Raw genomic sequence first — 71,435 nt, 5'->3', positions numbered from 1 at the left:
TCCTCATTTTAAAATGGGCTTAAAAGCAATATTTATTTTATTGGGTTATTGTGGGGATTAAATAAGATAATGTACTCAGCATACTGTCTGGAAGATAATGAACACTGAATAAATGTTCGTTATTATAATTAAATCTATTAAGTCAGTCCTCATTTGATAGAGACTATTCTTCTGGAATGGGTAAGGATTTCAGGCAGTATAAGGTAATTATTTTGGCCTTCTGGGTTAAGAACTCCATAACTTACTTTGTTTTTTCCCCCCTGTGTTCCTAGACAGACAAAGAGAACATCAAAACTAATGTTTACAATAGGTGAACATTAGAGGTCATTTAACCTTCCATGTAATGGGCAAATCCTCAAAGGATCTCAACAAAACCTAACCTCTATTTGAGGTATTATTATCTAATAATAATGCTTAACATTTGTAGACTATTTTGAAGTTTATAATGGCTTTTCATATCCATTATTTAATTCTCACCATTCCGTGAGGTATTATCCTCATTTTACACTTAAGGAAACTGAGACTCAAGGGTATCAAATTACATTCATATCCAATATTACATAGCTATTAAGTGGCAGAATTGGTATTTGAATCCGGTGTTATAATATCTATAATTTAAAGTATTTTAGTACAGAGAGTGAAATATTATGGATATGCCAAATTATACTCTAGGTGCAGCTAGCCTTCTAATTGGGAATTTACACTGCGAAGGGATCACCAGAAGCATTTCGGCTGTCTTAACTCTGATCAACATTACATATTTTGCTTATTAAACTAATGAATGTCAAAAATTAATTTATAACGGAGATATTAATGGATTGTTAATTGTTGATGGTTGTTAGAAATGGGCTCTCGTTGAAAATAATGGTATTGTGGATTGGCTACAATAATTAAAATGTTCCCAGTGCTTACATGAATTGGTAATGGTACATAAAATGATAAAACATGAAAGAAAGCATTTCAGTTAAAATTTAGCAAGGTCTATAGCCTATGTCCTTAGGGATGGAACCTAACACTCAGCATCTAAAAGGTTCAATGTCTTGCCATTGCAGGGGAGGATTTGTGGTTGACTGATGCCAACTCTAAGGACAATGACATCCTGACTTTGTAGTGTTATTGCATCTTTCTTGATTGAAGCTTCATGCCAAATGTGGTGGGATGATGGAACATAGTGCTTGGAGTTTTAAAATTGTTTTATTTGGCTTGCTTGGAAATATTTAATATTAAATGTCATTTAAAAAAAATTTATTGGGGTATATTGAGGAACAGTGTGTTTCTCCAGGGCCCATCAGCTCCAAGTCGTTGTCCTTCAGTCTAGCTATGGAGGGCGCAGCTCAGCTCCAAGTCCAGTGGCAGTTTTCAATCTTTAGTTGCTGGGAGCGCAGCCCACCATCTCATGAGGGAATTGAACCGCAGCCTTGTTGAGAGGCGGCGCTCTAACCAACTGAGCCATCCGGCTGCCCTAAATGTCATCTTCACAAATTTTCTTTTCCAGTCACACTTGACATTCGATATTATTTTATATTAGTTTTATATAGAGAGCATTTATATAATTTATGCAGTGAACCCCTGATTAGTCTAGTACCCACCTGGCACTATACTAGGTGTTGCAACATTGGCTATATTCTCTATGCTGCACTTTACATCCCCAGTGACTATACCAATTTGTACTTCTTCTTTTTTTTTTTTAAAGATTTTTATTGGGGAAGGGGTACAGGACTTTATTGGGGAACAGTGTGTATTTCCATGACTGTTTCCAAGTCAAGTTGTTGTCCCTTCAATCCTAGTTGTGGAGGGCGCAGCCCAGCTCCAGGTCCAGTTGCTGTTGTTAGTTGCAGGGGGCACAGCCCACCATCTCTTGTGGGAATCGACTGGCAACCTTGTAGTTGACAGCCCACTGGCCCACGTGGGAATCGAACCGGCTGCCTTCGGAGTTAAGAGCATGGTGCTCCAACCACCTGAGCCACCGGCAGGCCCCCAATTTGTACTTCTTAATGCCTTCACCTTTTTCACCCAGGACCCCCAATCCCTCCTCTCCCTAAATGTCACCTCTGACTTATAAACTTATGCTCTTTTTATTACATCACTAGCTGTTTCAGCTTCTTTAATATAAACTATAGTTTTCTTTTTCTTTGTATAAAAAACTACCTACAAATCTCACTTATACAGATACAAAACACCTTACTGGCAAGGCAGTTCGGAGGTGAAGGGGGAGTCTGTTCAGCACTGTGGGGTTGGGGGCTCCCCAGCGTTCCAGCAGGCTCGGGGGAACCTGCGGGCCAATGCAACTCAGGTCGCACCCTCAGGTCAGCCCGAGACTTCTCTCGGGTCTTCCCAGCTGCCACCGAGGACGGTGTCTATGAGCTCCCAAACCTGACTCTGGAGGAGCAGATGAGCTGGAGAATGTCCTGCCCCGCAGCAGGAGGTGCTAGTGGAGATCCATTACCTGCAGGAGGAGCTCAGTGAAGCCATGAGCGAGGTGGAAGGTCTAGAGACTGATGAGAGCAGTAGGACCTTGCAACGAACTGGAAATGGCAATGGTTAGGAAGAACTTCAAACATGGACCCCAAGAAGGAGTCTAGTTCTTGGTGGAGAACGAACTTCTCCGGTACACAACCGAGGAGCTCGCCCGTTTCCTGTATAAGGGCAAAGGCCTGAAAGAGACAGCCATGGGGAAGAGGGAAGAGCTGAGCCTGGCAGCGCTCCAGGCCGTTGCAGATCTGCAAAAGTTCACCGACCTCAATCTGGTGCAGGCCCTCAGGCAATTTCTATGGAGCTTCCTGCCTCCCCACGAAGGCTCAGAAGATTGACCAGATGATGAAAGCCTTCTCCCCGAGATGCTACTGCCTGTGCAGTCCTGTGGTTTTCCAGTCCACGGACACATGCTACGTACTGTCAAGCCGATCATGCTGAACACCAGCCTTTACAATCCCAACGTTTGGGACAAGCCAGACCTGGAGCGCTTTGTGGCCTTGAACCCAAGTATCAAGGAGGGCGAGACCTGCTGAGAATCTGCTCAGGCACATGAGCCCTTCAGGATTCCTGAGGATGATGGGAATGACCTGGCCCACACCCTATTCAACCCGGACCGGTAGGGCTGGCTCCTCACAGATAACTGCCTCTGTTTTGAATACACAACACACAAGGAGCCGAGAGGAATCATCATCTCCCAGAAGAATCTGAGCACCCAAGAAGTGGACAACTCCTGGAAACCAAACTGCTTTGAGCTTTACATACCCAATGACAAGGGGCAGTATGGCTGGTTGGTTGAGGGGAACCCATAGTGTACTGGATCTCTGCCCCCACACAGGAGGAGACGGACAAGTAGATCAAGTTCATCCAGGCAGCTGTGAGCATGGGCCCCTTCTATGGGATGCTGCGGCAAGGAAGAAGCAGGTTTCTGTCAAGAAGAAGCAGGAGCAACCCTGCTCCCTTGCTCCCAATTATTTATTAAGGAGCTGCCCCACCCTGGTGGCTGGACCCCTGGGCTCAGCGGCTGCAGATACTGGTTTCCCCTTTGCAAAATTCACAACCTCTAGTACCTCTCTCATTATTTGTAATTAATGACAGACTGTTGATAATTATTAATTATTTAACCACTAAAAAAAAGTAGGGAATTTTCTACTTTGTGGGGCAGTTATTCTAAACAAAATATTAGCAAAGAATAATACTTTACAACTAAGTAAAGATTATTTTTGGAGTGCAGGGATGGTTTAATATTAAGAAAATGATTATAATTTATTATAATCATATTAAGATTATGATATTAATAAATGCTGGAAATTTTTTGATAAAAGTCATCATTTATGAATAAAAATGTAAATAGTAAATAATAAAATAGGTCTAAGTAAATAAGAATTCAAAGAAACAACTTAAATATAATAAAGGCTATATAGCCAAACAAATAGTAAATATGATCCTAAATGGTAAAACACTATAGCATTTCAGTTAAAATCAGAAACTTATAGGGATGCCCCGTTACCATTTATTATTTTGTATTTAAGCTTTTCATTTTAATCAAAATTATACATGCACATGGTTTAAAGAGTCATTTAATTCTATAATACATGTTTTGAAAAAATATCCCCAGGTCCTTAGTCTCTATCTCCCCTTTCTCAGAGACAACCTCTTAAGTAGCAAAACATATAGAAATCAATACGATTTTTTTACTGTAGCAATAGGCACCTAAAAACCAAATAAAAATATTCCATTCTCAGTAGTGCCAAATGTATAAAATACTTAGAAGCTAACCAGAAAGGTTACAGAAACCAAATAAGTATGTTTATTGCTCATGATGGCAAAAACCTTGAAACAATGTGAATGTCATCAATAGTAATTGTTGAATAGCTATGCCATGTTCCCACATCATTATGTACCTAACAAAAACCGTTATACCAGTTGCTTTGAATAGATTTCTATGATGTAGGGTTGAATAAGAAAACATGCAGAAAAATGTTTAAGACTCTATTTTTATAAAGCAGTTATTCTAGAAATCTTTGTGCACTGAAAAAACAGTAACAAGAGACTTTTGTAGAATATTTTTGCATGTATGTAAAGTTATATATATGTAAAATCCTTCTAGCAAAGCAATTAGTTCCCTCTATTAAATCTCTTTCCTGGCTTATTCCTGGCTTCCACAAAACTCAACAAATTTTTGTTCACTCCAATATTATAATGAGAAGTTATCATTCACAGATGAGACATTATATAGATATTACTGTCATCAGTAACTGGCCAATTTTAACATTACCAAGATAAAAAAAAAAGGCTTGGCTAAGTTTATTGCTTTCTGTGACTAACTGCCCAGTGGAAAATTTACCATCATGAGGGAACAGTTTTTTTTAAAAAAGAAAGGTAACAGGTTCCGTTTTAATTCATTCTAGTTCTAATATGGAACAATGCTAAGTATATATGTCCGTTCTTCTATATAATAATTTTGAGAAATTCACCAAGGTGGCAGCTTCGTATCCCTAGAATGAGACAATGAATCATGAAGAGAAGCTGTAGCAAAATTAAGTGGCCCTGGAAGTATTATTTGAAAATGTATTTTTCTTCCTTAGAAGTTACTGCCAGAACTTCATTATTCCTAACTTGATTTTAATCTGTCCTCTCTATAAAGTGCAAAGAATGAAATAATACAACAAATGAAATACAAAATGAAATAACAATACAAAATGAAACAATGCAAGTCCAAAGCAGCATAAGGCACACAGATTTTCAGCAAGTTAAAATTTTACTCTAAGTAAATCATCAATTGACAATAATTGTCAGTCAGGAAGTAAGGAAATACAGTAACTAGGTTCATGATCTAATATGCACAGCTTTAGGCATCGCTCCTATTTACTCTGTTAACCTTCCCAATGCTTGGAATTATGAAAGTTATCAGAATTAACTTCTAGTTGTATTTGATTGGACCTAGCCCTATCTGCTCCAAATTTGTGGATTGCCTTACTTGATTTCACTGTCATCTTCAAAACTGGTTTTTTTTTGAGACTTGAAAACAAAGTATAAGAGCTTTTTCTCAACTATGCCCACACTCTATGAGTGGGAACCCTAATCCTAAGGTATCAGGGACAAATGTCTATAAAAGGAAATAATTAAAGACTATAACCTATGTGGCTGGGGCCTCTTTCCAGTCCTACTTGAATAGAAGTAGGACACTGCTCTCTACCCAAGACGGAGTAACAGGGATTTGAGATAATCTAACTGAAAAAAAAACCAAACAAACAAAAAAAACTGGACAAAATATATGAAACAACAGTTTTCAAGATATTGGAGTTCAGGTAACAAAGGATAGTGATTCCTTAAAGATGAGAAAAAAATGAAGTGAACCCTATGCTTGTCCCAGCTTACTGCCTGGAGAGAATTTCTAGGTCATGGCACAAGGAAGAACGTTGGAGGAAACTGGTGGTCACCCTGACTTGAGATGGAGGCTAAGGTGGGTAGAGAGCACAGGGCTAAATACCAGAGAGGAGAGAGTTATACACAGGGACTTTTAGAGAGCTTTAGAGGTTTCCCCTTTGAGTCTTCTGCTGAGTACTGTTTAGTACATGTACGTGATGAAACCACTTACTGGGGAAAGAATCATTTGAAATGATTGAGAGCAGTATCTGAATCTCACATAAGACCAGGAATAGTGTCTGTTCCCACTAGCCAGAGTGAAAAAAACAAAACCTCATAAGTCACTAGGCAGAGTATTTAGAAGAGATTGCTTGAATAGTGGGAAAAAATTAGCCCTAGTTTAGTTGAACTCTGCTCTGGCCCCAACTAACAAAGTTTAAAAGCAAGACCCAAAAGTATCAAACTATGTCAAAGTAATTTAACTACACCACAGAACAAATCTCAAGAATATTTATAGGAATACAAAAACATCCAAAACCCAACAAAGTAAAATTCACATGTTGGGGTACTCAATCTAAAATTAGCATACATACAAAGAAGTAGGAAAATAGAATCCATTATGAGAAGAAAATCCAATCAACCGAAACTAATTCAGAAAGTATACAGATGTTAAAATTAGTAGACAAGGATATTAAAACAGTTATTTTAACTTTATTTCATGTGTTTGAGAAGCTAGAGAAAATTCTGAAAAGATGGTGGAGTAGGAAATACCACAGATGTCTACCCACCTAGAAAAAAAAGGATTGGCACAATCTGTTTGATGTAACTATTTTGGAACTCTGGAGTCTATTGAAGACTTGCAACTTCCAAGGGAAGGCTTGGAGAGTAAACTGTAATTAATTTTGGTCAATTTTAGCTCTTAACACAGTAGTAGCAGCTACCCATCCTCCACTCCCAGCCCCATGGCAGGCAGCTGTGTACAAGTTCTGGGAGTGGCTTGCAAGCAGCTTGTGGGATCCAGAGTGGGCCAACAGGACCCTCTCCTCCACATGTTGGTGATCTGTGTTCTGATCTCTGATTTCTGCTTCTGATCACAGAGGTGCAGACAAAGACATGGTGAGTCATTGTTGTTGCCCCTGCTCTATTGTTGCAAGTCCCTTCCACTCTGGCTGAAGTGACTTCCAGAGGATTTAAATGACTGGTAGCTCCTTTTTTTCCCCTCCTCTTTATTTTTCTCTTCCCGCCTTTGGAAACCAGACAAGAAAGACAACAAGCACATTCTAAAGCAACTGCATAGATGAGGAAAACTAGAACGTGACTGCATATGCCCAGAAAAAGGTACAGGCTTAGAAAAGACAAGAGACAACATTAAGTTTACACCTACGCTGATCCTTGGCATAGAGACAGATTGCAACAATGAAAATACTAGAACAATAGCAAATCTGGGGAAAGGGAGAATCTAATTTCTAGAGTTACCACATTATTAGATTCAAATGTCCAGTTTTCAACAACAACAAAAAAATCACAAGATATACAAAGAAACAGAAAAGTTTGGCCCATTCTAGGAAAAAAATCAACAGAAACTATTACTGAAAAAGATCTGATGGCAGATATACTAGAAAAATACTTAAAAATAACAGTTTTAAAGATGTCAAAGAACTTAAGGAAGATGTGGAGAAAGTCAAGAAAACTATGGTTGAACAAAATGAAAATATCAATAAAAAGATAGAAAAACCTAAAAAGAAACCAAAAAGAAATTCTGGAGCTGAAAATTACAAAACTTGAAATGAAAAAAAATTTGCTAGAGGGATTCACAGACAATTTAGGCAGAAGAAAGAAATAATGAACTTGAAGATCAGATAATGGAAATTATTGAGTCTGAGGAACAGAAAGTAAAAAATATAGAAGAAAAGTGAACAGAGCCTAAAGGATTTGTGGGATAGCATCAAGCAAACTAACATATGCATTGTGAAAATTTCAGAAGAGATGGAGAAAGGGGCTGAGCTATTTGAAGAAATAATGGATGAAAACTTCCCAAATTTGATGAAAGGCATAAACACAAACATCTAAGAAAGGATGAATTCAAAGAGACCCACACAGAGACACATTACCTTCAAACTGTCAAAAAGCCATAAACAGTGAGTTTTAAAAACAGAAACAGAGAAGCAAGCTGTCACATACAAGGGATCCTCAATAAGATTATCAGCAAATATCTCATCAGAAATTTCGTAGGCCAGAAGGCAGTGGGTTGATATATTCAAAATGCTAAAAGAAAATAAACTGTCAGCTAACTTCCTGCGGCAGCCCGTGAGTTTATAACCACTGCCGCCTTCCCCCCTCAGCTCCAGAGGCAGAGCAGCAGTGGCAGCAGAGTCTGGACACCTTGCCTCAGGTGTCTGTGGCCTGGACCCCACCCCTTTCCTCCCCTTCCCAGGTGCCAGCTGGGCGGGAGGGTAAGTCAGATTTTATCAAGTGGGCAACCTGCTGCAACTGGTTCTGCCTGGACAGCCTGAGGAGGCCCCACTCCTGGGATCCAGGACTCAGGCCTATTCCTACCGTGGGTACAGCTCCTTCCTTTCCTCAGCAGGCTCGGATCCAAGCTTCAAGGTCTGTGGGGCCAACTTTGTAAACATGGCAAGAGAGCAGACCTTATTGGACTGTAAGAAAATTCTGCATGACCTGTTTGGGCCCTGCCTCTGCCTTTTCTGCCAAAGATTCCAAGCAACAGCCTTTCAGTGGGAGGAGCTCATAAAGATGAAGGTGAAGGACCTGAGGGACTATTTCAACCTCTATGACATCTCTACCAAAACATGCCTGGAGAAAGAGGTCCTGGGGATCTTGGTGCTTGGTCAGCAGCCTGTAATCTCCCAGGAGGGCAGGACTCAGATGCTCACCTTGTCCCAAGACTTCCTTGAGCAACAGACCTTGCTGACCCAGACTCATGCCAGCACAGTACCTCCTACCTCACCCAGACTCCTTTCTTCACCCTCACAAGCCACCTTTGCTCCCCCAGCCCAGGCTCAGAAAATTCAGCCGGCTAGTGGCCATGCGTCTCAGGACCAAGAACCCGTCTACTTGGAGAGCACAGCCAGAGCACCTGCTGAGGATGAGCCCCAGTCCATCACTTCAGAGAATAGATGGAGGGCCTCTGTCTGACTTGACCAACCTGGAGGACATTAAAGGTCTGACTATGTGGCAGTTGAAAGATCCTGGCTCACAACGACAACTACAAGGGCTGCTGTGAAAAGTGGGGGCTGATGGAGAGGGCGAGTGGCTGTACAAGGACCAAAAAGGACTCCAGCACCTGGTGTGTGGTGCTGAAGACCAGAACGGGGGAGCGTGGAGGAGAATCCGTGTAAGATCTGCATGGGCTCATCCACTGACTGTGTCCTGCTGGCATGTGGCCACACGGTAACCTGTACCAAGTGTGGCAAATGCATGAGTGTCCCATCTGCCGGCATCACGTGGTCTGAGCCATGCTTGTCTTCCGATTCTGAGGGCTTCATACCAGCTTCTTCAGTGCCTTATAGGGACATAGCATGAGGTGTTGGGCACAGGCTTCACCAGCTTGCAGAGGGGCAGCCTAATACAAAAATTTGCAGTGTTCCCAAGATCAGGGCCAGCAAAGATGCTCTGTCACCTCTGGGCATGCCTGTCTTGCCACAGAGAAGCACTTCTTGGCTGGCAGAGCCCAAGATAGTGAGAACTGCTACAGACTGCATGGGCAAGTCCCTGTTTTAATGACCTTGGGTGATGATGGTAACTGAGAGGACTTTACAGAACTTGGTCCATATCTTTCTTCCTCCTGTATCCTACCCACTCTCCTCAGCTGCTTCCCTGTGTTTTACCAATCAGAAGTCTTGGTAGAAATGGTTCTCTTTCTCAGCGCATTTGGATGTATTTTTGGTCTCTCTGGCTTTTTGTGCTTTAACCTACCTTTGCTAATGTTTCTTGCTACATTGCCTGAAATCCACTTGTTTCTTCAGACTGAAAAGATGTTAGCTTACCAGACCAATAGTGATCTTGCTATTGAAAAACTTCAAAGTCATTAAGAGTTGCTTCCTTAAGTGCTGGGATTGGAAGCTATCAGTCCCCCGACCTGACGTTGTTGGGACCCAACAAAGCATCTGGTTCCCAACTGCTGGGAAATTCCAGTCTGTGTGCGAGATGGCACATGGATCATTTCTGCTGCTGCTCTGAGGCCTGACTTTGCGCCATCCTTAATTTTAGTTTCTGAGGAAACGGAAAGTATTGGGTGGATGCAATGGCTTTCTGCTTAACTTTGACTTCTCCAACAGATAGGAGTTTTAAACCATTTTTTCCTGAGAATGAAGTCTCTTTCCCACGAAAATTTTAAACACAGTCTCACTGAACGCATAGACTTGGGCAAAGAGACTTGTTCTTCCCTAGCCAGACTTCTCATGAAGTTCCTGGAGACCAAATGTGTAAGACAGAGCACCTAACAGGTATCAAAAAGTACTGTATGAAGCTCGTTTCAGCCCTTGAGCAGACAGCTGGGTCTTAATTCCCCAGGTTGGTGGGGACTCTCTACTCCCCTTCCTTTCTCAGTCTACTGATTTGGGGGTGGGTGAGGAAGAAGCATTCTCTAGGCCCTTTAGGCAGGACCATGCAATGAGTAGGTCAGACTCTTGAGCCCTCTTCAGGTCCTTACATCACTGAAGAGCCAAAGGGCTAACGAAACTGGAGCGGCTTAGCCAAGGACAAACATACATGCTATCAGAAGAGCTGTGTGTGCTGTCATTACCAATGGATGAACTGTATAAACCCTAAATACTTGAGGACTTTAGCAGATCCTCCTCCCTCCCCCCACGCAGCCAAGATCTCAGATTAGAAGAACCACTCATGATTCTGGAAAGCTGTGGGAAACCTCTAAGGAAACCTATTTATCAGTACAGACATACTTATGCGTTCCCTCCATCAACTACTAATCCCTTTTGGGGAAATGAAATAATTTCATCAAGTAGTTGTCAGCTAAACACTGGACCATTTACATTGACATTATATCAAGTCCTGGATGATTTGATTCTGGGCGACAGCATTTGTAGGAACTGGGGGAATTGAGATTTCCCTGTGAAGACATCTTTCTGCTGGGCGGTAAGTACTATAGTTTACAATCCTACAAGTTTAGCAAAGGATTCAGCTACTCCTCGATTGCAACTCAGTTAAACTCTAGCAATAACTTCAGGGCCGAGGATGACTCTTACCCAATTTAAAACTTGCTTTCTCTGCTGAGGCTTTACCTACCTCTTCCTACCTTCCAATTTCCGTCCTAGGCATGAGTTAAAAATATCCTAATGGTTGGTTAGTAACCTAAGAATTAGAACTGATGCCATTTATTCATTTTGGAGAAAGAACTGGCCTTTAAGTCTTCTAACTTCTTTTGGTGAAGGTTTTAAGGTGTCAAACAATGCTGATTTATTTATTTTTTGTATTTTCTTTGTTATTACTCCAAATAAAAGTTGGGAATTCCAAGATCCCATTTCAGTTACTATCTAGCCTAAGCAGAAAACTTGATTTTTTTATCCTTGAATACTCCTTCCTGCCCCTCACAGACCCTTGGTCTTAATTATCATGGAATCATCTAATCCTTAAACTTATTCTGTGGCTTTTGTTTTTTATTATTCAGAAGTTTCAGTTGAGACATTTTAAAAGACTTGGAGAGCTAACTGGTTCATAATACATTGGAATACTTGGATTCAAACTAGTAAAAATAGTGCTCAATATGTTGTATAAGTTTGTTGAAATCTTTTGGATGTGAAATGTTACGTCAAGAGGCTTATATTAAGATTCTCTGAGACTTATTCGGGTGTTAAAACAAACCGAAATGTGTTATTTTTTGTCACAAAGCTCTGCTTTGTAATTTTGTAATAAAGTTTCAATATAGGTGCCAAAAAAAATAAAAATAAACTGTCAACCAAGAATCCTATATCCAACAAACTGTCTTTCAAAAGTGAGACTATACCCATTAGAAGGCAACTATCACAAACCCCCAGAAAATAGCAAGTGTTAGTGAGAATGTGGAGAAATTGAAAACTTTGTGCACTGCTGGTGAGCATGTAAAATGATATAGCTGCTGTGGAAAACTGTATGGTGATAACTCAAAAAAATTAAAAATAGAGTAATTTTATGATCCAGCAATTCCACTTTTGGTATATGCCCAAAGGAATTGAAAGCAGAATCTCAGATTTTGTATACCATATTCATCATAGCAATATTATTCACAATAGCTAAAACGTGGGAACCACCCGAGTGTCCATTGACAGCTGAATGGATAAGCAAAATGTGGTATATAATGGAGTATTATTCAGCCTTACAATATGGATGAATCTTGAGGACATATCCTAAGTGAAATAAGCCAGTCAAAAAAGACAAGTACTATATGACACCACTTATATGAGGTACTTAGTAGAGTCAAAATCAGAGACAGAAATGTAGAATGGTAGTTGCCAGGGGCTGAGGGAGGGGGTGAATGTTTCTTTCTTTAATGGGTAGAGTTTCAGTTTTGCAAGATGGAAAGAGTTCTAGAGATGGATGATGGTAATAGTTACACCTTATGAATATTATTATTTAATATCCTTGAACTGTACACTTAAAAATGGTTAGGGTGGTAAATCTGATGCTACATATTACCATAATAAAAAATTGGGGGCGGCTGGTTGGCTCAGTGGTTAGAGCACAGTACTCATAATACCAGGGTAGCATGTTCGACTCCCACATGGGCCAGTGAGAAACAATGGCTTGAGCTTGGAGCTAAGCTGCAGATGGGAAGCCGGTTGGATCAGTGGTTAGAGCGCAGTGCTTATAACACCAAGGTCACCGGTTCGATTCCCACATGGGTCAGTGAGCTGCGCCCTCCACAACTAGATTGAAAACAACGATTTGACATGGAGTTGATAGGTCCTGGAAAGACACATTGTTCCCCAGTATTCCCCAATAAAAATTAAAAAAAAAAATTGGAAGAAAAGATAATTGGCTGTTTAAGCAAAGCAATAACCATAAACTGCAGGATGAAATCATACATAGAAGTTAAATGCATGACAAAGACCAAGAAGGAAGTAATGGAAAACATATTGTTGCAAAGTTCTTAATGCTGTAATGATTTCTTAGCTTTAATACCAAATGTACAAGCAACCAAAGGAAAAAAGCAGATAAATTAGATCAGTAAAATTTTAAAATCTTGTGCTTCAAAGGATACTATCCAGAAAGTGAAAAGACAACTCACAGAATGGGAGAAAATACTTGCAAACCATACATCTGAAAGGAGTCTAGGATCCACAATATATAAAAAACTATTACAAGTCAACATTAAAAACACCAATAACCTAATTCAAAAATGGGCTTTGAAGATATATTTATCCAAAGATATAAAAATAGCCAATAAGCACATGAAAAGATGCTCAACATCAGGCATGAGGGAAATGCAAATCAAAACTGCAATCAGATACCAATTCACACCCATTAGGATGGCTAAAATAAAAATAACAAATTTGGTGAGGATGTGGAGAAATTAGTACTCTTACACCTTGCTGGTGGGCTGTAAAATAGTAGAGTCACTTTGGAAAATACTTCCTTGAAATGTTGAACATAAGAGTTACCATATGACCCAGCAATTCCACTCCTAGGTATATGCAGTACTGAAGAGAAATGAAAACTTATGTCCACACAAAAATCTGTACATGAATGCCATAGCACCATTATTAATGACAGCCAAAAAAGTGGAACCCCAACTGATAAATGGCTGAAGAAAACGTGAATTTATGGTTACATGAATTTATACATGTAATAAAATTGCATACAATACCACAGATACACATTAAATGAGTACATGTAAAAACTGGTGAACTCTGAATAATGTCTACTGACTATACTAATGGGAACTTCCTTTTTATATACTAAAGAAAGATGCAATCATTAGGAGAACTACATATATTGTACTTGTGACATCTGTACTATTTTTGCAACTTTGAGTCTATCTATAATTAGTCAAAAAAACTAAATGGATGGGGAAACGGTATACAATACTAAAAGTTTAAGTGGTTATATTAGTAATTAGCATAAGTAGATTTCACAGCAAAAATTATTGCCAGGAATAGTCACTTAATAGTGATAAAGGGATCAATTCAGCAAGACATAATAATCCTAAATGTTTATACTCCTCATAGAGCTTCAAAAGACATGAATCAAAAAATTTGAGTTGTAATGAAATAGAAAATTCCACAATTAAAATAGATTTTTAACATTCCTCTCAATAACTGATAGAATAAGTAGACAAAAAATTAGTACAAGTAAAGACTTGAACATTACCAATTTAACCTAATTCACATTTATAGAACACTCCACATAACTACACACACTCTTCAAGTGCACATTACTTCTACCAAGATAGACCATATCCTGGGCCATAATACAAGTCAATAAATTTACAAAGATTCCAGTTATACAAACTATGCTCTAGGGCCACAATGGAATTAAATTAGAAACCAATAGCAGAAAGGTATCTAGAAATCTCCAATTTTCAACTAAACAAAACAGTTCTAAATAACCCATGAGTCAATGAAGAAATCAGAAGGGAAATTTAAAAACGTTTGAACTGAATGAAAATATCAAAATTTGTAGGATTCAGTAAGGTAGTACTTTCTGGGAAATTAGTACTAAACTTATTTACTCAGCATTTAAAAGGAATAAACTATTGACTCACACAACAACATGAATGAATCTCAATTATTCTGAGTGAAAGAAGCTAGACAAAAGTGTGTTATGTGATTCCAATTAGATTTTTAAAAGTTCTAGAAAATGCACTTTATCTCTAGTGGCAAAATTAGTGATTGCCGGTACCAAGGTGTGGGGTGGGGAGAGGGATTACAAAGGTGCATCAAGAAACTCTTTAAGGTGATTTTTTATTCGGTAATGGTTAATGGGTACATATGTCAAAATTTATCAAATTGTACACTTTAAATATAGTTCATTGTAAATTATACCACAATAAACTGTTTAAAAATTAGAAGTCCAGAAGTTGCAGAGATCTTGAATCTTTGATTAAATACTAAACTGTACACGTGGGGATTAAGTTTCCACTTAGTTTTAGCTTTCTGACTAAGCGCCCAGTGTTGACACAATGCAAAGAGTTTATCCATTCTTTAAAATATTTGAGATCTATTACGGGACATGTAGCGGGAAAGCAAAGACCAATGAACTCCATTTCCACAAGGAGCTCATTCAGAAACACCAAACCCAATCTTCAGGAGCCAGGCATGCAAGTGTAGAGACCAAGCCAGAAAATACAGACACCAAAGCACACTAGAAAGGACAAGTGTGACAGCAATAAAACCCAAATACTATGCACATTTCCATACTATTTAAACAATTCTGAGGGCTGAATCTGGCTCATCATTTTATCACTCCTATTGTAGATTCAGGCATAAAGTGTGGCAGGTACAAGTTATGCTGGTATATTGGTGAAGAATATAGGCAAAGGATTGCAAAATAAAAGTTGCTTTCAACAAGTAGTTGTATTTGGGAAGGCTGGAGAATGTTAAGTGAGAAATCAATACTTGTCCGTTTAAATATTTGCCTAGTGCTGTCACTAGACTGTGTAGTGCGGTGGAGTCTATTCCAATGCCTTGGAAAACAGGCTAAATAAATGCTTAAATGAATATGTAGAGTCATACATGGAGGCCAACCTATGGAATTTAGATCGCTGTAATTGCCTTTCCCATTATACTGTAATTTCCACTAGGGCAGATACCGTGTCTTATTCTCTATTGGAACCTCACTGCTTAGCAAATAGGAACTGAGGAATTTATTAAAAGAATGAATACTAATTCCCACTTGTTTTCATCCTCTATTCTGAGAATATGTTAAGGCTGAGTGGGCTTACTAGTTTCTTCAACCTGAGTTTAATATTAGAATTTTAATTTACTCTTATTTTAAACATAGGATTCATTTGAGAACCAGGAAGAAATTACTCTTCAGGTTTGTTCAAACGATACACTCCCTAATTTGAGAACCAAAAGTTTAATCATTCTGTGACAGAGGAAATCAGTCATACATTTCAAGTGTGATGGAAAAGAATGGTTGAGAGAAAGGAATTAATGAATAGAAAAGAAGGGGTAGCAAGAGCAAGGTCCTTGAGGTGGGAAGAAACATGACAGCACTGGTGGCATTAATAGCCTTGAACGAGGTACTTCTCTAAACAAGGGAAGGGTGAGGAAATTATGAGTTAATATCCCTAAATTTATTCCTGAAATGAGTATTGGCTGACTAGGATTTGGCAGCCAAGGAGCCCATTGTCTCATTAGTTCATCAAATGATCTAATATGCTCGACCCGAGTGAAATGCAAGGTCTCCCTCAGTCAAATGTTAATTTGTGCTCCTTCAGGATAGCCTACCACTTCCTACCAACACAGCCTACTAGAGATGGCCCTGCTCTTTAGTGACTGTCTTTGGGGAAGTCATTTAACCTCTGGTCCTCAGCTTTCACTCAACATCTACTAAAATGCCTACTCTCATAGGGATCGAAAAGACTCAAGTCAGTAATAAAAATGTCTATCAACTATAGTTCCAAAAGTCTTCTACAATGTTAATCTATTTTCATTCTAACATTCTTTCTAGGTATAATGTCACATTCATTTTAGAATTCTTGCCTCTAGTCATTGTAGCTTTTCTATTTCCAAATTTTAGTCCGCTGCTTCCCCTAGACCATTTTCTAACAACCCAAACTCAGAAACTTTACCCTTAGGACTTCTGCAGACCTATCTATATTTATCATAATCTGGCTAATCATATGCACCAGTTTGCCTGGTACAACTCTGGTTTTCACTCATTGTCCTAGCATAATTATGGCCACCCTAATTATAATTTACTTCGTGGATTAAAATGTCTGTATAGTGAATGTCTAAGAGCAGAGTTGTCTGCATTGTATACAAGTCAAAATCCTCTCCTTCATGAAGTACCTTTTAATTTGATATAAAATGAAGTCTTTTCATCCATATTCATTATGCACCCTCTCCAACCCTGTACCAAGCTCTTACATGTCAAGATGTAACCAATGTGAACTGCCTCTCAGAGGGAAGATGAGGCCCAATATGTGTTCAGAACGATGGTAGGTCAGAGACGGTGCTGGTTATTAAATAATCAGCATTTGCTTACAGTTAACATTTGGGCAAGAAACTGAAAACGAGAAACTTCACAATTAAGTTATAGTCTCTGAAGACAACCAGCGTCTTAACAGATAGCCTAGTACAATACCTTCTTACAAGCGAAAAGGCTGAGGTTTTCAGGGGTATCTGTGGCACTAAAGATTCTGAAGCTGAGGTCTTAAGAGTAATAAATGTGTTCTCATTTCTAGAGTATTAATGTATTTTTTTGGAAAGAGACCAAGCATCCACTTGAGTTCATCCCACAAGAAGCCATAACTTTATTAATGATAGAAACAGTACAAATTTCAAACCAAGCTGCGGTTACTCTTTTGAAACACCAAAAAAAGGTCCTTGTCTTTTATAGATGGTTACATCGTTAATTCCTGTAAGAGAAAAAAGATCATCAGAGGCACAGGCAAACAGAGAATTCAAGTCACTAACACCCGAGGCAACTCAGGATAGCCTTTGGAATGAGGCTTCCTAATCGGCTGATATTAAGCATAGAAAACACAGTCGCCCATAATTGATCAGGGCAGAGGAAGTCAGGAATAAAGGCTTGGACACTTACCATAATAGCATTTACAATATCATTACTGTTGTTCTTTAGGGCTCGGACTGCCTTTGCTCTCGACACATTTGCTTGTGACATGACCAATTCGATGTCCTTAACTTCCACACCTGTTTCATCAACCTGAGAGGGAAAAAACATGCAATAAACTAAAGGCAACAACAACTTCAGTATAGTTCTTTGGAGTCAGGAGGCTCTTGAATCTAGTTTTAATTTAACTCAAAAACTATTATACTTCATTCAATGGGATTCAAGAGCCTAAAACAATATAGAATTCACCCATCAATACAAACATACTACTATCTGGAGAGGATTAAAAGTATAAAATATTTCCTTGTATACCTCTTCCTCTTCGCTCTCCTCTTGTACAGTTGGAGTCTGCGTGTTTTCTTGAATGTTTGAGACAGCTTCACCTTGAACTTTGAATTTCTCAGCAGCTGCTAGCTGTGCTTGCTGAGATAAATCCTCGATCTATAGAGCAGAAAATAGAGATTCATGTGATATCAGTGTGCAGTAAATGAGAGAAATCATTTACATCTTTTCCAAAGTCACTCTAAACCCACTTCAGGTTAATTTACTAAACAGCTTTAAATTGCTTGCCCTCATTCAGATTATCTATCACTGTATAAATAGCTTAGGCTTTAAAGCAGTAATTCTCAACTAGAGGGTGATTTTTGCTTCCCGGGTGGATATCTGTTAAATACCTGGAAATTTTTTTGGGTTATCACAACTGGATATGATGCTGCTAAACAAACATCTCTAATGCATAGGGTAGCTCTTCCACAATAAAGAATTATCTACCCCAAATGTCAATGGTGCTGAGGTTGAGAAACTCTGGTCTAGAGCAGCTCCCAAGAAAACTTTCCTTACCTTTGCTTCCCCGAAAACTATGTAGGTATCTGAAGCTGGGCTCTTGTAGACATCTGGTTTTGTGATGACAAAGAGGATATTCTTAGATTTCCGGATAGTGACCCTAGTAACCCCTGTAACCTGTCGAAGACCCAGTTTGGACATAGCCTAAGGAATAGAAAAGAACATCAGATTTTCAACTTCTTTAGAAGCAGCTTTAGGAAGGACCATAATACCACATCCAAAGAAAGCCTTTTCCTGGGCTAAGAAAAGTTTATGTAAGAATACAGAATTGGTTTATAGGATTCTTTTACTTTCTGCCATAGTAACTTCTGTTAAATAAACATACTACCACTACTAAGAATTCTACTTCAGTTCCCTCTGTTCTAAAGTTGCTTCATCAGAAACTTTAATTCTTGCTTCTAAGTTAAAATCTTACCTTCCGTGCTTTCTTTTCACTCCGGCTCTGTTTTGCTTTACTGACAGGTTCTTCATCGATTTCAGCTGCTGCTGCCAACTAAGAAGATAAAACAGCTGTGAGTAAGCTGGAATGTAAGACTTGGCTAACACAACCCCCCTGCGGTTTTCCCCTTTATGAAGATTTATAGCTCCAGATACATAGCTACATGAAGTCATCTTCTCTGATCAACTCTGGTTCTCCAATGCTTCCTTAACTCAAGTACTTATACCAGTAAGAAATACCTACCTGGGCTTGTTGTGTGGTAGCCTGTGTGGAATCTTGTTCCTCAAGCTCTGGTACTGATTCATCACTGTCAGATTCTGTTCCAGACCCTAGATGACAAGTAACTTTTACTATTTTATAGTAGAGATTATTAAGGAGGAGGCACTTCACTATGGCCTGCCTGAACTAGAGGTCACTGGCTTATGTTAGATCTTGCAAAGTTAAATGTAAATCAGCTGACTTGTATGAAGTCAGCTCAACAACTCCCCACTTAGTCACAAACTAGTGTGTACACATCCATTCAAGACCCAGCCCCAGAAATGAGAGGTAATTACCAGATACAGCTAAACAGTTCATACACTATAATGGCTTCCTATCCCTCAAGGTCTTTACTTCTTGGTATAGGCAAACACCAATGACCTATGTAACCCAAATCCTACCCAATAGCCCAACCACCCCAGAAAGGTTCTGGCAGACAAGGGGTCTGCAGATACAGTGAAGTGAAAAAACAGTATGATCACATAGCGGAGGCAGACCAGGGAGGGCACTTTCCCCTCATCCTTTAAACTGGGTTGGGGGAGGCCAGAAGCAGTTGTGTACACACATTTAAGCCTTATTTTCAAACCACTCACCCTAGCAATTTGATCTTATCAATATAGCTTAAAGATTCTCAATGATGCCGACCCATAGTTCCAACAGTCACCTCTACTAGTTATTGTCCCGTGACCTCTCCCATATCTTTCAAACATAATCCACATATTTTAAGTTTTCCTCAATTGAAAGGCCAAGCATCAATAAAGACTACTGAGGGAAAAAAGCATACACCGGCACCATTCTCAGGCTAGGAAAAATAGATCTTTTAAGAAAAAGAAACCCCTGGGCACTGGTCATTACTAAGTCTAAGAAGTGAAAAGAAATTCACATGGTTCCAATATTCAATAGTTTCCCAATATTTTAGCAAATCCCAGGCCCAGGGACAAGGTTAGTGATGTGGTAGAAATTAGAGCAAACTAAAGATCTAGTAGGTCTTGGTTTTCAATGTCAGATCAGTTAGGTAAAAAGATGGCAAACTCAGGTTAGTCAGGACCCCATTACACAAGATGATACATAATGGACTATCTGAAGTGATGAAAACCAAGACTCTCTTTCACATTCCTAGTGCTTTTGCATTTAAAATTATGATTCTATGTTCTATGTCCAAACAAACAGATATTCTGAAGAAAGCGGCGCATCCTAGAGTTAGTACTGGTGGGTAGCCCCCAGGAGGGGTGTGGGCGACACACCATGCACACGGCAAACCAAGGCAAATACCCTTGTTGTTCTTCAGAACAGGCTGCTTGGCAGAGGGGGTTGGGACAGGGATCCCAGCAGGTTTGGGGCTGGGCATGTTGACGAGGACCGACTGGAAAGGCACTCCCCCCGAGATTGGTTCCGGGGGAATCAGAGGCGGCAGCTCATCCTCATCAGCAGGGGCTGAGGGCTTACAGGGTGATTCCAGCACCAGCCCAGGTGAGGACGGCAGAGGTTGCTGTTTAGGAAGCAGAAGGGGCACTGGGGAGGGAGCAGGAGGCAGAGAGACTGATGGGGTGGGTGCTGCAGAAAGAGATGCTGATCCAGCTTTAGGAAGGACCTTCTCAGAAGCAGCTTTTGTTAGAGGGGTAAATGTCTCAGACTCAGGAGGAGGAGCCACAGGACCCTTTGGAGAATGAAAAGAATCTTTGCCTTTTAGGGGAGAAATAGGGTGGGATTTTGGAATCTTTGGAGAAGTGCCTTTCTGAGCAGAGACTGTCAGTGGAGGGGCTGGAGCCACTGAAGAAAGGGGTCCTTTAGTACCATTCTTAGCCGAGGGATCTGGGCACACAGGAGGTGAACTCTTCTGGGCTGGTGGACCTTTCTGAGTGGGAGCTGTGATGACTGGTGCACTTTCTGAAGCTGGGGCAACAAGCACTGCTTTGAGAGCTGTGGGGTCTTTCTTCACTGAGAGCCCTTTAGATGCCTGAGGGGCATTGGACCCCAAGGAACACGCGACTGCAACGGGAGAAGTAGGGGAGTCTTTGGGGGATGGGCTTGCTGGTTCCTCTTTGGGCAGAGGAGGAATTACAGGTGAGGGATTGGGGGCCCCTTTGGGGGCTGAGGCTCTTTTGGGGGCTGGAGACTCTTTGGGGACTGGAGAAACCACAGCTGAAGGAGTAGGGGCCCCTTTGGAGGATGCAGTTCCTGGGGCTCTTTTGGGGGCTGGAGTTGTTGGGGCCCCTTTGGGAGATGTGGTAACTGGGGCTCCTTTCCGGGAGGAAGGAGTCGCAGTCAAGGGAGCAGGGGCTTCTTTGGGAGATGCGGTAGCTGGGGCTCTTTTGGGGGCTGGGGTTGCTGGAGACTCTTTGGGGGCTGGGGTAACTGGGGCTCCTTTCGGGGAGGAAGGAGTCCCAGTTAAGGGAGCAGAGGCCTCTTTGGGAGATGCGGTAGCTGGGGCTTTTTTGGGGGCTGGGGTTGCTGGAGACTCTTTGGGGGCTCCTTTAGGGGAGGAAGGAGTCCCAGTTAAGGGAGCAGAGGCCTCTTTGGGAGATGCGGTAACTGGGGCTTTTTTAGGGGCTGGGGTTGAGGGAGACTCTTTGGGGGCTGGGGTAACTGGGGCTTTTGAGGTGGAAGGAGTCGCAGCTGAGGGAGTGGGGGCGTCTTTGGAAGATGTGGTAACTGGGGCTTTTTTAGGGGCTGGGGTTGCTGGAGACTCTTTGGGGGCTGGGGTAACTGGGGCTCCTTTCGGGGAGGAAGGAGTCGCAGCTGAGGGAGTGGGGGCCTCTTTGGGTGATGTGGTAGCTGGGGCTCTTTTGGGGGCTGGGGTTGCTGGGGATTCTTTGGGGGAGGGAGGAGCTATAGTTGAGGGAGTGTGGGCCCCTTTGGGGGCTGGGGTTGCTGGAGACTCTTTAGGGGGTGGGGTAGCTAGGGCTCCCTTGGGGGCTGAAGTTGCAGCTGAGGCAGTGGGGGCCTTTTTGGGAGAGGTGGTAGCTGGGGCTCTTTTGGGGGCTGGAGTTGTTGGGGATTCTTTGGGAGAGGGAGGAGCTATAGCTGAGGAAGTATAGGGCGCTTTGGGGGCTGGGGTAGCTGGGGCTCCTTTGGGGGAGGAAGGAGTCGCAGCTGAGGGAGTGGGGGCCTCTTTGGGAGATGTGGTAGCTGGGGCTTTTTTGGGGGCTGGGGTTGCTGGAGACTCTTTGGGGGCTGGGGTAACTGGGGCTCCTTTCGGGGAGGAAGGAGTCCCAGTTAAGGGAGCAGAGGCCTCTTTGGGAGATGCGGTAGTTGGGGCTCCTTTGGGGGAAGAAGGAGCTGCAGCTGAGGGAGTGGGGGCCGCTTTTGGAGACGGAGTTGCTGAAGCCCCTGTGGTGGGTGGGGTAGCTGGGGACTCTTTGGGGGATGAAGTTGCTGAGGCTCCTTTGTGGGAAGGAAGAGCTACAGTTGGGGGAGTGGGGGCGTCTTTGAGGGACAGAGTTGCTGGGGTCCCTTTTGGGGTGGGAGTCACAGCTGGGGGCTTGGGAGTCTCTTTAGGGGGTGGGGTTGTTGGTCCCCCTTTTGAGGAGGAAGGAGCCACAGCCGAGGGAGTAGAGGTCCCTTTGGGAGGTGGGGTAGATGGGGACTTTTTGGGGGATGGGGTTGCTGGGGCTCCTTTTGTGGGGGAAGGAGTCATAGCTAAAGAAGTGGGGGTCTCTTTAGGGGATGCAGTTGCTGGTCCCCCTTTGGGGGAGGGAGGGGCCACAACTGGGGGAGTAGGACCTTCTCTGGGGGCTGGAGTGGGGGAATGCTTCTTGACCAGTGAGACTTTAGGAGCTTGAAAAGAAAGATTGGCCTCTGGAAGAACGGAAGCTTCAATTAGAGAAACAGGGGACGAGAGATTTCCAGCAGGAGTATCAGGGATAGCAGGTACACTTTTAGAAACAGAAGGAGCAAGAGTTAAAGTAGAAGTAGCTGAACTCTTCTTGGTTGGAGGTCTTTTAGTCTGAGGAGACACACTAATCCCTAAAGGAGACGGGGAGTCAGCCAGGTAAGTTCCTTTGGAAGATGCAGTAAGAGAAGCACCAGAGTCCTCAGGTTGGCACCCTTCAGGAGAGGAAGCCATAAGTGCCAATTGTGAGGTTCGAGAAAGAGCATCAATGTTCTTTACACCCCGGGGAGTACCACCAGCTGGGGGAAGAGAGGGAAAAGGCTCAGACTTGGAAATATCAGAAGCCAATGCCAAGGGAGCTGGAGAAACAGAAACATTCTGTGGTGATGAAATCACAGCTGGAGCCCCAGGGCAACTTTCAGGGGTAGGAGGAACCAAAGGTAAAGTAGGAAGAGTGGAAGTACCCTTCTTGGCTGGGTGGCTTTTAGGAGGTAAAGAGACAGCTCCTTCTAGAAAAGGGCAGGCTGTAGTTGTAAGAGTGGAGGTGCCTTTGGCAATTGTAGGAGCCATCCCCGAAGTGGCAGCACTTTCCAAAGGAAATGTAGCCATAGTTGTGGTGAGAGAACTTTTGAGAAGCCGACACGTGGAGTCTGGGCTCACATAAGGGTCTGTCCTGGTTATAGAGGCTGGGGAAGTAACACCCAGGGGAGAGGCAGTACTGGCTGGCTTACCTACGGGAAGAGGCTCCACAAGGCTTTTCTTCGCTAAGATGACTTCAGGAGAAAGAGCTATCTCCAGAGGAGATGATGTACTTTGGGGACAGGGGAGATTTTTAGGGCCTGCCAGGGACAATGGTAGTAGAGTGGGGTCTTCCTTGGTAGGGAGTCCTGCCTGGGCTGGTGAAATAGGGGCTCCTACAAGAGAGGCAGGTACAGTCTGGAGATCTTTTTGTGTTGGCAACTTTACCAATACTGAAGCAGGGACACTTTTGGGGTCCTTGGGGGCTGGCAGAGGAGAGACCGGTATCCCCAGAGTGGTTGTTATTTGAGGAGCAGGAAGCTCTTTGGGAGCCAGAGGTGCCACAGCCAAGGCAGTATGGGAAACTGATTCCTTACTACTTATGGGACCTGATGAAATTGGAGGAGACACACAAGTAGTGACCTCAAAGGTAGACGGTGCTACAGAAAATGTAGAGGGATTAGTCATCACAAGTGAGGTGACTCCAATAGAAGAAACAGGAGCTTCTTTTAATCCTGGACTCCCTGGAGAAGCAGGAGGAATCTGGGTCACCAAAGGCTGTTTTTGAGTGGCATCAGGAGAGCCTTTGAGAATGAGAGAGGCTGCAGGAGGTAAGGGAGAAGAGATCGCTGCATCTGAGGAGGCAGCAGGGCTGTAGGAGGCGATACTAGTGATGGTAGAAGGGCCTTTGTCAGCAGACAGAGCCAGGGGGGAAGGTGGAGCCCCCACTGGAAAAGCAGCCACAGCAGCAGGAACTACCTCATTTCTGGAAGGAAGGGGAGGAATTACAGATCGCCGAGAAGAGGCCCCTATGGAAGAATGCTCTACAGAAACGGTTTCCACTACAGGATCTGACAGGACAGTAGAGCCCGTCTGACCCATAGGTTGGACAGTAGAACCAAGACAGCTCTGATGTAAAGGTGAAGGATGAGAGCCCCGAGAAGTGAGGAAAACCGGGGACACATTGGGAGCCACAGGAACAGGCTGGGTTGAAGGAGATAAGGCAGTAGGTGAACTAAGGGGCCCCTTTAGGCTGAGGCTTACAGGGTTTTGTGGAGAAGTAAGAGCTGAGGAAACAGGGCTGCCTTTGACCTGAGGGGAAGTGACGGCTAGGGGAGTGGCGGGGGAGGTCTGAGCACAGGAAGCTACTCCAGATTGAACGGAGGCCAAGGGAGTTACGAGATGGGAAGGATTAGCACTGACTGTACCGGGAGGGATGGGGGTACCTTTCAGAGTAGGGACTACCTGAGAGGGAGCTTGAATAGGAGAGGTCTTTGGCCCTGAGGAAGCAATGGGGGCTGACAGAGATGTCACCGACCCTGACTCAGCCACAGGAGCTGAAGGCGAACTAAGAGGGTTAGGTGGATAAGCAGAGCTTTTCTGAACTGAGTGGGGAGCCAAGGCCACCAGAGCCAAGGGAGCTGAAGAGGAATGGGCACCTTTCAGAGTTGGAGTTATCATGGGAGAGGCCAGAGCTAAGGCAGCTGGGGAGATGGGAGGCCCTATTAGGTTTGGCAGGAAAGTTGGGGTGTCAGGGGCGGCTCCCAAAGGCAGGGCTGTCTCAGAGAATGACTGGGGAGAAGGAGCTTCAAAGGAGGTTGAGGCAATAGTAGAGGGAGAAAGGAATGGGGAAGGCTGGATAGGGGTTGCCGGAGGGAACTGTTGGGGGGCCAGGGAGCAAGGAGGGGGAAGGGTAGGTTCAGGCTGCCCTAAGGCAGCAGTGACACGCAAGGCTGAAGACACAGGAAGCAGAGCTGGAGGAGAAAAGCAAAAAAGGGGATAAACAAAGAAAGGGAAGGAAAAAAATAAAGGTGAGTTATGCAGCCCAACTTGGTACAACATGCTTCATAAGAAACACTGGAATTTTTAATCTGAGGATGAAAGTCACCACACAGGATTAGACAAAGGTAACAGGCAACAGCAACCTTCCTGGAACATACTACAGTAATCAAGTTAAGAATACATCCCTCCCATTCCTTCCTCAAATGAACCCTAAATCTTTCTCACAGGCCATATAATAACCACTAGAAGAATAGCTATTCCACCCTGTCCACTCAAGGATCATGAACTAAATAAAACAGATACTGAAACGGGAACAAGGAAGGTAGTGAATGGTGATAATGATGGGGAATTAGAGCTGAATGAGAAAAAACAGGTCTTTATATGCTCAGGCTTCCACTAGGTCAGGAAAAATCTGACTCTTAGAATAAAGTTTTAGGAAGGGGGTCTGGCACAAGTCAATTCTTCCTAAAGTGGACACTTCAGAATTTAATACTAAAGTATTACATTAGCCCACAGCCTCCCTGTGCCTTGGTTTACTTACTCCAAACAAAAATCCAACCACAAATGAGCTATACTCCATGATCTCTACAGACCTGCCCAGGTAATGTTAGCTCTTCAGACATCAATCTAAGATGAATTAGACTGCCAGGAAGAGCTTAGTCACAAGGGTAGGGAGTGAGTGTATTATGAAACTGTAACCTAACTTGTTAAACCTTTGGTCTATTTTGGAAGTAGGGAATTGGAGTGGAGCAAATATATTGGTTTCCCACCCCTTAATCTGGACAAGCATGTCATTCTGCCAAAATAGACCAATATTTGGCACTAGAGTAAAGCTAAGCAAGATTTTCTGAATGACAGAAAAACCCATGCTTACTATTCAGGACATAATAACATTAGAGCAACAAATGCTCAACACCTAGAAGGGCATATTAAAAAAAAAAAAAAAAGCCCATAGCATCCAAATTCACAATTTACACAACCATAATTCGGAAGTTCTTAGAGTAAAAACACAGCCAGCTCAACCAGTATTACCTGGCGAGTTGGTAGGTCTTATGACTACAGTACAAATACAAACTTAAAATGTTTTCCTCTGACTGGACCTCAAGATGGGATAAGACCCAGATTACTTGGTTTAGACACCATAACCAATTCCCGAGTTAGTTTCCTCATGCATTCTAATAATTATTTAATTATACTTACAGGGAAAAATCTGAGTGTTTATCACTGGCACTCCCATTAATACCAATATTAGTATTAAACCTATGGCGCAAGCTCAAATTATTCAGGAATAAGTTTAATAGCACTGTCAAAGGATTGCTTCAGAAGCAAATGGAATTAGTTTTGACGCTTGAAACCAGATTATTCTAAATTCATCTGAACTTCAGTCTCCACATTTGCAAAACCAAGTTGTTCAATGAAACGCTATGATTTTGTCAAACACTGAAATTACAGGATTTTTTAGAGACAAGGCCTTTATTTTTTCCCTTCCTTAAGTCCCTGTAGTTCAAGGATTTCATATTGCTCATTCTCCAGCTCAGGGCCCCCCCCTTTTTCTTTTCTAGCAGCTGTATTAATCCCTTCAGCTGCTAAAATCAGACAGGCGGGGAGGGAGAACCATAATACTTTCAACTATAAACAACTCTATTTTAATTCCAGGAGACAAAAATTGCCCTTAAGTGACAGGTGCAATTTAAAAAAAATAATGAATTTACCATAAGAAAAAAGCGAGGATGGAGTTGACAGCCTGAAGATCCCCCTCATTTAGTTCTGCACAACTGACTCAGCAAGATCATCATTATATTTTTTCATTAACCCCCTTTCAAACTGTATAGAGATGTATTTTAACCAGAATTCAAAACTTGCCTTTACACTATGTTCTACATCCATAATTTCAAAGCTGAAGAGCAGTCAAAGGAAGGCTTTATTTCAATCGTGGGTTCCAGACCAGCTGTTGATGCAGGCCCTATTCCAGCACACTAGAAACATCTCAGCACCAATCCATAAAACAAGTTAACCGAACTAGAAGGGCCCTTGGGCCCAGTAGGACACATTTACCACCAGCACACATCTCATCCAGACATGTGATGATGGCACAATGCCAAGCTCTGCCATCTAAAACCTTGATGCAACTTGCTGGCTGGAACTTCACAAAAGCTCAGGTCTCCTCGGCCTGCCAGTGTCATCCAGTTCTAATTGGTAAGAATCACTGAGCCCCTGCACTGCTCAGTTTTCCTGTGTATATGAGGTGAGGGTTCCACAGCCGAGTTCCCTTTGAAGCAGTTGCCATACCTACAAAGCGGGCCAGGGAGCTTTTAATGTTCCTGAAACTTAAATATACTGTTTTTATTCCACTCCCTAAAGAAGTCCTTCTAGGACAGCAGTTAACATTATGGATTCTCCTCCCTGGCAGAGCTACAGCTCATCCTCTTTAGTAAGAGTTAACTCTGAAAGAAGTGTATTCTTTTTGTCACTTTACCCACCAAATGGTCTTAGGGTCAGTCTTAATTAAGGGCACGGGGGCTAGGGGAACCTACCTGTCTCAGCCTGCGGCTGTGGCAACTCCTGCTCTGTAGCAGGAACGGTTTCTGTGGCTTCACCGGGCATTTCTGAAGGGAATAAAAATAAAGTCTCAATTGACTGGGATCCGTTCTGCTGCCCAACCCAGAGTCAAATACTCTTAAAAACTCTGCGGAGGACTTTAAAGGAAAAATCATGAGGGTGTTTAGGGGCAACCCTCCCCAGAGCAGCTGGGAATAGGTTGAGAAGTATGACATGACCCTCAGAAATCCGGTCAAGTGAATCACCTTCTTTCACCACTCAACTCTTCACTCTGTAGAGTGGACTTCCCAGTGCCAAGGGGTTCATTTTATTCCATATTCCAAATCTCACAAGGGCAGCAATCAGCATTGCATTCTCAACCCAAGGGAGGACCTCGGTCTGGCTGACCGTGGGAGGCTTTAAAACGCTACCTTGACCCACCTCCCCATGTACGTTCACGCTGTCTGGGCTGGGACCTCCAGGACTCCCGTTTGCCTACTTCCGGAAATCCGAAGGGGAAAGAGGGTGCCCTCAATCCCAACACTCGCTTGTCACAATAAGAACGATGGGGTGTGTGTATGGGGGTGGGGGGAGTTTCCAAGGCTGTGACCCTATAACCTATGGATTCTCGTGAAGCCGTTCCCAACAGCAGATACATTTCGCTTTCGCCCTCAGCACCGCAACCGCCCCATCACCCCAGGCCTGAACTCCGGACCCGAATCGCGGCCCTTCTGCCCTGCTTTTACCAGGACACCAATCGCAGACCCCATTTTGTCCGGAGGCCCCAAAGCCACACTTCCCAGTGTCGACTAGGAACCCGGCGGCCGCATAAAGCCTCCAACTCTCCTTAGCTCTCAATCCCCCGGGCAGCTTAGCCTGCAAGAAAGGCGGATGATTGCGGATAGAGCAGCGGCGAAGACAGAACTTACTGTGCGGGAAACGCGAAACCAAGATGGCGGCAGAGAGAGAACGAGCGAGAGCGTGACCCACGCCTGTTGCAGAAGGAAGCCTGGTAGAGGGGGCGGGGCTAGAATCTGCTTCCGGGTCAGGGGCTGCCGGGGCAGTCACTTCCTTTAACTAGTGACCCCTCCGTCCGGCTGTTCCCGGAGGGTGGTGATGAGGTCTAAATAAGGGTAAGAATTCAGAACAGGACGCGCTGCCCTGGCAAGAACTCTCATTTTGGAGCCACGCGGTCCTTAGATAGCCGACCCCTTCCCGTCCCCCAAGTCGAAGAATTTTTGATACCCGAAGGGTAACTGCAGTGAGAGAAGCAACAAACCTTTGCCCTCTGGTCAGCAAAATAGTCACAGCAGTATTAAGGCGACTTCTAGTTTTCCCTTCTCAAACAATGCAGGAAAATAGGCTTTAAATAATATCGAATGCCAGAGATTGTATTCACACCAGTGGAAGTTAGCGGTGACCTAGGTTAACCCTTATTTTATTTTTGGAATACACAATTTGGACCTATGTTGAAATTATAGAGGTAGATTCCGCTTTTCAGAAGAAAACACACATCCGTTTCTTTTTGCTTGCTATTTTGGGCCCTTCTTAGCTATCCTGAAACATCCATTCTAGGCGTCCAGCATTCCACGTTAAGAACCCGTACAGTACCATTCTTGAGAAGTAGAATAATCTGTCTTGTTCATGAAAAAGCTGTGGGTCCTGACTTCCATACTCTCAGCCCTACCAAAAGGAACAACAAATATTACCTAAACTAGCTAATACTACTTGAGCTATGGCTTTAAGACAATTGTGGCTGCCTTTTAAGGGAAGCAGTGAACACTTAAAATGCTCTGAAAGCTACTTTAAAATATCTAAGATCTTTACCATAATGAAGTAAGGATTAGGATTAAATGATAGTTTACCAGGAATGAAAATGAGAAATTCTGAAATTTTCAGACAGGAGAGGTAATCTTGTGATTAACATGGCCCTGAAACCAGACCCCTTTGTCTGAATCTCAGCTTGGTCACCTAATAGTGATCTTACGCAATTTAATTAGCCAATTTGTGCCTCAGTTTCCTTATAAAATGGCGATAATGGTAGTTACTTAATAGGATTGTTCGGAAGATTAAATTAGGTAAAGTATGTACATCACTTAAAAAGTGTTTATTGTCACTATTAAAATTGTAGAGATCTGCCTAAGTAAATAAGCAATCTGAGAGATACCAGTGCAGTCCACTTACCGTCAGAAGGGCCAGCAATTGCCAACTGTCTCCTTAGACAAATAAAACGTTTTGACCTTTCTTGCTCAGCAAGCCCACTGACTTTTCCATCTATTAATGACTAGCTAAGGATATTATTTTCTTTCTTTGGGTTTCTTTATAAATTGGGCAAGTTTGGAGATGGAAACCAGTTCTGTGCCGTTTCTACAGTTCTCATGGATGGGTTGGCAAATCAGAGAATAGGGAGGTCAATAGTTTTTGAGCATGTTTCTGCTATCTTCAGGAAACAAACATTTATTTACTCTTTTACATGAGCACAGTATGTTTTATAATTAATTTTATGGGCTAATATACGAGCTTTTTTTTTTTTTCTTGACCAATCTAAAGTTATTTAAGCCATCTCCTACCATAAGCAGAGGAATGGAAGATTAGTATACCGGCTTTTATCCAAGGGTTTAAGCTTTACACATCTAGTTGAAAGTGTGTTGCCAGTCTTTTCACTCTCATCCTGAGTTCTTAAAATGGACTAATGCGTCTATATTAAGTTTGTATTCAGGAATTACAATTGACCCAGTTTTCAAATCTGATGACTGAACAATATGTAATAAATAGAAGCTCTCAATGAGGAATTTTGCACAATAGTCTTTAATATTTTTTCTTAAAAATTAGAAAAGAGAAATGAAGGCATTTCAGTGTGTTGACTGCATTACAGAATGTTTTATATAAATCAAAAGATAAAAGAAAAAACTATAGAGAAAACAAAAGGAAATGCATAGGGAGGAAAATTTTCATAACTCATAGAAAGTACCCATCTGATAGCCTGCTCCCCAGAAGATAGAATGCAAACCAGAATGACTGTTTTGTTTAGATCAGTTGTAAAACCAGGCAAAAGAAATCTGACACTTCAGAATCTATCATACAAAATAAAATATGGAAGAAATGGAAAGTTTAATATTAAATTTAAGTATCTGGATATATAGAAAGTTCAAGTGTTTTGACAAAACAAGTATAACAGGATTTATGTTGGTGAAGTCGATTATTTTTTTCTAAGCTGCTTCTTTATGGTGTAGACTAATGTAATTGTTCCAGTTCTCTGAGGGAAGAAGTTAGGAGCTATAATTGCAACAGTTGTAAACCATACTCTACTAATAACTCATATAATCTAGTAACTCATATCTTTAAGTTTTGGTAGATTTAGATGAGTTTTAAAAGATGGATAGTGAGGAGTGGCCTGACCCATAAAAATATCAGTAAGCAAAATTAGGAAATGACTGAACACACACTCCAGGTATAATTAACTTAAGTGTCTAATACTTAAGGACAAAGCCCTCATTTACCTAGAGTATTCACTCCAGAAATATGGAGGCTGTATCCAGTGAGCTGAGATTAAAGTCTTGGACATATTACTGCTCAGTTACCTCTATACATGGCAAATGGTAGAAGCATTTGTATCAGAAATCTTAGAATTATCGTTGTATAATATTACATTTTACAAATTTATCTGCAATCCTCTTACTCCTCTCACTATTGCTCCTTCCAGGAATCTGAACATCCTCCCTTGGTGAGCTTAGGAATCTTTTCAATATAATTATTTCTCAAGAAAAGGAAATTTTGCTTTGAGCATTAAAATGCATACATGGTTTGCCACATTTATTAAATGACTTGAAGCATTTGATTCTTGGTTGAAGGTAGAAGTTATCCATATTGGTTGGAGGAGAGTTGTTATCTTCAGAAGTCTTTTTGTAAATCTAAAATAGAATAGATCTGTATCAAAGGATAGTAAAGAAAAATAAAAGCCCATTTATTTTCACATTCTGATGTGCTTAGTGCTTCCATTCAATTCACATCATGCATAAAGATTTGCTTTCACATTTGCTGAAGCCCACATTATAGGCTGAGCTAGTACACAAGAAGAATGCAAAGGACTTAATATGGCCAGTTGGAATGGCAGTTTCAACCAGGCTTTCCAAGCTCAGTCATCATTGTTCATTCAATAGGCATATACTTGAGTGTCTTCTATGAGTAGAACATTGTCTTAGGCACTACTCTTTAACCATCACACGTTTTATTCACAAATGAAGTAGAAAAGGAGTTTGTGTTTCCCTAATGTTGCTACAGTTTTCTATGGTATCCATCAATCTCCTGAATAATATTCACTGCTGATTTTTTTGCCTTTTGCCTCACACATACGCTCAGGTCTCTCCTATTTAAAGAACTCTTCCTTTGACACTGCTATCCTCTTAGCACCTCCCTCTAGTTCCTATACCAACAACATTTTATCATTTCCCTAGTGCATTTGACACTTGATAATCTTGAAAATTTCCTTTCTCATGGCTTCTGTGGCACTTTCATATCCATCTTTCATCTCTCCACTTCCAAATCATTACCAAGTTTCAAGGATGGCTCCAGTATTTGCACCTTTTGGAGATCTCGATGCTACTGTCCTACTGGTAATAGCCCAATTGAAGGTTCTTTCTATCCCCTATGTCTCTTCAGATATACTGTTGCTAGATTTATCTTTCTAGACAAAACTATACTCCCTTCCTTCAGCCTGCTTCCTCAGATTTCTATCCCATCACTTCCTGACACATCTTTTTCCAGGTTAGCTGTATTACTTGACGGCCTCTAGAGTGACCCAATGCTTTTCTGCCTGTATGCCTTTGTTCCTGCTATTCCTTCAAGAATAAAAAACCTGTCTCCTTTTTCCACTCCTGTACCTTGATCTCAACAAATCTCTGCTTGTGGAAATACTATTCATACTTCAAGGCATGAAGTATTGGTAGAGGAGATTAGAATTCATATAGCAGCTCAATGAAAAGAGTTCAGATACCACCCTTTTATATCTTCTTGGGTTATTTCAATGAGATAAGATCTCTTTCTTAGCATTTTGGACTTCTTTGTTTTTGTACCAGTTAGTACTTCCTAAGGGCAAGGAGGCATGGAGTGGAATTCATCTTTGTGTAATTTATCTTTGTTTCCCTCATAGTACCTGGAAGGTGTTTAATATGTATTGAACTGAATTAAGGGACCTCAATTTTCAAAAACACTAAGGACAGTAAGATAAATCAATAACTTTTTTGGGGTGTGCAAAGACTAGACCTCTAAAATTGCTCCCTTACTGGATGCTTTAAACTACCCATACTAAGATCTAAATAGCTAGAAGGGAAAGGTATAAATTCTTACCACTCTTCTTGAGAAGTTCTCCTTTTCGGGATTTATCCAGGTTTTCAAGAAACTGTTCAAAAACTTTTACATAAGGAGCCAGACTGGTCTTCTTATAATCTAAATTATAAAGACCATGCATTATAATTAGCTAGCATTTTGGCAGCAAAAATAACATGAAAGTATTAACTTTAAGTTTCTTGTAAGAATTCTCTAGACCAATGCTCTCCAGTAGACATATAAGAAATGTGTAATTTTAAACACTCTAGTAGCCACATTAAAAAGGTGAAATTAATTTTAATGTTTTATTTAACCCAGTATATCTACAGTATTATTTTAAAATGTAATAAAATTGAAATATTTCACATTTTCTTTCATACTATGTCTTTGAAATTTAGGATTTTGTACTTTAAAGTACATCTCAGTTTAGATGTTATAGTATCAGAAATACTTGATCTATATTTAGATTTAAATTATATACAGTTGAAAAAGTAGGCTCATATACCCAAACATAAAAGTTTTCCAATAATATAATCAAGCATCAATTTTAAAATTTAAATTAATTCAAGTTAAATTAAAAAATTAGTTCCTTAGTTAATAATAGCTGCATTTCAAGTGCTAATTGCCACATATGGCTATTGTGTTAGACACAAAGAGACAGTATTAAATTTTTAAAAACTTAAAGTAAAATATGTACTTTAAAGTAACATATGTACTTTGTTAAAAAGAGTAAAATAGTACTAACAGGTTTATAATGGAAAACGTATCAGTTCCCTGCCCTAATTCTGACCTCTCCACCCTACTGAATAGCAACCACTTTTTTTTTCTCTAACCTCCATTTCTAATGAACACTTCCATTATTATTTAGAAATCCGAGGCTATTCTTCTTAGGTCTCTGTGGCTTTTGTGGGGGGAGTGGAAGTAGGATGGGGTCTGAAATCTCTTAAGATCTTTTTTTTTAATTCTCACTGTTCTGAAATTTCAAACTCTGTGCTTTGGTATAGGTCTGTTTTCCTATAATGCTGAGCCCTTTCAATAAAGGACTCATTTTGGGGATGTTTTCCTATGTAATTTTGACAATTATTTCTTTCCTGTTTTATTTGTTCTTTTTCTGAAACTCCCATTGTCAGATAATAGATCTCCTGAAGCAGTCCTCTGGTTTTATCTTTTCCTCCTTAAAACAATAACCACCACTACAACAAACTTATCTTTTTTGTACTACTTTCTGGGAAATCTCAACTTTTCTTTTCCATCCCCTCCATTGAACTTTTTATTCTAATGATCATGTTTTTTATTTCTAAGACCGCTTTCTTGTTTTATGAGTGTTTCTTTTTCATAGTATTCTGATCTTAACTTTGTGGATGCACTATCTTCTCTTGTTCTCTGAGGATATTAGTTTTTTTAAATTTTTACTGGGGACTATTGGGTAACTGTGTTTTTCCAGGACCCATCAGCTCTAAGTCAAGTAGTTGTCCTTCAATCTAGTGAAGGGTGCAGCTCAGTTCCAAGTCCAGTCGCCATTTTCAATCTAGTTACAGGGGGCGCAGCCCACCCTCCCATGCGGGAATTGAACTGGCAACCTTGTTGTTAAGAGCTCCTGCTCTAACCAACTGAGCCATCCAGCCGCCCCAAGTTATTTTTTTCCCAAGGTTTCCTTTGTTCATTTCATTGTCTGTGTTCCCTGAGTTCCTTTTTCCAGTTTATTTTGATTTTTCATGTTGGAGACATTTTTCAAATATTTTAAACAGAATACTTGTAATCACTCTTTAAACATTAATATTGGAATGTACTATGTTTAGGTATTCTGTTAGAGGTGGAATAGATGAAGTGATATTTGAGCATGGGTTTTGAAAGAAGGGTAACAACATTTGACCAAAAAAGGTCAATCAGAGATCACAGCTCTATACTGTCCATTACAATAGTCACGAGGCACATGTGGCTATTAAAATTAAATGAAATTAAAAATCCAGTTTCTCACATTCCAAGTATTCAAAAGCCGCAAGTGGCTAGTGACTACCATGTTGGCAATGCATACCATTCCATCATCACAGAAAGTGCTATTGGACTCAATTACTACAGTGTCTCTAGGGTATTGGTATAAGATTTGAATTCCATTACGGTAGCAGGAAGATTTATAAATTCCCTAGCTTCTTCAAATTCTTGACTATACAATTCAATCACAGTTTACATATATTTACCATGACACTCATCTGGATACATCAAAGAATAAAAGTATTGTATACATAGTTGTTAAATAAATAGCTATTGAATCTAAGACTGAGATTCAAACAACTATCAATACCAATTGACAACTTAATCTTACAGCATAGATCCTGGCATTTAGATATTGCTTAGTAAATATTTGACGTCTCAAATTGGATTAAACAGCACCATTTGGGCAATTGCTGAAGAAAGGAAAGAAATACTGCTGTAATATTTGTTACTATTCTGGTTTCAGGATAAACATTGATCCATTCTTGGCTTAATACAAGAATTAATTACTGGAGCAATGGAAGGATGTCTATACAAAAAGCTTATGTTAAAGTGAGACTTCAATATATTAACCTACCTCTGGTTCTATGTTTGATATCGGATTCAGCTTTGTTCTCTTCTTTTTCCTTTTCATTAGTGGAAATGGCATCTAATTCATGGCAGATGGAGCTACACATAATAGAATAAGAGAATTTTAAAGTTGGTTCTTGGTCAGCATTACCCAGTGTATCATAGCACATGAATCCCACAAGATTTTATGTGAAAAAATAATGTGGCCAACTACATTTGGGATATTCTAAAAACCATAATCTCTTCCTGGAGTTTTTCATGCATATTGGCATATTAAAGATTGGGAAATCTTGCAAAAAGAACTTTTAATCTGTTTAAGTCAGCATTTCCCAAACTTATTTGAACTTAAAAATCTTTTTCTTGCATAATAGCAGCTGAAAAACTGCTATTGTGGACTCACTAGAAGTGTTGTGCTCTGTGGACTCACTAGAAGTGTTGCTCTACTAGGGCGTCATCATACAGCCTCTCTGGAAGAGATCCAATCCAATCTACTTCAAATTCAGAATAATCAAACAAAAACAGTGATTAATGATCTGGAACATACCTTATGGTTGGAACAGTAAATGGATCAAACTGATCCACTTTCTGTAAATCAATAGGCACAGAAATTCGACCTGGAAGAACCAAAAGTTAATAATTGTGAAATACAAATTGTTACAGGCTGCCACCTACAACTTATTTTTGGCTTAATGTTAATCTAAGGTTTAGAAAAAGGGTTAGACTTCTCTGTTAAGAACAATATTTAGAAAAATAAATTAAAAGTACTTTCACATTGTGCCTTTTATTTCTTAAAACAAAACAAAACCAAAAACACCAAAAAATAGGTATTAAAGACTGTTGAGCTATTACTTAGTTGCTCTTATTTCTTTCCTTTCCTTTCTCCTTCCTTCTTTGCCTGCCTTCCTTCCTTCCCTCCTTCCTTCCTTCCTTCTATATTAAATACAGAATGATCTCAAATTTCGTGAGTCTTGAAAATGGAATGAAATAGATGGAAATTGTTCATTTCATTACCTTGGTTTATTTGCGGAGATCAAAACAGACACCTACATGTTGGGCATATTTAGAAAGCATTTTGGAAATAAAATAGATAACATTATACTACCCTTTTATAATATCCACACTTGGGACACTACATAAAATTCATCACATCTCAAAAGCGAGATAATGAATCTAAAGAATGCCAAGTGGGTAACAAAATTAATTAAGGAAATTAGAAGTTGCTGTTTGAAGATAATAAAAAGACTACACCGCTACTTAATGGGAAAAGGATCTCATCAAAATGTATATACTTATGAAGATAATTATTTATCCAAACCTTGAATATTAGAATAAGGGGATACCCACTGAAGCTTTAGAATTAAGCTTGAAATAAATATTAAGAAATATTTAACTACCAAAATAAGCTAAAAACATAGCTGACAGGTTTGAAAAGGGCTACATAAATGTATGGATTATAGCGTATTAAGAGAAACTAGGCAATTTGGGAGAATTGAATGTGTGACACACTTTTCTAAGTGCTTTTACAGTTTAGATCGTCACAATAACCCATTGAGGTAGGTCCTTTTATTATCTCTATTTTACAAATGAGAAAACCAAGGCACAGAGAATAATTTGCCTAATATCCACAGCGAGTGGCAGAGTTGGTTGTTGACATTAGAAAGAACAACTATATACTTCTCATTATGTCTCTTGGTTGGATGGAACAATGTATGCCAATATAGCCACTTTTATATTTAAAGTCAGTTTCAGTCCATCAAATCTTATCGAAGAGAAATGTGAAAGAGGAAAGCTACAACAATTGAAAAAGCACTGAGGGAGGCAGTATAGTAGAAAAAGTATTTGAGTTTTAAAAACTGAACTGTTCCTAGCTCTGATACAATTTGTTTTAAAACTATGGACAAGTCACTTTAATCTCTTGGGCCATTGTTTCCTCATCTGTAAAACAGGAGCTGTTGTCCTGTAATTTCTAAGTTCTTTTCCAACTTTAATTCTAACACTGAACCTCAGAAACCCAACTGAAAATTATTTACATACTAGAAACTAGAAACTCATCTGGTAGCTACTAATTAACAATTTAAAAATACGTTTAGGTATTAGCTGACAGAACAATTCTTCAACCTTTAATATCAGACATCATATGTATTCACACCCAGTGACATACTTGTTAAAACAAAAAATAATTTTCATTTTTCTTTTAGTTTTCCTTACTTTCTTTACATAGTACCTGTTTTAGGATGAACACTAAAAGGGCTCTTCAGCAAATGATTGATTCCTTTGCTAACATTGATATCCAGTCGTGGAAAACAGTACTGGAGCATGATCTCACAGTCAAGCCAGGGTCCACATTTGTCATTTTTGATGTTATTCTAAAAGCAGATGCAAGTCTAACATGAGGATCAGTATGAACCTTTGAGGATTTTTTTTTTTTAACTTTTATTTCCATCAGCTCCAAGTCACGTAGTTGTTTCAATCTAGTTGTGCAGGGCGCAGCCCGCAGTGGCCCATGTGGGATCGAACCCGGCAACTTTGCTGTTAAGAGCACTGCGGTCCAACCAACTGAGCTAACTGGCCGCCCCGAGGATTTCTTCGAAAGTGTTAAAAAGTGTTCAACCATCTTAAAAATCAAAACAATCAGCATTTAATTAAGATTACATTATTATATTTGTAGTACAGATTTCAATGGAACATACCGGACATCTGGCTATTTTCTTCACTTTCTCCCAACGCTGAAGTGAATTGTGATGCTTTTGGAAGGCTTCCTGAAGCTTATCATGAATTGGTGATGGGTCATTAAGGAACATACTCATTTAGGCACATCAATGAACAACTTATTTTCTGATGTATTCCCAGAAGGATATCTAAAGTTTATATAGAAAGTAATTACTGTTTTCTTAAATGCAAATATTAAATACATAGCCTTAAAAAATGCCCCTGTAAAAATACAGTAGTGATATGACAGAAAGAATGCCAAAATAACAATATAGTTTAATATAAAATCTTTCCCTGGTTTGTACATATTTTGACTAAATGATTCAGCATTCTTTAAATAGCCATTAATTCTAGGAGGATCAACTTCCATAATAAGAATATTTATAAAATGGCTTGTCTTATTATATACCAGAATAGAGATACAAAAATGCAGAAATACAGGAGATATTTTATATAAAAAAGATTAAACTTATAAGAATAAGTATGAGACTATGCAGGCAGAACACATAATATAGATCAATACAAGTAGCTCATATAGAAATGGTCTTGGGAAAGGATATTTTCAGGAGCAAGGGCTAAAATCTTATCGCAGCTTTCTTTATTTCCAAGAATATCTTGATCAATCAAGGCATATTTTTCAAAGTATTTATTTATTATGTTTATAGATTTTCTGTAAGAATAACAAAGTCCCAATACTATTAGCAACACATACCCCACATAGCTTTTGTTGTCATTTGGGAGGCTAGTGCTTATTTTCACTGAATTTCTAGAACTTTAGGATACTACCCCTTCACAGGATTGAGAATTAAATGAGACACAATAAGGGAAAAGAAACTAGCATAGTACCTGACTTACAATAGATATTCAAGAAATGTTTACTTCTTAAACTCCACAACTTAGAAGGTTAATAACATCATAAATATGTAACAAGGGTAGAAAGCAACCAATTCAGGACAACAAAATAATACATCAGTAGTAGAATGTGGGATACAGTCTACAGTTTCAACTCTGAATTGCTTGCTTTAATATCAATAATTATATAGTGTTTAGCAATTTGCAAATAGACTTCACATCTACGGTTTCATTTAATCTTTGTCACAACTCTGAGATAGATGGAGTAGATGTTGTTCTTCCCATTATACAGATAAGGAAATGGAGGCTCTAATATTTTATCAAGCACATAGAAAGTGGCAGAATAGGGACTTTACTACTAATGCAATGCTCTTTCCACTATCCTAGAGAAGTAGTGAATTCAATGGAAAAAGTATGGGTTCTGGTATCAGGTAGAACTGATACCAACTACAGGACATGAATCCTGAATTTAATGATTACTTGTGTGATGCCAAGCAAATTATACAACCTCTCCAAATCTCACTTTGCTCATCTGCAAGTGGAGAGATCATCATGTACCTCATGAGGTTGTGGGAAGACGAATGAGAACATTTGGAAAGCACCTATCATGAACACTACAGCTTAAAATAGATAAATTAACTCTAGCAATTATTATTGTAAAATGCTACCCTCGTAGAGAAAATTTATAACAAGGTAATTCTACAAGCACGTGTAGGTAAATCGGACACAACTTGAACTGCATGGAGTCTTTACCAACAGACCTCACAAAAGGGTGAAGTTTTTCACTTAGGTGAACTTTCTTTTTAACGTCTTGACCACCCTGAAAAATAAAACATCAAAAAAAAGAGACCTTCATTTATATCATATAACATAGATTAAAAAATTTCTGTGTTCTAAAGATACTGATTCAATTCTGTCAAAGTATATAAGCTTGCATGCTATTTTATAGTCCCCAATACCTGTAAATTTCTGGGTTAACTTGACTTGATATAATTGAACTAGAAAAGTAAACTAACCCTCTTTTTGCCACAAAGGAGAATACTTACAACAAAATAGGAAATATCTTTAAAAAATGTAGTGACCATGATTTTAATGGATCTACTGGTAAGATCACCCACACTGGAATGTGGATGCTATTAAACACAATTTAATTGTTACTAAACATACCAGGTTTGGTAACATCTAGTAAAAAAGAAATGTAAATTATCATTAAGAAGATCTTACCTTTACAAGACTCAAATACTCAACTATCCCTGAACGTACAGCAGAGGACAATTTTCTGACTGATTCATCACAGACCCAACAATGAACACCTCTTCTTCCAGAATATACCCAGAGGCGATGCTTAAATCCAAAGTCCTCTGAGGGGAGAAATAATAGGTTTAAAACAGGAGTCTATAAACTCCTGGTTCTTGCTCACTTCCTTAGCTTCATTTTTGACCTCTTATTCACATGTACTCAACTATACTAAATTATTTGTACTTCCCCGTGGCCCCCTACACCCCCATGTTCTTGCCTTCATGATTTTACCTATCCTGGTCTCTCTGTCAAGAATTTCTTACTGCCCCAGCACTTCCATTTTTCTTTCTGACCAATTGCCATTTATCCTTAAAGACCCAGCCTAGGGATATTAAAGGAGTTAATAATTTAAAGTGCCCTAAACAGTGCCTGGCATATAAGCCTCCTCTATAAGAGTTAACTGTTATTATCATCCTATTCCTCCTCTTCTAGGAGGCCTTTTCTGATCCGATCACTGCCCATTCCTGTGTGCACTCCTGCTGTCCTATGTCCCCACAGCACCCTGTACATATTAACACAAGTGTAATCCTCAGTTTTCTTATCTGTCTCCTTCGTAGACTGCATAACCTACTTGAGGTAAGAATTGTTCTCTTTCATATTTCCCTCATCTAGAACAGTACCTAGTACAGAGTTGCTCAAGAGATGACTGAATTCGGAAAAAACTCACTGGTTTGATCACAGCTTTATGAGTTTCAACTAGACCTTTATTCTAATCTTTTATTTTTCCATCATAGGTTTTTAAGAAAACATGTTAGAAATTTATGGGATTTGATTATAAAAAGGTATAAATAGTCTAATATCCTGAGGAACCCAGATTCTTGCATTTGACCTCACTTAGACACAGCCAGTACTTGCCCTTCAATGCTCGGTCAATGATGCGTATGGCCATGGTCATGAGGGTCCAGCACTTAGAACATATGTCTGCAGAACTAGAGCAGAATTGTCATTACTCACTGTCCATGATGTCACCCCCCCTCCCAGCAGGGCGTGAGGTGCTTACCTACAACAGCTCCTCACATCGTCATAGTCTGTCATGTCAATGTCAAACACCAGTTCTTTTTCCTGTGCCTGGAAAGCTCCTAGCTTCACTGTATTATGTTGATTGGGCTACAAGTATAAAGCATCAATCAGTTGCTATAAGAGCTGCCATGCTGCTAAATATGCTTATTTTCTACCCACACAGAAAAAGTGGCCAAAGAGAAGTGAAGAAACCATGTAATGCCAAGTTGTCAGTTAAAATTCATTAATTCATATACATCCAGAATTTGATAGTGTAACTTGCATCTACTTAAAACAGGGTTTGGTAAATACATATTACCATAAATATTTGTTTTTTTCCAGTTCTACTGAGGTATATTATAATTGACATATAACATTGTATAGTAAATATTTGTTGATCAATAGAAATAATAAAGCTTTTTTAGGTTTCTGATAAGGAAAAGTACATACAATTAATTAATGCCCTATTGTAAGGACTTCTTAAGGAACTTTATTTGTTGCTGGACATGTAAGTAACAAAAAGATCTCCCCAATTAGTATGAACTGAGTCTTTGGCTCAACCTGTAAGCCTCCTTTGAGACTACAGATTACCAGGTAGAAAAGGCAGACTGAAAACAGATACTTATTTTACTCCATTCATACCTGCACAAAAATGACTTTTATAAATCACTTAGACCCATGAAAGCTCTCAGTAAGGAAAGGTAAACAACCCAACTTACACCTCAGGATCCCCAAAAGGCTCAGAATAGGTGACAATGGGTATCTCTGAAGTGAGTGAATGAGTGAATGTACGTGTGGTGGTGAAGCTGAGATTAAAAATCAAGGACTGGTTAAAAATCTATTTGTGAAGCAGTTATTTTCCCAGATTCCTACACTTCCTCTGCAGAGCTAGGCAACTGTGTTTCCATTTCCCAGGCAGACACCTGAATTATTATCTGGAGATAAGAAAACAGAGGGTATCTGGACCGGGGGTGGTTGGGGGTGTACGACAACAGGCACAGTTGAAGAAGGTTGTATTGTATTGATATTTAGGGGATTAATCAGACAATTACATGTGGAATGTTGAGACACAATTCTCTCCCCCCACTTCTATACCCTTCCACTGCCACTCCAGGCAGGAGACTGGGAGATTCCTCTCTGAAGAATCTGACCAGGAATGTCAGGCACTGTTATAGGCTCTAGGAATAGATCAGTGATCAAAACAAAGATCTCTATGCTAATATTGTTTTTATTCCAGCAAAGATATAGAGAAACTGACATCAGACCTTCCCTCCAATAAAATGGACCAGCCACATCACCCTCTAGTGAAGAAATCTCAGCCATTTGTACAGAGCTTCCAAGCTGTTCTTAAATAAAAGCAAAAAGCAAGAAACTAACAGACATGAGGAAATCTAATAAAAGAAGCGGGGTGGGGGGGGAAGAGGAAAAAAAAGAAGCAACTTAGAGAAAACAGACTGTGCAATGGAAGAAAACTTGAAAAACTATCATTGATATCTTCAGAGAGCTGAGACATATCAATGAAAAAAGTACAGGATGCTCCAAAAAAAGTTCCTGTAAGTTAAAATATAATAGCAGAAATGAAAATTTCTGAGGAACTTCTCCAGACAGTAGAGCAAAACGACAAAGAAATAGAAAACAAGAAGGAAAAAAATAGAATTAGGGGACTAGTCTAAGACATGTAACATCTGATTTTAGGATATCCAGAGAGACTATAGAAAATAGGTAGGAAAAATATTAAAAAAAAATAATAAACAATGAAAATTTCCCAGAACTGAAGGACATTAGTTCATGATCATAAGGGCTTATTATCTAACGTAATAGATGAAAAAAGATGCACAAGGCCCATCATGAAATTTTAGAACACTAAGGATAGAGGGTATAAAAAATCCTAAGAGCTTCCAGGTCCAACACAATGGAACAAGACTCAGAATGGCATTAGTCTTAACAACACTGGAAACAAGATAATGTAGCAATCTCCAAAATTCTCAAGGAAAATGATTTACAAACCATTAGTTAAGCGTAAAGATAGAATGAAGACATTTTCCAGATGCAGAAAGTATGAAATATTTTGTCTTCCATACGCCCTTTCTCAAGAAGCTTCCAGAAAATATGCTCCACCAAAACAAAGGAGTAAACCAAAAAAGAGAACATAGGATCTGGGCAACTGGGGATCCAACATAGAGAGGTGAAACGAACCAAGATGATTATAAGATCATACTGTACTTAACCCATCAGACTTAAAAAGCAATCAGTCCAGTTTGGTAATCGGAAGGCTGGAGAAATTCCGTCAGAATTAGATTTACAAACTACTTGATGGGTGTCTAAATCAGGAAGAGTTAGACAACTAGCAAAGAGTTTGGGGTTGAATTTGTGATCTAACCCTAATTTTTAATCGAACAAACAGGAGCATGGGAATGGGAAGGTTGTATGAGTGGTGAGGGTAGGGATAAGGTTAAAAAAAAAAGCTAAAGCCACATCTGCTAGAATGGAAAGTCAGTAGACAATGCTTGAAATGGAAAAATAGAAGACATAAGCATGTTATTTAAAGACAAGGAGACAAATACCTTCAGAATCAGCTGAAAGAAAGTGATTGCCTCTGGGGAGCAGAAACGAGGAAAAGTAAGAGAACTTTTTTTTTTTTAAGTCAAAAGCCTAATGAATTGACATACTTGATTTTGTAAACTATGTGCATATGTAACTCATAAAAATCACAAACAAAATACAAAAAGAGAAAGGTCTATAGACACCTCTGTCTTGGCCCAGTAAAAAAGTGAGGTATTTCCCAGTGTTGGGGAGGAGTAGAGTGACACCCTGGCCGTTCTAGAGACTTCAGTTTTAATCTCCACCTCTAAAGACGAGTAAACTGCTACAAAGCATTTTTCCTGCCTGCTTTTTCTTATCTCTTTTTCCCCTTCCCCAGGGATTTAGTCAGAAAACCTGGTTCAGGTCCTAGGTCTATCATTTAGAAATAGTGTGACCTAAGGCAAATTAAGCTCTCCAACCTTGTTTTCTCTTTGTAAAATGAATGAGAATTTATATGAAAAACAAGTTATACAACACATGAAAAAGCTCCACACAAAGCTATTATCTAGTGTATATTTTTAAGGAGAGGAAGAAGGGCAATTTTGGTACGTTCATTCATTCAACAAATATTTATGGTGTACTCTCTCTGCCAAGTACTATTCTAGGCACTAAGACTATATCAGTGGCCGGGGGTAGGAGTGGCAGGTGGCAGTAGGCCTCTCTGAGTAAGGACTGTAAAGAGGTGAGGGAATGAACCAAGATATCTAGGGAAATGGGTTCTAGGAAGTGAAACTGCTTGAACAAGGGCCAGTTTGGCAGAAGCAGAGTGAGTGAGGGGGTGAGGGGCTTTTACTTTGAGTGAAATGGGGAGCCACTGGAGAATGGTTTTGAGCACAGGAATCAGAGAATCTGACTTGTTTTAAAAGGATCTTTCTGACTGCTGTTTTGAGAAATAGGCTCTAGAGCAGGGGTGTCCAAACTTTTTTCAACGTTTTTCACCAAGGGCCATATGCGGTAAAATACACAAACAGCTGGGCCACTCACTCGAGGTGAAGTACGTATAGCCTCACCTGGTTTATTTAAGTAAACTAAATATATTTTTGGAATTTGCTGCGGGCCAATTAACAATGGATCATGGGCTGCAGTTGGCCCGTGGGCTGCAGTTTGGACACCCCTGCTCTAGAGTCTATAGAAGCAAATTGTTAGGAAGTTTTTCCAGTAATTCAGATGAGAGGTGATGATGATGGTAGTAGCACTGGTAGCAGTGGTTGGATTTTAGATATTATTATGGTAGAGATTTCCTAATAGAACAGATATAGGAGTATGAAAGGAATAAAGAATAACTCCAATGCTGGAAGAATGTAATTTTCTTTTAATTCCCTGCCCTTAAACCATGATGACTTCTTCATTTAGTCTTTTATCCAGATACTCATTTTTTTTTTTGTCTTAGTGAGAATACAACCAATTCACTGATTTGGTGAGAATACAACCAATTCAGTGATTTCTAGTCGGTAATGTACAGTGTCCAAGCATAAAAAATATTATAATCTACTTGCAAAAACAGTTAAATAAACTGTGGCTCTTCAACTAGAATAAACTCTAAAAATTTTGTCTCAAAACGCTAGGGGTTCTTGGTGTAACAAAACAAAACAAAACAAAACAAAATACATAACAAAACGATTTCTTACTCTGTGGGAATATACCGCGCCTATATCAATCTTATATGGATTCATTTTCTGCATCTCCTTTTCCAGATCATTCTGGTTGTTGAAGGATTGGTAGCGAATGTAAATATCATCTTTCAACGTGAATGAAAATTCACGGTGTTGAAAGTAATTCTTTATCACTGCAAAATAAACATACATTTTAAAGTTAATTTGGTACTTCATTCAGCTCAGGGCATTATAACATTAACCAATGAGAAGATATTTTTAATGAGCCCTCTGTGCCCAACATTGTGCTACATGTAAAAAAAAAAATGTAGTCCCTCATTTGAAGGGGCTTACTACAGGGCATCTCAGAGGGAAAGGTAAAAAATGAGAAAAAAGATGCAGAAATAAATATGTAATGCCACCTGTCCTCGGTGGGCAGTAATAAATTCAGCCGCGAAGAGTTAAGTACCTCTTTCCCTCCCGGAGATACCTTCGGTCCCTGATGCAGATCGCGCCTCTGCAGCTTCATCCCACGACCAGTCAGGTAAACCAGACACCAAACGTGTCCGACCACGTAGTGGTAGGAGCAACGGCTCTGTCTTTCAATGTGTGGCCTGGTCATTATATCCTCTCTTGGCCCATTTATACCTCAGAGGTGGTGGGGAGGGCTAGAGATAATAAGTGAAGGAGCCCTGCCCAAAGGCTGACGCGTAGAAGGCACTTCATATTGTCATTCCAAAGTACCCTCTTCATAACTCCCCTCCCGACCTACTACTCATTCCGCTCCCCGCCTCCATCACCTCCGCCATAGTTGAGCCAGCGATAGTACTGGGAGTATGGAAAAAGCCTCCGGTAATAAAGCTTAAGCAGCTCCGGCAGCTCCGCGGGATCAAACGCCTCCATGGAGCACAGCACTCAGCCACGGCAGGATTACCGCAAGAATTGGCGGGAACCGCACAGCCGGAGCTTTCGACACAGCGCAGGCGCATCGTGGCCGTGACCCATCGTCTGCAGGGGTCACTGGGAATTGTAGTTCCCACTTGGGGATGTAAAAGCTTGGCGCGGTAGGCTCTCCCGGGGTCTCTGCTCACCCTCTCCGACTGAGGGCCCGCTGCTCAGGTGGGCCAAAGGCGGCTGCGCCGATTCCAGGAAGATCTGTGGAAAGATGAGCTCTTGAGCATATGAAGATGAAGTAAAAAAGATGTTCGCTAATTTTGAATGTTTCAGAAATAACACATTTAAACAGTGTAAAACGGTATCTTTTTAAGAGGGTTTGGAATTTATTTCTTCATGGTATTACTAGGTCCATTACTATGTAGAAATATTTCTCATCAAATGAGAAAAGCAAAGGCTATTGATTCAGAGTTTGCTGTACAGCAAAGGAGTCAGCTACCGTCACTTGCGTTTTGGCAGAAGACTCAAAGGCAATCATAGGAGTGGGAAAGCTTTATGGCAGAAAAAGGGAAAGGTTTCAGGTGTGACCTAGTTCAAGGCTGTTTGCTTGGGGAAGCTGTAGGTGGGCTAACTAGGAGCAGGGCATCAATGTGATTTGGTTAGGGGTGCATATTTGACCTTCTCCGGTTGGCCCTAAGTTGGAAGTGGGGACAAAAATTAGAGAAGCTGCTAGTTATTAATCAAGTGCTGGCCATTTGGGACCAGTTGTTACAGGGGTTATTGTTGGCTTTCTGGACTATCACTAGAGACAGCGGTCTGACTTATAGCAAGCTGGCTTCCTGGGCTGTTTATTATAGATAAAGCAGATGGTTTTCTGGGTAGGCTTTTGCAGGTTGTGGGTCAGTGTTCTGTTTCTATATATGGTCTGGCCATTGTTTGTATTTTCAGTCTCTCAAATAGAACACCCAGGAATACTAACATTTGAATTAGAGGTAGCTTGCAGAATCATGGGAACTTTGCAAGTATGAAAGTTCTGTTTGCTATTGATGTACAGATCGTCAGTCAGTCTTACCTGGGAAAGATACACCTCATTGCAAATGTGGAGTGGGATGGACAGTCTGATAGTAATCCCATTCGTATTGTGTCACTTGAAACCCATCATTTTCATGAATTTTGTTTTTACAATAATAGTAGGAGAGCAAGGAGAGAATAGTCTGTAGTAAGTTATTATTAGCCTATTCTTGAAAATGATTATAGTCCCTCAGCTCCTGTGGGCAACATGGTAAAAGATGGGCTCTCAGCAGATTACACTTATTTTGAATATTCCCAGAAATCTGGCTTCCTGCACAAATCTTAATTGATTTTCACAAACCCTAGGCATCCTGTTTTAGGTAAGGTGAATTTCATTGCTGGGAAAGTCTTCACTATAATAAAACTAACAAGAGGGCCCTGTAGAGCGCTCTTTTCCAGAACCACATCCCCTTGGACTTTTTAATGGAGGTTTCTCAAGTTCCTCATTGCTGCCTTTAAGAACTGACTTCTTTGTGCTATTTGGGAGTCCCCTATTTAAGTTTCAGAAACACTAAGGAGAATAACACCTTAAAGAGCGAAAACATAAGGGGAGAAAGCAAAGGAAGTTATATTAATTGAATTACTATGGTATGCTCGATTTATTTAACATAGTTTTCTCATTAGGAAAAAAGGAATAATAAAGACTAACATTTATTATGCTGTCAAGTACCGTTTTAAGAATTTATTCCTCATAAGAACCCTGTGAGGTAGGTACAAATGTTATCCCTGTTTTACAGATGGGGAAATATGCAGAGAACTGAAGTAATCTGTCCAAGGTCACACAGCTACCATGTTTCCTCACAAATAATACTGGGTCTTATATTAATCTTTGCTCCAAAAGATGCATATGGGCTTATGTTCAAGGCATGTCATCCTGAAAAATCATGCCAGGGCTTATTTTCCGATTAGGGCTTATTTTTCGGGAAAACACGGTAGTAAGTAGGAAAGTCAGACAGCCTGGCTCCAGAGTTTAACCCCCAAGCTACATACTGTGTCTACAAGGGGTTGTTGTGAGGGTTAAATGAGATAAAATAAGAGGTGCCTAGCAGAATTCTTGGCCCAGAACCACTCAATGTGAGAAAGCTATTCTGTAAAAGTGCTCTGCTATAAGAGGCTTTTATCCCAAGTGCCACTAAGAGGCAGTATTGCCATTCAGTTGGTTTCTCCTTGTGCTTCATCCACGTAGTAGGTGCAAAACCCTTGTCCTTCAAGTCTTACACTTTTTACCATCCTCTTTACATTTACTACTTATGTCTACTAGCATCCTCTTTAAGTAATCTATCAGCCCTAGGTCTCTCTCCTAAGTTCTTTGCAAACTTAGACACTTACCCAATGGACTTCCCTTCCAGTGCAACTCCTATTGTTATTATGGATGTTTTTAGCATGTGAAAAGATGATCTATTCTGTAAAGATATGGTTCATTCAGTCATCTTTTAACTCATTCACTTATTCCACAATTAATGAACATTTGTGTTGGGCACTTAGCTGGGCTCTGGGGAGAAAAAAATTAATGACATGATTTCTGCTTCGAGAAAGTTATAGTCTAGTAGGGGCAATAGACACAAATCACAAAGTGTAATGAAGTGTTATAGATGCATATAACGCAAGTGTTTTCGGGCACCAGCATTTTCCTGAAGAATTGAATAAGATTGGCACAGGGACCACAGTCACAAAAGTGTAAGTGGCATGGCAGTTTCAGGAAACTGCAAGCCATGACCAGAGCATTGCATGCCAAGCTAAGGAGTATGGAAATAAAAATTATTCATCTTCCGTTTTTACTCTGCTTGGGTTAAATTAAAATAAAATATTGATCATGTTAATATTTCATGACAAGCCTTGGGAGTAAATAATCTTGTTGAAACAAGTACGTTGGAAATTTGCAGTACTCTTGTGTTAGTTATTTTCCTTCTCAATAAGAAAAGAGAAGATTAGAGAATGCGTTCTGTTGACACAAGAACATAATGAACAAAGGGAGACTATCTAGGTGGGGCCAATGTCATATTTAAGTTTAATTATGGTAGGTTCTGTCTCTTACTATCATAAACTACTAAAAAGTAATAAAGAGTACCTTTATATTTGTTTAATGACAAAGTTTTAGTTTAATCTCATAGGAATGTTTCTTTTAACTACAAAGCAAATGATGACCACAAAGCTGATAACACATATGTTATAGTACATTGCAATTGTTCTTTAATCTATATAATGTATTCAATATATGAAATTGAATTTTTTCACCTAAGCTAATAATTAACACACCAGATTTTTGATTAGTAACTTGCTAATATACATATTGTATAGGTTCTCTTGAGAGTCTCTTGGTAGTCATAAAACTACATACTCTTTGGGTCTAGCTTTCTCCTTGCAGACTGCTTAAAATAAAGGATGGCAGGTTCATATCAAAACACAACATAAAACCTTGTTCTTCCATAGGAATTTGGATTTATCTAAAGACAGTGGGGAGTCTTGCAAGGCTTTTAAGCTGGGGAGAAACATAATCAAAGTCGTGTTTTATAAATATCTCTGGAGCCCTGTGGAGGGCAAATAGAAGGGGAGAAAGCAACCAGAGGTAGAGAAATCCCAGGAAATTTTTGCTGGGATCCAGGTGACAAGGATTCGTGGCCTGAACTAAGGCAGTAAAGTGGAGATGGAGGGGATTATTTGAGATAGATTTAATATCAATTAGATGTAGGGAATGAGAAAGCGGTCTAGGATGATTTCCCAGGTTTTAGGCGTGGGCAACTGGATGGAAGGGGGTTGTCTGGTACCTAATGGGCACTCATTAAATTTGTTGAATACATGTAGGGATAGGAAATAACATGAAAATGAAGAGGATCAGATTACAGTGACTCATCATTACTTCAGTTTGAAAAGTTGAGTTTGAGTTACTGCTGTAATACCCTCTAAGCTTTCTTCCATAGCCCATTCATCCAAATGACCACATACATATTTCTTATAAATCACAATATTGCATACTGATAATATGCTACAATACGGATGAACCTTGAAAACATACTAAGTGAAAGAAGCCAGTTAGTCACATGTGAAATGTCCAGAACTGGCAATCGTAGCCACAGAAAGTAGGTTAGTGGTTGCCAGGGGGCAGGGGGAGGGAAGAATGGTGACTGCTAAGGACTACGGGGTTTCTTTTTGGGTGTGCTGAAAGTGTTCTGAAACTAGATACTCTGTGAATATACTAAAATCCACTGAATTGTACACTTTGAAAAGGTGAGTTGTGTGAAAATTAATAAACACAAACCTCAGGAAGCTAGAAGAGAGAACTCACACACGTCACCCAACACACACTACTGATCCCAACAGGAAGAGACTTACCTTGCATCTTCAAAAGGAAGCAATACTACATTACTACCTCAGAAGAAGGAAGATTTCTCCTTGTCCCGGAACAGCTCAACCAATAGGAGGCTGCCATAATTCAGTCAGTGAAAAGTCACTATACTTCGAACTTTCAGTTTCCTCCACTGGACTGTTTACAACAGCCCTTCCATAAAAGAGCGGTCCTCTTGTTTGTTTCTCTGGACTTGCACTTGTTTTGCCATTAGACTTCACGTCCTGAATTGCAATTCTTCATTTTTCCCAAATAAGCCTACGTTGCTAGAGAAATATCTGGCAATCTGTTTGTTTAAGGTCAATTTGTATAGTATGGTATGTGAATTATGTCTCAGTAAAGCTGTTGTTTATGAAGCTGGCTGCAGGACCCAAGACATGAAGCAAGTGCAGCTCTTTTGGAAAGGTGTGTGACAGCAAGAGCCCCAGTTTATAGCAGCTGATCTGCGGTTGGCAGGCTAAAATTAGCCTGCCTTCCCCCCTTCCTGATGCCAGCAGGGGCTTTCCATACTAGTATTCCAACTTAAATCAGAGGGTGGGGGCTGAAGGGCACTGGAAACTCTCTGGCTCTGGTTGACGAGGGCAGCTCTTTTCTTTCTGCTTTTTATTTTGGCTGTAACATCTGATTCTCCAGCTGAGCAAGGAAGACACTGGTGAGAAACAGAGAGCAAAAGAGAGCAATAGAGAGTGGAGCAGCCTGGACTCTTCCCACAAAAGGAAGGTATTTTGAAAGCAGTGCAGAAGGTGGGAGCATGGGGGGCCAGCATGGGGGAAAGAAAGGGGGTGCTACCTAGTGGGGGATTCATGAAGTCCTCTCAAGTCTCCAGACTGGACTCTTTCTGAGCAAATGATGTGTGTGTGTGTGTGTGTGTGTGTGTGTGTGTGTGTGTGTGGTGTTGGACGGGAGATAAAGTCTGTCTTTTTGGAGAGGTCATGATCATAGTTTTTTCTTTTCTTTTTAAACTTTCATTTATTTTAAGTGTGTTTTTCCAGGACCCATCAGCCCAAGTCAAGTAGTTGTTTCAATCTAATTGTGGAGGGCGCAGCTCACAGTGGCCCATGTGGGGATCGAACCGGCAACCTTGTTAAGATCACCACGCTCTAACCAACTGAGTTAACAGGCTGCCCCCTAGTGTTTTTTTTTTTTTTTTTTCTTAAAAGATCTTGCATCTTTGATTCCTGGAAGAAATTCATCACCATTGTTTTCTCTGATTTTTTGACTTTCACTCCTTTGGAATTTGGGAAAGTATTGTTTAGAAATTGGGAATGATTTTATATTTACAAAAAGAACCCCCTGGGTATGCTTCGTAAATTGGGATTCTTGGCAGTGGGGAAAATCAGCTCTTTCTTAGTTCTGATAGCTGTGGCGTAAGTTTGTGAAACTTTGGGTAAGCAAAAGGGGCCTTTTTAAATTAAGCCACGAAAATTGTGTTGCTGAAGCTCTGTAGTCTAGTTTGGGTCCTGCCTTAACCTCACCTCCATCTCCCACTGTGAGCAAGCTCTTTGCAATGGGAGTGGTGAACATTTTCTTTTCTTTCTTTCCTTCCTTCCTTCCTTCCTTCCTTCCTTCCTTCCTTCCTTCCTTCCTTCCTTTTTGTTTTTTTTTCCCATGTGGCCATAAACAATGGTTTAATAGTTCCATCATTCCTTCCCACTTGTTACATTTCTAATCTTGTAGTGAACAGAGAGGAAGTACAATCCAAAGGAAGCTAAACAAGAAATATTTGAAATCCCAAACAAGAATTCTTCAGGTAACATTTTTCCTTTCTCTTTGTGGAATCCTATATACTGATGTGAAATGAAGTGTGATATTAAAACAAATGGCAGTACAAGGCATCAGCTGCCAGAGTATTTGCTAATTTTTTTCCCTCTTGACAGAGGGATTGAGTCAGCTTTTGGAGTGAGGCTGAGATAGAGAATCTTAAATTTTATTCTGGGACAAATATAGCATCTTCAAAAAGAGTCTGAGGTAACCTACAGTAAAAGACCCATATACAATAAAGTTATTAAAATGCAAATAGAAGTACAAAAAGAAATAGAAAATAAAAGTGATGAGAGAGGAGAGAGAAGAATAAAAAATGCTGTTTATAAGTGCTAACAGAATTATTTTTATACCTTTCTTTCCTTCCCCCCCTCATACTTACATTGCCCCATCCACAAAAATAAATAATCCCTGGGAGAAGAGATCACTCCTAAGTGAGGAGAGCAGGAAGGGCATCTCAGGGTGGGGGATGGTCAGATGCCCTTTATACTTCATGCCGATAATCCCAGCACCAGTGGGCCATGACTATACTGTTGGTAAAGAAAAGGCTCAAGGGAAACACAGAGTCATGTTTGGACCTGAGCATCTCTAGCCCAAGGAAGTGGCTGAGGGAAGACACCTGCTAAGCTGCGCCCAGACCTCAGTATTGTTCATCTCTTGGGGGCTTCTCCCAGGCTTTCGAAACCTTTCCTTCTCTCAACATCCTTCAGGTTATTCTAGTTGTTCTGCCTGGGGACTGATGATGTGGGTGCGTCCCCTCCTCCCCCCATTCTCACCTACACTAATCTTTTTGATAACAACCATTCTAACAGGTGTGATCGCTGATATTTTATTGTGGTTTTGATTTGCATTTCCCTGATGATCAGTGATGTTGAGCATCTCTTTAAGTACCTGTTGGTCATTTGTTTGTCTTTGGGGGAAAAAAAAATCTATATTCAGGTCCTCTGCCATTTTTTTTTTTAAAGTGTTTGCCATTGGGTTTTTGTTTGGCTGGCTGTGTGTACTTTATCTTCTGATCATAAATTTCTAATTCGGTGGGTCATGGTGGGTAGTCATGCCCCAGGCATACAACTTTTTAGTAAAAGGTTGATTTTTGCCTTAAGCAAGCCCTGTCCATTTTTGTGCATCTAGGTTAAAACACCTTTGAAATAATCACCCTCCAGAGAGTAATTTTGTTTACTATCTTGTAATCCAATCCCCACCTTGCTTTCTCCCACCCTCATGTACTCTTCCTTACATTTATTCCTTAATTCAATTTTGGCTCAAATAAACTTGTATAAAAATTCTGTAGAGGTTTGGATGTTTCTATGTTGACATATACATGTTAATAAACTTTTACTTCATTAAAGAAAAAAAACCACAGGCCCAAAATGGCATCACTTGTGCTAAAAGCCCATGATACCAAACTTAGATCTGATACCTGATCTAACTGCAGTGTCATCCTCTCTCAGAAACATTATCTTAATCAACCAGTATGGAATTTTTTGGTTGAGTACCATAAAGTAAGCTGTCACATAGGCCCTCTTCATCTGCCATAGAAAGAAGTTGCAGTCTACATAATAAAAAACCTTCCCCTTCTCTCTTCCCCCAAAGAGAAGATGTCCTGCGCCTGCCAATTTTTAAAATTGTATTGTTTTGTTTGTTTGTTTCTATTGAGTTGTATGAGTTCTTTATTTTGGATATTAACTCCTTATCAAATATGTGGTTTGCAGCTATTTTCTCCCATTCTGTAGACTGCTTTTTCATTTTGTTGATTGTATCTTTTGATGAGCAGAATCTTTTTCATTCTTTTAAGCCCCACTTATTTTTGCTTTTATTGCTTGAGCTTTTGGTGTCATATCCAAAAATTTGTTGCCAAGACAAATGTCAAAGAATTTTTCCCTGTTTTCTTCTAGGAATTTTGTGGTTTCAGGTTTTACATTTGTCTTTAGTCCATTTTGAGTTAAATTTTTTTTTTTTTTTTTTTTTTTTTAGGGGGCAATTGGATTGAAATCTACTTTTCTTTTCTTTCTTTTTTAAAGATTTTATTGGGGAAGGGGAACAGGACTTTATTGGGAAACAGTGTGTACTTCCAGGCCTTTTTTCCAAGTCAAGTTGTTGTCCTTTCAATCTCAGTTGTGGAGGGTGCTGTTCAGCTTCAAGTTGTTGTCCTTTCAGTCTTTGTTGTAGAGGGCGCAGCTCAGCTCCAGGTCCAGTTGCCGTTGCTAGTTGCAGGGGGCACAGCCCACCATCCCTTGCGGGAGTCGAACCGGCAACCTTGTGGTTGAAAGGATGCGCTCCAACCAACTGAGCCATCTGGGAGCTCAGCGGCAGCTCAGCTCAAGGTGCCGTGTTCAACCTTAGTTGCAGGGGGCGGAGCCCACCATCCCTTGCGGGACTCGAGGAATTGAACTGGCAACCTTGTGGGTGAGAGCCCACTGGCCCATGTGGGAATCGAACCGGCAGCCTTCGGAGTTAGGAGCATGGAGCTCTAACCTCCTGAGCCACCGGGCCGGCCCCATTTTGAGTTAATTTTTGTGGGTGGTGAAAAATAGGATCCAATTTCCTTGTTTTCCGGTTAGGTCTTATTTTTGGGGAAACACTGTAATATAGACAGGAATTGGGAATACTGGAAGAGAAGCAGTTTTAGGAGAAAAGATGATGAGTTCTATCTTGGATGTATTGAATATCTGGTTAAACATCTGGCTGGAGAATACCTAAGAAAATTAGAAATACAGGAGAGAACCTCAGAAGATGGTCAGGTCCGGGGATATAGATTTGAGCAGCTGTGTGGAGGTACAGGTTGAAGCCTTAAGGCGGGAAGAGATTGCCAAGGAGAGAGTGAGGAGCAGACAGGGAAGAATTCTGGGACAATACATTGGGGAATCTTTGCATTTAGGGTATAGGAGAGGGAGGAGGAGTGGAGGGGAGAAAGGAAAGGGATGCTGTGACAGACAGAAGCAGGAGAGTAGAGTATCTCAGAAGTCAAGGGAGGAACATGTTCTCAAAATTGAGTAGTCAGAAATATCAGATGGAGGCTTCTGACTGTGAGAGGCAGGAGCTGAGTTTCGAAGAGCAGGCCAGGGCCAGACCACGAGAGTGAGAGGAAGTGTTGCATAGTAGTTAGATACAGGCTTCTTCAGGAAGACACCCTAGATTTGATCTTGTCCATACTACTCATTATCTGTTTGACCTTGGATAATTCACTTAATTTTTGCATTAACCTGTGCCTCAGTTTCCTCATTTGAAAAATGGGCATAATTGCACATAACTCATGAAGTTGTTGTGTGAGGATCACGTGAGTATGTGTGTGTGTGTGAGAGAGAAAGAGAGAGAGAGAGAGAGAGATGCTTTGAACAGTGCCTGGCACAAACTAAGTGCTATATTACGGTTCACTATTACTATGGAGCAAGCTGGGTAGTTTTGACTTCATCCTGTGGGTGACAGGGAGCCATGGACAGGTTCCATCCAACAAAGACATGGCATAATCTGAAAGCAATCTCCTCCTTCACCCAAGACCAGGTTGGAGTCTGATGAAATCACTAGAAAAAAGGAAGGGCTAAATATCGCAGTTAGGTCTGAAAAGGAGAGATAAGAAGCCTTGGAAATTAATTGGCTCCTAGGTCCTTGGTGAGCTCTGAGAGAGCTTCCAGAAAGTATGGGAATGGAAGGTAGAGTATGAGGGGTTGGAGAACACGTGCGTAGCTAGATAATAAAGGCCCTATGTTTATGCTCTTTGAATATTTTGGCCGTACAGGGTAAGAGGATTGTCATTTAATGGGTGGCTGGGTAGCTTGGTCATAGGGAGAAGGAAAGACAAGCAGCAGCATAGAGGACAATATGGACACATGTAGAGCAGAGCTGCCCTTAGTGAACCTGGAACCCCCTGAAATGATTGGCAAATGTTGGGTATGAATTAGAGTATCCAGGCATTGGTTTGGAAGTGAGGAGGATGGAGGTTGAGCTGACCTGGATTTTGGCAGGGAGGCAAGATGTGAACTCATCTGTGGAAGGAGAGCCAGAGGAACATGAAGTTGGGAAATTGAGAATGTTGGACAATACTTGGAAGAGGTGTTGTTGGGAAAACGTTAACAGTGAAAGTCCAGCTGAGACAGGGTATTATCAATTTGTTGTGGAAATAACTAACTTGTTTTCTCGCCTTTCTCTAGCACCACTTGGCAGCTGGCAACTAGAGAATGTGTACAGTAAAGGTTTTGAGGTTCCAGTAAGCACCCCCCACAAGTGGCCGAGTGTAGGACCCAGGCTGAATAGGAGGTAAATGAAGCCATGAGAGGATTGCAATAATAGAGAGAGGCTGAGGACAGGGAAGGCAGTGAAAGGAAAGATGGTGGAGAAGTGAGGGAAGAAAGGGAAGGGCCCTCAAGATACGAGGGGGCTGTGGTCAGAGAGGGCAGTTTTAACTGTCAAGATCTTTCTGGGAGGGCAGCTTCAATCAATGATGATGACCAAGATGGGGGTCAGGCGTGAAGTAAACAGCAGAAGATCTTAACTTACTCATTGTGATTCTGAAGGTGTTTTCTAGGTTCAGTTTCAAACTCCTTAAAATAAATTAACCAGGCAGCACCATATGGATGATAAGGAAAGAGACTGACAATGTAGTGTAAGAAAGCTAAATTCTCATTTGTGCTAAAAGGAAGTCATTTGAGAATATCTACTTGTAGAATTGATAAATCAAGAAATAGTATAAGTATTAAATGTCTTGCATCAAAGGCAGAAACGTAAGTGATTGCACAGCTTTTGCAGATGAATGGTTGCAAAAATAAGCAGGCCACTTTGGGTTTGATATTTGAAATAGTCAAGGCATCTTCAGGTATTAATTTGTGTTTATGTTTGGCCAATGTTTTGGGATGCTGTCTGGCCTAGCATATCTCTTCTGTAAGTATAGTCTTCTTGCTGCTACCATGTTTCCCTGAAAATAAGACCTCGCTGAGCAATCAGCTTGTCATGCAGGGTGTCAGGCGGGGTCTCTGGTCCCGCTCCCCACATAAGAACGCAGGATATGGTGAGGCCAAAAAGGAACACCCACGGAGCCATAGATGGGGGAGCCAGACCACTATATTCTTGCTGGCGGCTGGGTTGGAGACACAGGAAGCAGGAGCCACACTGTTCGCAACCCTCACTGTGCCGCTTGCAGGCTTAGCCACCATCTTCTTGCTAGCCTCCATTTTCTGCTAGCGTAGCCATGGCAGTTATATTAGTGGCCAATGGCTCACTGGTTACAGCTGACGGCCAACTAGCCACAGCTGATGGCCATCCAATCACAGTTGGTGGCCATTTACTACCTGAGCCAGCACCTTTCCATGTGAGACCGAGAGCCCGGAAACTGCACTCCTGGCTCTGTCCCCACAGTAGGTATGCGATGGTTGAATAGTAAAACCCAGGGAGGCTTTGGGGTCTGCGCTTCTCCCTAATGGATTTTCATCTTTGACTGGCATCAGGAAATTATCCTTTTAGTCAATAAACAGTCAGGGTGAAGCCTTGTCTGTTACTACAGTGCACCAGAGAATGCCATTTGGGGAGAACAGAGGCAGCTGGCTAGAGAACACAGTGCTCTCAGATTGGAGAGAGGCAGAAAGCTTGGGGGTGGAGGGCAGAATGGGGAGGTGGGTAGAGAGGAAAAGGAGAGACAGAAGAGAGGCGGAGAGAGCAATCAATGTCCCAATCCACTATTTTTTCCTCTTCATTGGCTTCTCCAATTTTACTCCCCTCCATGCTTAGTCTGAACCCAATTACAACATTGCCGGGAGAGAGTTCTCCCTCACCAACAAGCAATTCTCCATGACACCAGCTGGGTGTGCTACATTTCAACTCAATTCTGACACTGTCTACCAGGAGGTAGCATCAGATTTGCAGGCTAGAGGTTCACTCCTACAAGACTTCCTGTTCCTCTTCCACTTCAGACACCAGTTGCAAACTCTGACTGACTATAATTTGGAGGTTCCAACCACCCCCTCCCTGGATTTGACTAATTTGCTAGAGCAGCTCACAGAAATATTTTGCTTACTAGATTCCTGGTTTATTATAAAAGGGTATAACTCAGGAACAGCTAAATTGAAGAGATGCATAGGATAAGTTATGGGGAAAGGGTGTTGAGCTTCCATGCCCTCTCTGAGCATGCTACCCTCCCAGAATCTCCAAGTGTTCACCAACCTGGAAGCTCTTTGAACGCTGTTTTTTTTGGGGTTTTAAGGAGGCTGCATTACATAGGCATGATTGATTTAAATCATTGGCCATTGGTGATTGAACTCAGTCTTCAACTCCTCTCCCCTCACTGGCAGTCTGGGGGTGAGACAGAAAGTTCCAACCAATTTTTCCAGTATGGGAATCTACTGGGCAGTCTTTGCTCCAGGACTCCACATGTCCAGGCTGAGACTTTCTCAGGGTTGTACTTCAGTTTCACAGTCTTCCTCTCAAATCCTCCTTTTCTCTCTCTCTTCTTTCAGAGGTGTCACACCTGCATTACCACCTCTTCCTGCACTCTCCCTTTTATTCTGCAGGTGTTTCCTCCCATGAGTCTCTTGCTTGTCTAATTCTGTCTTGGCATCTAAAGCAACACACAGTGATGTGACAGGACCTTAAAGGCTTTTGTGAGAGTTCAATATGTATGTGAAATGCTTACAACAGGGCCTGACCTGAGACACAGCAAGTGCTATGCAAGTGTTAGCTGTTATTATTTTATTATCCTTCAGATCTCAACTTATATTTTACTCTTTCCAGAAAACTTCTCAGATCTCCCTAGACTGGCTTAGAAACCTCTCGTGAGTGCTTCAGCAGCATCCTGCCTGTACTTCTGTTATATTGCATTGTTTTCTTGTCAGTTTTCGCATTTAGACTGTGGATTCAATGAACAATGGAACGTTGTTTTGTTCACTGTTGTGTGTCAGTGTCTACTGTTGTGTCTGACTCATAGTAGATGTTGAACTGATGTTTGTTGAATGAAAAGGATGGTTTAGTGGAGTCTTAACATATGAGTGCTATTTGCCAAATGGATGAGGGCTGGGAAAGAAGGAGTTGTAGAGAACTGTGTACCGAGGCATGAAAAGCCTGTGTTTTGCGGGGTGCTGAAAGTTGCTTTTTATGACTGAAGAGTAAAGTGCAAGGAGGTATGGTGAAAGAGAAAGCTAAGGAGGAAGGCAAGGGCCAGAGCACTGGGAAAGTTTTAATGGCAAGCTCTTGCAGGCCTCTGTGATGTCCTAGCGGGCCCATGCCCATCTTTGACCTCCCCTATGTCTTTTTGAATCATATGTTAGTTCGGCGAACACCAAAAAATGGTGGATGTTTCTCCAGAACTACATATGGAAATGTATGCATCTCTGAACACTCATTTCTTTTGAAGAGGAAGGGGATCCCCTCACCATGTGGCTGTACCTGGCGGCCCTTGTGGGCCTGTGCTACCTTCTGCGCTGGTACCGGGAGAGGCAGGTGGTGAGCCACCTCCGAGACAAGTACGTCTTCATCACGGGCTGTGACTCGGGTTTCGGGAAACTGCTGGCCAGGCAGCTGGACCTGCGAGGCTTGAGACCTAACATAAGACCCGGTCTTATTTTACAATAATATAAGACCAGGTCTTATTTAACATAATGTAATATAAGATTGCGTCTTATATTAATTTTTGCACCAAAGGACGCATTAGAGCTGATTGTCCAGCTAGGTCTTATTTTTAGGGAAACACCATAGTTCCAAGTATGGAGTAGAATCCTTTTCAGATGTTCTGAGGTAATGCTCTTGAGTTAGAATAAAAACAACTATTGAGCACTTAAATATGTCTTAGGCCTTGTGTTAATTACTTTCACCTACATTATCTTATTTTATCACTCCAAAAATCTTGATATTTAAGTATCTTTCTCAAACTTCACTTGCCACAACCAGGACTTGGCAGAACTGGGTTTTGACCCCAGGTCTTTGTCTCCTGCCACCACATCACACTTTAATTCTCAAGATTTATTCTTCATAAAATTTCATTTCTGAAGAGAGGATGACTTCTTTTTTTCTTAAAGTGAATCTGTCCTTGTCTCTGCATGGTGATTCTCTTTCTCTCTCAGTCACCTGGTACAAAATATTTCTGCACACACTGGTAGGGGCTGACCTTGGGGAAGTTTCCCTTGGAAATAAGCTGTGAATATTATAGGCACCATGTATTAGTTTCCTATGGCTGCTGTAGTAAATTATCACAAGTAATTTACAGTGTCTATTGTCTTAAAATAACACATATTTATTCTCTCACAGTTCTGGAGGCCAGAAGTCTGAAATCAGTATCACTGGGCCAAAATCAAGTTATTGACACGGGCATGTTCCTTCTGAAGGCCCTAGCGGGGAATCGGTTACTTGCCTCTTCCATCTTCTGGTGGCTGCCAGCATTCCTTGGCTTGTGGCCACATCACTCCCATCTCTGCCTCCATGGTTACATTGCCTTCTCTTCCTCTGTTAATCTTAATCTGCCTCTGCCTCTCTTATAAGGATAGTTGTGATTGCATTTAGAGCACACTCATAATCTAGCATAATCTCGCCATGTCAAGATCTTACTTAATTATACTTTCAAAGTCTTTGCTATACAGAGTAACATTTACAGGTTCCAGGGATTAGGACCTGATATCTTTGGGTGCCATTAGTTAGCCTACCACACGCTATGACTGGTATACGTCTATTACAGTGCACATATTATATTACCTGCCTAGGAAGGGAAATAGGGAAATAACCGGGGAAATTACATGAGTTGTTACCATGGGCAGGCACCTCTCCTGACTTCCTGTTTACCCAACATCCTGTCTACCTGCACGGGGCTGCTGCCTGCTGATCTATCACCACTCACGATTGGTCTCTTGGACTCCTTGACTCATTCCCAGACCAAAAGCAAAGATATGTCCTTTCAACGTTCAAATCACTATTTGGTCTCTTTAGAATATTTCAGTTTCCCTTAATTATGCTAAGGATAAACAGGGAAAGGAAGTGTTGTCCCACATTGAGTTGTGGTTCCAAAGGGGAATGGAGATGTTGCGGGGTGAGAATAACAGTGAGCGAGCTGCAAGGGGAAGTGAAATTTAGAGGGCAGAGGCACACCTGGCGTGCATAGACCCTCTTCCAGAGCATGCACAGGCACTTGGAGAATCTTTTTCTGAAGGTTTAACTTGGAAGGTTTTAGGTTGGGGTTTGATAAAGGGAGGGTTTTCCTTTAGAACAGTGGTTCTTAACCTTTAGTGTGCCTCAGAGCCACCTGGAGGGTTTGTTCAAACGATTGTTGGGGGTCACCCCTGAGTTTCTAAGCCTGGACTGGGGCCCAATAATTTGCATTTCTAACAAGTTCACAGATGCTGATGATGCTATTGATTTGGGGCCCACATTTTGAAAACCATTCACTACTTTAGAGGAGCATGATGCTTTGTGTTTTACCTTCTTGTGGACCATTGTTTCTAACATTTCTCCTTGGCATGACCTGGGACTTCATCTTCTCCAGCAAGTCTGCTTGAACCTATAGATTAGGGAGCACCCCTCATCACTGTCCCTAGGGCACCTAGACTATACCCCTACTATGGTGCACAATGCCATTTTACTTCACTTGATGAAGGCAACACTTAGCCCAGTGCCTGGTACATACTCAGCCCCTAATAATTATTTTTGGAACTGTTTATTAGACTAACCTGAATATTTTGGAATGACCAATGACTGGTACTTTTAATTTCCACATCATATTCCATTAATGGTCTCTTGTAGTCTTTGTCACACTGTAATTTTTCACAGGCTTATGTTTTTGCACTGCCTGCTATTCCACTGTTCCGCTTTCTTCGCTCAGAAATTTCCTCTTTATGCTTCAAGGCTCAACTGAAACAACCTCAGAAAATCTGTCTACATCTTTCCCTCTACTAATGTAGCCCCTTAAATACCTCTCCTTTATAATTCTTTTGAGTTGTATTGCAATTATTTGCTTACTTATTGGACTCACCCACTGTGAGCTTTTTGAGGCGAGGAACTGAGTCTTAATTTTCTGATATTGTACATGTAAAACACTTAGCACACAAGCTGCCATAAAAATGCTAATTTTCTTCATTATTGTTTGTATTCTTCATGCCTCCAGCATCCAGCACATGGCAGGTACTTAATAACTCTATTAAAAGAGTGGATGTAGAATTGAATGGTTATTGTAGTTTGTATAATCATATCCCAATTGTTGGACCTAGGTATGTTTAAAATTTTAATTTTTTTCCTATTTCATTATTTTAAAAAGTATTCAGTAAACGTGTTTTTGTAACCTGTTTTGTTTTGTTTGTTCTTCCCTCAGAGCATTGAAATTGTGGTATCTTTAAATCAAAGGAGTTAATTTGAGGATTTTTTTTTTTTCCCCAGGCATGACCTTTGACATTTTGGGGTGAAGAGCAGGATAGTTGAACCTGGCTACTTCAGAACTGGAATAACAGACTTGCAGGTGTCCTTAGAGAAAGGGAAGCAAGTCTGGGAAGAAGTCCCTATGCATATTAAGGAGACCTATGGAGAGAAGTGTTTTGATGGCTGTGAGCTTTTCTTTTTCTAGGATAATGGACAACCTTGCATGAGAAGGGAAAAAAGGATCGGTGGAGAAGAATTGGCAGATCCTTTGAGAACAGAGCTCCTTAAACAAAGCCTTCCCGTGCAGGAGGGGTTTGGGAAAGTACCAGTGCGTTCAGGGCTGGCTTGTGATGGCTGTTGTGGCTAAGGAAGAGGCCATATAGACAGCCTAGGGCCAGGGCCTGCCCTATCACTTATGGGCCTAGCCACCTGAGAATTAGGATAGAGGCATGGAGCCTCTGGGTCTTTGAGACAGGGTACGCTGGGTACCCCTATGAAGTTTGGCAGGGTTGGTGTGGGAGACATGCTCAGCTAAACTGCAGCCTTTAATATTGTCTACCCTTTGGTAACAACAGGCCTAGCCACAAACACCATGTCTTCTTGTGAGAGGAGAGGGGGTGTCAGTGGGAAGAGGTAAGTGGGTGAAGCCGAGGCTTGTAGGGCCCTATCGGCTATTCCCAGAGACTGAGCCTCATGTGCAGGCCATGGGAGCCTTGTGGGCATGAGATGGTTCATTTCATGTAAGAATGTCATTCTGATGACCTGGAGGAAGAGGCAGTTTGCGGGTGGAGGCAAGGCAGTCCTTTTGGTAGAAGTAGGCCCTGCATGCTGGTGTGGGGCTCTACCTTCCTGGGAATAGGGGTGCTTTTCTTCACACAAAGAAGTCTGCAGCTTGCCAAGGCCTAGGGGAGCCTCTTTTCCATTTCACAAAAAGGTCGTGTGGTGGATAGAAGCATTCCTTTTTGGGATGATGTCTTTGGGTGATATTGTAGTACAGAGGACAGGAGAAGGGGAGTGTGTAGACAGAAGACTCCTGACCTGCAGCGCTGTCGTCTGGGTGCATCAGGCCTGTGAGGGTCATTATCAACAGAGGAGAGAGAGAAACTGCATCAAGGAAAGGCTGACACGAAATAGTACCTGAGCCTCTCAGAACACATAGCCAGCTAAGGAACTACAGTTCCCACCATGCCAGGGGCCAGCCATTGTTCTAAGTTTTTCCCCACCTAAAATTTTAAACTGTCTATTAGGGAATTTCCCCCCCCTTGCGGGTACATGTAGTTTGATAATAAAAATCAATAGGAAAGTAGAATTTCCTAAATGACTATATATAAAAAAAGGGATATATGTATTTCATGATATAAAAGGAATTGGAATTGTCCATATATCTGTCTATAAATTAGAATAATCTAGATCAGTGCTGTCTAATAGAAATGTAATGAGAGCCACATATGTAATCTTAAATTTTCTAGTGCCACTTTTAAACAAAGGAAAAGAAACAGGTGAAATTAATTTTAATAATGTATTTTATTTAATCCAATATGTCCAAAATACTAGCTTTTCAATATTTATTATCAATATAAAAGTTATTAATAAGGTATTTTATATTTGTTTTCATGTTAGTCTTTGAAAATTGGTGTGTATTTTATACTTACAGCACATCTCAACTTGGACGTTAAATTTTCCTAGGAAATACTTCACCTATTTAAATTAATAAAATTTGTAGTTGCCAGCAGCATTATTCATAATAGCCCCAAAGTGGAAACAACTCAAATGTCCATCAACTGATGAATAAATACAATGTAGTATAGCCATACAGTGGAATATTATTTAGCAATAAAAAGGAAGGAAGTACTGATGATACACGTTACACATGAATGAACCTTGAAAACATTTTGCTCAGTGAAATAAGCCAGTCACAAAATGCCACAATGTATGATTTTATTTATATGAAATGTCCAGAAAAGGCAATCCATAGAAACAGAAAATAGATTACTGGTTGCCTAGGGCTGGGTAAGTGGTAGGAAAAGGGATGACTGCTAATGGGCCTGGGGTTCCTTTTTGGGATGATGTTCTAAACTTAGATTGTGATGATGGTTACATAACTGAAAATACTAAAAGTCATTGATTTGTATTATTTAATTGGCTAAATTATAGATACCGTGTTTCCCCGAAAATAAGACCTAGCTGGACAATCAGCTCTAATGCGTCTTTTGGAGCAAAAATTAATATATGACCTAGTCTTATATTATATTGTTTTATATTATGTTATATTATATTGTATTATATAAGACCCAGTCTTATATTAGTTTTTGCTCCAAAAGACACATTAGAGCTGATTGTCCGGCTAGGTCTTATTTTCGGGGAAACACGGTACATGAATTATATCTCAATAAAGATGTTAAAAAATTTCCAATATTGAATAAAGTATAACCACATACCTATGTTGTTCCAAAGATACTTAAAAGTTTTCCAATAACAGAATTGAGTTTTAAATTTTAAATTAATTAAAATTTAAAAGTACAGTTTTCAGTCACATTGGTTATATTTTAAGTGCTTCAATAGCTACATTTGGCTAGTGGCTGTCATATTGGGAAGTACAGATCTGATTGGCCTAATCCTTGTAGAAATTAAATGTAGTTTGACTTCTGCGACTGTGTGCAACAGGATCTTAAAATAAAAATACAAGGAATAAGATTTCTGACCACCATTTCTCTTTTTGTATAGATTGCAGTGAGGTAAAAAAAAAGGGCTATTGAGCTGTAGTACCAACCTGAACCTGGTCACTGACCGCATGGAACACACTCTGACATCTGTGCATCCCCGTCCCCGCACTCGATATTCAGCTGGCTGGGATGCTCAGTTTTATTTCATCCCTCTATCTTAATACTTACCTACATCACTGGCAGACTACATATTGACTAGATCTTCAACCAAACCAGCCCAGGCATTTTAAAGAAAACTGGTTTGGTGGCTCTTGAAATGAAGAAGACAAAAGTCTGAAATTGTCTCAGTAATCCTTATTTAGAACCTAAACTTTCTGTAACAATAAGATTTAATGCCTAAATTCATTTATCTGGCATCATCTGAGAACCAACATATTTACATTCCAGATATCCAAAATTTACTCTTTTAGGTGATGAATCTTTATTATTTTAACCATTTTTTGACGAGAGTATTTCCCAAATGCATCATTCTTCCTTTCCCTATTAACCAGATAGACTGAAAACAATTTAACTTGTTTTGATGTTATTTCTTTATGTAAATGAATAGCTGTTCTGTGCTGTGATAAACTATTGCTCAGGGACTACTGAGCAATATGTGGGTGTGTTCATCCTTACTTAATATGTATCTGTACTATGGTACTTTTAATAAATATTTCATCTTGCTTTCTTCCTATTTGCCAGCTAGACTTTATTTATTTATTTATTTAATAAATTTTATTGGGGAATATTGGGAAACAGTGTGTTTCTCCGGGCCCCATCAGCTCCAAGTCATTGTCCCTCAATTCAGCTGTGGAGGGCACAGCCCAGCTTCAAGTCCATTGCCGTTCTCAATCTTTAGTTGCAGGGGGTGCAGTTGGCAACCTTGTTGACAGCTCGTACTCCAACCAACTGAGCCATCTGGCTGCCCCTCCGGAAACTCAGCAACAGCTTGTTGTCTTCAATCTAGTTGTGGAGGGCGCAGCTCACTGGCCCATTTGGGAATCGAACCAGCAGCCCTGCTGTTCAGAGCTCATGCTCTAACCAACTGAGCTATCCGGCCGCCCTAGAATTTTTTAATGTTTCTTCTTTACTTAAAAATAAATGATTTTAGGGGTGGCTGGTTAGCTCTGTTTGTTAGAGCATGGTGCTAATAACACCAAAGTTGCCGGTTCTATCCCCGTATGGGCCACTGTGAGCTGCGCCCTCCTTAAAAATAAAAAATAAATAAAAATAAAAAATTGAAATTATTTCAATTTTTAAAATCAAAATAACATTCACATATACAGTTAAAATTCAGTTAATACTCAAAAGCTTAAAAGTGTAAAGCAAAAATTCCCCACCCTTCATTGCTGCTCCACAGAGGTAAATGCTTTCAACTTTTATCTATTTCTTCTGATATTTACCTCTGTATTTCTAAATAATATACTGTTATTTCTTGATTTATTAATTTTAGACATTCTCAATGATTTCCTGGTAAAGCAAGTGAGAATTTAGCTTTTCACCACTTTCCTGACCATTTTCTGTATTCCCATAGTTCTAATATAATTATATCACATTTTGAATTAAATAATAGTGTTTGCATGGTTAAGTATGTGACTACTGTTTAGTCAAGTGTTTTTCCTTTATATTACCTTTTTCTGTTGGTTTTTCTTGAAGGTAATTATTAGCTTGCTTTTTTACTTGCATTTTATTTTATTTTATTTATTTATTTATTTTAAAGATTTTATTGGGGAAGGGGACTTTATTTGGGAACAGTGTGTGCTTCCAGGACTTTTTCCAAGTGAAGTTGTTGTCCTTTCAATCTTACTTGTGGAGGGCGCAGCTCAGCTCCAGGTCCAGTTGCCGTTGTTAGTTGCCATTGTTAGTTGCAGGGGGCACGGCCCACCATCCCTTGTGGGAGTCCAACCAACAACCTTGCAGTTGAGAGGACGTGCTCTAATCAACTGAGCCTTCCTGGAGCTCAGCTGCAGCTCAGCTCAAGGTGCCATGTTCAATCTTAGTTGCAGGGGGCAGAGCCCACCATCCCTTGTGGGACTTGACGAGTCGAACTGGTAACCTTGTGGTTGAGAGCCTGCTGGCCTGTGTGGGAATTGAACCCACAGCCTTCGGAGTTAGGAGCGCGGAGCTCCAACTGCTTGAGCCACCGGGCCGTCCCAGCATTTTTATTTATTTTTTTAACTTGCATGGTTTTATATTTGCTTTAATTTTTTAAAGTTCTCTCGGTTGTACCACTATCAATAATACGAGGTCTGACAATTAAGTTCGCGAACTTGCCACCCTGCACTTACATTGACAGCACTGTCCAAACAGCTTGGTAAGGTTTCATAATCTTGGTATCATGTTTCCCCGAAAATAAGATCTAGCCAGACAATCAGCTCGAACACCTCTTTTGGAGCAAAAATTAATATAAGACCCAGTCTTATTTTACTATAAGACTGGGTCTTATATAAATTATATATATTATATAACTTATATAAATTAACTTACATAACTTATATAAATTAATATAAGACCAGTCTTATTTTACTATAATATAAGACCAGGTCTTATTTAACTATAAGACGGTCTTATATAATATAAGATCCGGTCTTATTTTACTATAATATAAGACCGGGTCTTATTTTACTGGAAGACCGGGTCTTATATTAATTTTTTCTCCAAAAGATGCATTAGAGCTGATTGTCTGGCTAGGACTTATTTTCAGGGAAACACGGTATATCAGTGTCTCACAGTTGTGTTCGTGTCGACAAGTGGCAGTTTCTTGCCGGGTGGCGTTCATTATTGTTTTTGCGTGTTTTTGTGTGCCATCATGAGAACATCTGAGCCTGAATTAGAGCAATGAACAAACATTACATTTCTTGTTAAACTTGGCAAGAGTAGAAGTGAAATCAGGGACATATTAGTCCAAGTTTATGGGGATAATGCCATGAAGAAAACGGCAGTGTACAAGCGGATTAAACATTTTTTTCTGAGGGGAGAGAACGCATCACTGATGAAGAGAGGTCAGGGCGGCCAGTAATGAGCAGAACTGATGAAAACATTGCAAAAATTTGTGGAATTGTGTGTCAACAATTGTTGGCTGACTGTGAGAAGCATAGCAGACCAAGTAAACATCAAAAGAGAAACAGGAAAATCTTAGCTGAAAATCTTGGCATGAGAAAGGTGTGCACTAAAATGATCCCGAAGGAGCTCTTGCATCACAACAATGCACCAGCTCACACGGCACTGTCTGTGAGGGAGTTTTTATCCAGTAAACAAATAACTATATTGGCACACCCTCCCTATTCACCTGATCTGGCCCCCAAAGACTTCTTTTTTTATCTGAAGATAAAGGAAATATTGAAAGGAAGACATTTTGATGACATTCAAGACATCAAGGTTAATACAACTACAGCTCTGATGGCCATTCCAGAAAGAGTTCCAAAATTGCTTTGAAGGGTGGACTAGGCACTGGCATCAGTGCATAGCTTCCCAAGGGGAGTGCTTCGAACACATATCTGGGGAGTGCTGGGGACACATATCAGTGGGCATAGATGTCATAGTTATATCCAGCAATGAGGTATGTAGCACATTTTTTAGGATGAGTTCGCGCACTTAATTGTCAGACCTTATTTTCTAGCTAGTTAAATGGATCATAGCATTATCCACTCTATTTCAACTGATCCAATACAGGATCACGCTTTGATTTAGTTGTCATATCCTTGTACTCTTACTTAATCTATAATAGTTTCTTAACCTTTTAAAAATATTTTATGATTATGACATTTTTAAAGAGTATAGGCCAGGTGTTTTGTGAAGTGTCCCCAATTTGGATTGTATAATCTATCCTCACGATCAGGTGCAGGTTATGCATTTTGGTAGACGGGCCACAGAAGTGATATTGTGTCCCTCTCAGGACACATATCAGTGGGCATAGATGTCAGTTTATATCTTTGGTGATGTTAAGTTGGAACCTTTGGTTAAAGTAGAGCCTGCCAAGTATTTTTCACTGTAAGGTTAGCTTTTTTCCTTTATAATTAATAAATAATTTGTGAGGATATTTTGAGATTATATAAATGTTCTGTTTGTTATCAAACTTTTACCTACTAATTTTATGTTCCTGATCAAACCTTTATCTCCTAAATGATTAATGATTCCTTTTAAAATCAGTTATTGCTATGATGGTTGCAAATGGTGATTTTTAACTCCATTGTTCCACTTACATTTACAAATTGAAATTCTATCTCCTTTATTTTTTATTTTTTATAAGAATGGACTCATGGATTCTTGTTTTATTTAATTAGTTATAAACCATTTTTATCCATACGTGTTTCATATTTTTAGAATTCCTATATCCATTCTACTATAAAAATCAAATCTACCAGTTGGAGTTCAGTATTTGCTTGTGGTTCTTTTAATTTTTAAACTGAAAAAATAGTCAAATACTTCTTGCAAATATTAGTTCTTTGTTTTTTCAATTCAGTGTGTTATTATTATTCATTTGAAATAATTGCAATAAAGTTTGGTTCATTTTTTTCGTTTGTTAGTGTTTAATTTGGTTTTCCTTCCTCCTGCATTTTTGTTGATTCAATGTTATTTTTTAAATACATAAAACATTAACATGGTTCTAAAGTCACACCTGGATTATTTTGAAGCAAACCTCATATATCATATAGGAACTGTAAAAAAAATTACCATTTACAATAGCAAGAACACAATTATAAGGTACCTAGGAATAAATCTAACTAAAGATGCACAATACCTTCATATGGTAAATTATAAAATTTTATTGCAAGACATTAAAGAAGGCCTAAGTAAATGTAAAAAGTACAATATTCATTAACAGAGGATCAAAATGAGGAAAAGATATATCAATTTTCCCCAAAATAACTTATAAATTCAGTGTTATTCTGATCCAAACAAAATTCCAATAGCATTTTAGTCAAATTGAGAAGCTGGTTTTCAAATTTAATTGGAAGAACAAAAGGGCATGCTGAGTCGAGAATTTTGAAGAACAAGGTGAAGAAACCTGCATCCCCAAGCATTAAGACTTACTACTATAAAATTGTAATAATATAAACAAATAGATACAAAGCAAAGGTAGACAAATAGATGTAAAGAATAGAGTGGAGAGCTTGAGATACAGAAATGTGATATAACAGGTATTATAATGAGGTAGTGGGGAAATGATCCAATAATGGTGATAAGACCATTGTTTTTTTCTTATGGAGAATAATAAAATTAGATAATTGCTTCATCCACACACAAAAATGAGTTCCAGAGGAACAAATATTTTAAAGTGAAAAGCAAAACTTTATCAAAATAAAACATTGAGAACATATTTATGTCTTTAGGATAGGGAAGACTCTTTAAACAAGATACATAAAAACTCAATCGTAAAGGAAGAGTATTAAGTCTA

At 40.2% G+C, this 71,435-nt stretch overlaps 3 protein-coding genes and 2 pseudogenes across 6 annotated transcripts; 3 read left to right on the top strand and 2 right to left on the bottom strand.

The window, feature by feature from the left end:
• The first annotated feature begins 176 nt into the window (after positions 1-176).
• On the top strand, positions 177-3,564 carry LOC109452914 (cytohesin-2; annotated as a pseudogene).
• A 349-nt stretch (positions 3,565-3,913) lies between these two features.
• LOC109452916 (E3 ubiquitin-protein ligase rififylin) lies at positions 3,914-9,338 on the top strand (annotated as a pseudogene).
• Positions 9,339-17,254: 7,916 nt separating this feature from the next.
• Positions 17,255-29,090, bottom strand: NACA (nascent polypeptide associated complex subunit alpha). Of its 3 annotated transcripts, XM_019742374.2 has the most exons (9): positions 28,958-29,090; positions 28,025-28,096; positions 20,411-25,462; positions 19,124-19,209; positions 18,857-18,934; positions 18,439-18,585; positions 17,911-18,039; positions 17,569-17,691; positions 17,255-17,383 (listed from the first exon to the last, which is right to left on the bottom strand). In XM_019742374.2, the coding sequence occupies exons 2-9, from the start codon at positions 28,092-28,094 to the stop codon at positions 17,369-17,371; spliced, it is 5,700 nt and encodes a 1,899-aa protein (XP_019597933.2). In that variant the 5' UTR covers positions 28,095-28,096; positions 28,958-29,090; the 3' UTR covers positions 17,255-17,368. The 3 variants fall into 3 exon arrangements, with proteins under 3 accessions (XP_019597933.2, XP_019597936.1, XP_019597937.1); XM_019742377.2 differs by lacking the exon at positions 20,411-25,462; XM_019742378.2 differs by lacking the exon at positions 20,411-25,462 and having other exon boundaries at positions 28,775-28,960.
• A 1,727-nt stretch (positions 29,091-30,817) lies between these two features.
• PRIM1 (DNA primase subunit 1) lies at positions 30,818-51,656 on the bottom strand. Of its 2 annotated transcripts, XM_074325555.1 has the most exons (15): positions 51,245-51,656; positions 49,244-49,406; positions 46,750-47,104; positions 45,986-46,143; positions 41,776-41,882; positions 41,631-41,704; positions 40,701-40,837; positions 40,238-40,296; positions 39,185-39,294; positions 38,606-38,694; positions 38,140-38,281; positions 36,460-36,529; positions 35,923-36,014; positions 33,375-33,473; positions 30,818-31,939 (listed from the first exon to the last, which is right to left on the bottom strand). In XM_074325555.1, the coding sequence occupies exons 3-15, from the start codon at positions 46,850-46,852 to the stop codon at positions 31,920-31,922; spliced, it is 1,260 nt and encodes a 419-aa protein (XP_074181656.1). In that variant the 5' UTR covers positions 46,853-47,104; positions 49,244-49,406; positions 51,245-51,656; the 3' UTR covers positions 30,818-31,919. The 2 variants fall into 2 exon arrangements, with proteins under 2 accessions (XP_074181656.1, XP_074181655.1); XM_074325554.1 differs by lacking the exon at positions 49,244-49,406.
• An 8,640-nt stretch (positions 51,657-60,296) lies between these two features.
• LOC109452917 (17-beta-hydroxysteroid dehydrogenase type 6) lies at positions 60,297-66,432 on the top strand. The gene is given in 3 exon segments (XM_074324883.1): positions 60,297-60,535; positions 63,357-63,520; positions 66,071-66,432. Coding segments are annotated over 3 exon segments (543 nt in total). The 5' UTR covers positions 60,297-60,374; the 3' UTR covers positions 66,289-66,432.
• The last annotated feature ends 5,003 nt before the right edge of the window (positions 66,433-71,435 follow it).

Source organism: Rhinolophus sinicus, linkage group LG02, assembly GCF_036562045.2.
Source record: "Rhinolophus sinicus isolate RSC01 linkage group LG02, ASM3656204v1, whole genome shotgun sequence".
Classification (NCBI taxonomy): Eukaryota; Metazoa; Chordata; class Mammalia; order Chiroptera; family Rhinolophidae; genus Rhinolophus; species Rhinolophus sinicus.
This window is presented reverse-complemented; position numbering and strand designations above follow the sequence as displayed.

Bases quoted from the DNA above. Each gene is read 5' to 3' on its own strand.
- NACA (XM_019742374.2), bottom strand. From the start codon at position 28,094: ATGCCCGGTGAAGCCACAGAAACCGTTCCTGCTACAGAGCAGGAGTTG. The intron at 25,463-28,024 runs GTAGGTTCCCCT...TTTCTCCTCCAG, and splicing joins ACAGCCGCAGGCTGAGACAG to CTCTGCTTCCTGTGTCTTCA. The intron at 18,586-18,856 runs GTAAGATTTTAA...TCTATTCCTTAG, and splicing joins GTGAAAAGAAAGCACGGAAG to GCTATGTCCAAACTGGGTCT.
- PRIM1 (XM_074325555.1), bottom strand. From the start codon at position 46,852: ATGGAGGCGTTTGATCCCGCGGAGCTGCCGGAGCTGCTTAAGCTTTAT. The intron at 41,883-45,985 runs GTAAGAAATCGT...TTATACTTGTAG, and splicing joins GCGCGGTATATTCCCACAGA to CCCAATCAACATAATACAGT. The intron at 38,282-38,605 runs GTATGTTCCATT...ATCTGCTTTTAG, and splicing joins AGAAAATAGCCAGATGTCCG to AATAACATCAAAAATGACAA.